This window comes from Telopea speciosissima, chromosome 11 (genome assembly GCF_018873765.1).
Source record: "Telopea speciosissima isolate NSW1024214 ecotype Mountain lineage chromosome 11, Tspe_v1, whole genome shotgun sequence".
NCBI lineage: Eukaryota > Viridiplantae > Streptophyta > Magnoliopsida > Proteales > Proteaceae > Telopea > Telopea speciosissima.
In genome coordinates, this window is record NC_057926.1 from 38835417 (window position 1) to 38907505 (window position 72089).

At 39.1% G+C, this 72089-nt stretch overlaps 3 protein-coding genes across 4 annotated transcripts; 1 reads left to right on the forward strand and 2 right to left on the reverse strand.

The window, feature by feature from the left end:
• Nucleotides 1-19716: 19716 nt before the first annotated feature.
• LOC122645078 lies at nt 19717-21125 on the reverse strand. Its single transcript, XM_043838425.1, has 4 exons — nt 20834-21125; nt 20391-20743; nt 20281-20337; nt 19717-20160 (listed from the first exon to the last, which is right to left on the reverse strand). Exons 1-4 carry the CDS (start codon nt 21123-21125, stop codon nt 19717-19719), a joined length of 1146 nt encoding a protein of 381 aa, XP_043694360.1.
• Nucleotides 21126-26503: 5378 nt separating this feature from the next.
• LOC122646770 lies at nt 26504-49043 on the forward strand. 2 transcript variants are annotated; one of them, XM_043840368.1, is made up of 2 exons: nt 26504-26710; nt 48399-49043. In XM_043840368.1, exons 1-2 carry the CDS (start codon nt 26580-26582, stop codon nt 48868-48870), a joined length of 603 nt encoding a protein of 200 aa, XP_043696303.1. In that variant the 5' UTR covers nt 26504-26579; the 3' UTR covers nt 48871-49043. The 2 variants fall into 2 exon arrangements, with proteins under 2 accessions (XP_043696303.1, XP_043696304.1); XM_043840369.1 differs by having other exon boundaries at nt 26504-26698; nt 48387-49043.
• Nucleotides 49044-55035: 5992 nt separating this feature from the next.
• Nucleotides 55036-60213, reverse strand: LOC122645079 (palmitoyl-acyl carrier protein thioesterase, chloroplastic-like). Its single transcript, XM_043838427.1, has 6 exons — nt 59758-60213; nt 57094-57100; nt 56461-56485; nt 56196-56367; nt 56044-56112; nt 55036-55287 (listed from the first exon to the last, which is right to left on the reverse strand). Exons 1-6 carry the CDS (start codon nt 60211-60213, stop codon nt 55036-55038), a joined length of 981 nt encoding a protein of 326 aa, XP_043694362.1.
• Between the last annotated feature and the right edge of the window lie 11876 nt (nt 60214-72089).

Sequence of the window (72089 nt, forward strand, 5' to 3'; positions counted from 1 at the left end):
CTTCCCTTTTCTCTCTTCTCCCCTTTCCCCTATAAATACCCCCTACTTCTCTTGTAAATTTTGCTCATTCACTTAGTGAAATTTCTTCTCTTCTTCTCCTTCTAATTTGTGATTTTTGGCTTTTCTAAGTTCTAATTTGCTTTTATGATTTTTAGTTAATGGTTATAATAGATTTAGTTTATGCTTTAATTTCAATTTAAGTCTTCAATTGGGTTGTAATTTCTTAATTCTAGTTTAGGTTTTAAGCCTTCTAGTCTAAGTTCTTAAGTTGATGACAAGACTTGAAGATTTAGAAGAGGAGGCCATGGTAAGTTTATGCAAGTATTCAAGCTTTTCAATTCCATTCATGCAAGCACATCCAGGTTTTACTATCTAAACTCTTAATCTCATTCTCCATCTCCTCTATCTCTCTCTATCTTCTTCTTCTTCTCCTTCTATTTCTTTTATTTTAATTTTATATGGTTGTGGTTTGTGGATGCATTTTTATTCCATTATTTCTTTTTATGTGGTTAGTATGTATGGCTACATTTTTATTTCTTTCAATTCGTTTTAGTTTGATAGGTTAGATGCTCATGTGTTAGGACGCCGATTTAATCCCTTAATTTTGTTAGATGCTTATGAGTTAGGATGCATTGATTTTCGTTAGTTTAATTAGTTTAATTTAACACTTTAATTTGGTTCACTTTTCATTACTTTTAAAGTTAGTTAAATAGAGTGGCGTTTGGTTCACTTTGCATTACTTTTAAGTTAGTTAAATAGAGTGGCGTATATCTCCTAATGTTCGACCCGTAACTACGATTGACCCGTACACTTGCGGTTTTATTTTAACTCAAACAAGTTTTTGGCGTCGTTGCCGGGGAGATTATTGTCCATTTTATTTATCTGATTTTTAAGTAGTTCGAAGTGTTTTAGTTTATTATTTTCTCTTCTTTTTCTGAAGAAAAAAAAATCATTTTTTGAAAACCTCTTCTTGTTTCTCTTCTGTTTCAAATAGTGTGCGCACAATCTGAAGTCCTTCATATGCTTCAACCCTCCATCTTTTGGTGTCCCTCATAGGATTAAGTTACCTATGACGCTACATCTTGACTTGGTTGGGTGGATTGGCATGTGACTTATCTTTGGAGGTGACCACTCTTGATAACAGGAAAACGACATAGTGAGAGCGTTGAAAACATAAACGTATAGTAGTCCTCCACTCTACATCAGAATCCATTTGAAGTCGACCGTAGGTGGCTATAGAAGACTATACGAGTTTCCTTGCTGTCAACCTATATGGCATCTTTACAGCTTTGGAACCATTGTTTCGACTTTTGAGGGATTGATGCACTATCTACCTTGGGTTCCCTCTTATTTTTAGTATATTTTTTTTCCTTAAGTCTTTTATTTTTTTTTTCTTTTCTTTAATTTTTCAAAGGAGACCTCATATCTGTTTAGGTGGCTACGATGTGGACTCGTGATTCATCTAATCGTCTTATTAAAATACCACCTCCTCCACTACCCTTAACCCCACCTTTGACCATAGTTGACCAACAACCCAAGACTCTTAAGGATAGGTTCTACCCCATCAGGGTGGCACAACCCTCATGCATTAGTCTGGCTGTTGTTACAGGGAATAACTATGAACTCAAGACCAATTTCATCAGCAAGCTATACCATTTCCATGGGATGGCTAATGAGGATGCATATCTTTTCCTTAAGGAAGTTGAAGAGGTCTGTGTTCTAATTAAGGTCCAGAATTTGACTAATGATGTAGTTAGGCTTAGGTTTATACCCTTTGCCCTGAAAGACCAGGCCAAGAAGTGGCTTTATGGACTGCCTACGAACTCCATTAATACATGGGATGAGTTCACTATTGTCTTTTTGAGAAAATTCTTCCCTCTTCACAAGACCAATAAGCTTAAGAGTGACATCCTCCAGTTCAGGTAGAAACCACATGAGTCCTTTTCTAAATTCATGGAAAGATTCAAGGACCTCCTCTTAGAATGCCCTCACCATGGTTTTGACTTGTGGCAACTATGCCAAATTATTTGTGAGGGTATTGATTATCAGACTAAGCAACTTGTAGAGTCCATGTGTCCAACAAGTTTTACTTCTTTTTTTGAGGAGAATGATGCATGGACATTCTTAACCAACTTGGCTGATAAGATTAGGGAATGGGAATCTTCCCAAGAGGCTGAAAGGACCACTAAAGGGTATCTCATTGAGGGTATGCCAGCCAAGGAGGCCAAACTTGATAGCCTCATAAAACTGTTGGAGTCCATAGTTCTTAAAGAGTCTATACTAGTTAATCAGGTCAACCATGTGTCGGTATGCAGTTGGTGTCAAACCCCTGGACACCTTTTTGAGGAATGCCCCAACACCTTGGTGGGCAATTCCAGTATTGAGAATGTAAGTGCTCTCTACCAAAATAACCCATATAGCAATACTTACAATCCATGATGGAGAAATCACCCCAATTTCTCCTAGAATCAAGGGAACCAAGCAGGCCCATCCAACTTTAACCATCAAGGCCAGCCTGGTGTCCAAAGGCCCAACTTTGCATCACAAAACCAAGGGCTGTCTCCTAACCCTTTCCCCCCTCGTCTTCATCCAGGACCTTCTATTAATTCTGTTAGGCCTTCTCTCCTTGCACCTTATCAGTAACCCCCAGGGTTTACCAATACAGGAGAGGCAACAAGACTGAATGAGATGGATAACAAGATAGCTCTTCTCATGACAAGCCACAATAACATGGAGAAACAACTCACCCAGCTTGTCACAATCCTATATGAGAGGGAAACAGGAAAGTTACCTAGCCAACCTGAGCCAAATCTAGGCATCAGGTTCATATTCAGCAAGGTACCCAAGCTCCTCCAACCAATATTGCACAAGGCCAACAGCACCAAGGGCCCTCCAGACAGGTAAATATCGTTTATGCTTTAAGGAGTGGCCGTGAGTATCAACAGGCTACTGCACCTCGGTCTTTACCATCTCATACTCCTGTTGACTCTCCCCCTTCTGAAGAAGCCATTGAAGTGCTTACTGTTCTAGGTTCGTCTGATGAACCTGAAGATATTCCAGATGATTTGGTTGAGGAAACCAAAGAGGATTCTGTTGAGGAAGTTAAAAAGCTCAACCCTGAAAGAATTTATACCCCACCTACCCCTTTCCCAAATAGGTTGGTTAGCAAGAAATCTTCTTCTGTGGAGAAGATATTGGATGTGTTCAAATAGGTTCAGGTGAATATCCCCTTGTTGGATGTCATTGCCCAGATCCCCGCTTATGCTAAAGTCCTTAAAGACTTATGCACCCAAAAGCGGACCGCTAATGTGTCCAAAAAGGCATTCTTGGTAGCTAACATCAGTTCTCTCATCTCGCAGCTAGTAGCAACCAAGCATAAGGATCCCGGCAGCCCCACCATCTCTTGCACTATAGGCAATACTACTATTGATCATGCCTTATTGGACCTTGGTGCAAGTGTGAACCTTTTACCCTTTCATGTCTACCAACAACTAGGATTGGGAGAATTGAAACCCACCAAAATCACTCTTCAGCTTGTAGATTGATCGGTTAAAGTTTCTAAGGGAATGATTGAGGATGTCCTGTTGAAGGTTGGAGAATTTATTTTTCCTGTGGACTTTATTGTTTTAGATACCCAACCTACTGCCAACTTCAAAGACCAAATCCCTATCATCTTGGGTAGGCCATTCCTAGTTACCAGTAATGCTTTAATCAATTGCAAGAATGGTCTCATGAAATTATCTTTTGGCAATACTTCTGTTGACTTCAATGTGTTTAGGTTGGGCAAGCAGTCTGATATGGATGATGATGTACATATGCTTCAAGGATTTCCCGATGATATTGATACGTTCTTTGAAATTGATTTTGATTCAGGATTTCAAGAATGTATGCAGGAATTGGAGGCTGTTGATGATACCCCCTTATCTGAGGTCTGGAGCATCCAACCACCTTTGGAACCCCTTGGACCCCTATCCACTTTCATTCCCAAACCCTCTATTATTGAATCCCCCACATTAGAGTTGAAGGCATTGCCCTCCAACCTCAAGTATGCCTTCTTAGGACATGATCATACTCTTCCTATTATTATTGCTTCTGATTTTCTATTCAGGAAGAAGAGTTGATTAAGCCTCTAAAGGACTATAAGGAAGCCATAGGTTGGACTATGTCTGACATCAAAGGTATTAGCCCATCTATTATTCAACATCATATACATCTGATGGAGAGTTCCAAACCTTCTAGGGAACCCAAAAGGAGGGCTAATCCTGTGATGAAAGAGGCAATCAAGAAAGAGATCTTAAAATGCTTGGATCATGGCATCATTTATCCTATTTCTGATAGCCAATGGGTGAGTCCTGTGTAGGTTGTGCCTAAGAAATGAGGAGTCACTGTAATTGAGAATGCCAATAATGAGTTGATTCCAACTCGTATCCAAACGGGATGGAGAGTGTACATTGACTATAGGAAATTGAATACGGCAACTTGGAAGGACAACTTCCCCTTGCCTTTTATTGATCAGATGTTAGAGAGACTAGCTGGTCATGAATATTATTGTTTTCTTGATGGTTATGCAGGTTATAACCAAATTTCTATTTCTCTAGAGGACCAACACAAAACTACTTTCACATGCCCTTATGGAACCTTTGCTTACCGGCGTATGCCTTTTGGGCTTTGCAATGCCCCTACTACATTCCAAAGGTGCATGATGAGTATCTTTTCTGATATGGTAGAGTACTTCCTAGAGGTGTTTATGGATGATTTTTCTATTCACAACTCTACTTTTTCTAATTGCTTGCATCATCTCTCTTTGGTTCTTAAAAGATGCATAGAAAAGAACTTGGTCCTGAATTGGGAGAAGTACCACTTCATGGTAAAGTAAGGCATAGTTCTTGGTCACATTGTGTCCAAAGAAGGGATCAAGGTTGATAGATCTAAGGTGGACCTTATTGTCAATTTACAACCACCCAAGAGTGTGAAGGACATTAGATCTTTTCTTGGCCATGCAGGTTTTTACAGGAGATTCATCAAGGACTTCAGCCAGATAGCTAGACCTCTCACTTCTCTTTTGGCAAAGGACTGCCCATTTGATTTTTCTTCTGAGTGTCATGATAGTTTTGAGCAATTGAAAAGAGCTTTGACCTTAGCTCCCACTATTCAAGCTCCAAATTGGACAGTTTCATTTGAGGTTATGTGTGATGCCTCTGATTTTACTATAGGGGCTGTTCTTGGGCAAAGAATCAATAAATTGCCCCATATAATTTATTATGTAAGTAGGACTCTTAATGATGCACAAATTAATTATACCACTACTGAGACAGAATTTTTAGCTATTGTGTTTGCTTTAGAGAAGTTTAGGCCCTACTTGGTTGGATCACATGTGATTGTTTATACTAACTATGCAGCTATCAAATATCTTGTGCAGAAGAAAGATGCCAAGGCTTGCCTCATTAGATGGGTCATTTTGTTACAAGAATTTGATCTTGAAATTAGGGATAAGAAAAGGTGTGAAAATTTGGTTGCAGACCATCTATCCCTGCTGCCTAGTTCCTTGATTGTTGATTCTCCAGTCAACGAGAATTTTTCTGATGAGTATCTGATGGCAGTGTCTAGTGAACCTTAGTTTGCTGACATTGTTAATTATCTGATTATGAGTGTGACACCTGCACATTGGTCCACCCAAGATAAGAATCGTTTCTTTTCACAAGTTAAGTATTTTTTTTAGGATGATACTTATCTTTTTAAGACCTGCCCGGATCAAGTAATCTAGAGATGTGTCCCTGATCATGAGCAACAATCTGTCTTATCTTTTTGCCATGATCAGGCTTGTGGAGGCCATTTTGGGCCTAATAAGACTGCGGCCAAGGTTTTACAGTGTGGATTTTATTGGCCTAGTCTGTTTAAAGGTATTTTTACTTATTGCAAGGCATGTTCTTCATGCCAATCCTTAGGGTGTCTTACTAAGAGAAATATGATGCCCCTCAACCCAATTCTGGTGGTTGAGGTGTTTGATGTATGGGATATTGATTTCATGGGGCTTTTCCCTAACTCTTTTGGTAACCTGTACATATTACTTGCTGTGGACTATGTGTCCAAATAGATTGAGACAATTGGTTGTAAGACCAATGACCACAAGGTGGTTGTGAAATTTCTGAAGGAGAACATCTTCTCCCGTTTTGGTACTCCCCAGGCTATCATTAGTGATCGGGACAAGCATTTTTGTAATTGGCCTTTTGAGGCCCTCATAAGAAAGTATGGTGTTATCCATAAGTTGGTCACATCCTACCATCCCCAAACCAGTGGCCAGGTTGAGGTTTCAAATAGGCAGATCAAGCAAATTCTTGAGAAAACCATCAACCCGAACCGTAAGGATTGGTCTAACCGATTGGTAGATACGTTGTGGGCCCATAGGATAGCCTTCAAGACCGATCTTGGTCAATCTCCGTACCATTTGGTGTATGGAAAGGCATGTCACTTACCTGTAGAGATTGAGCACAAGGCCTTTTGGGCTATCAAAAAGCTTAACTTTAACCTACCCACTGCTAGTGCCCATAGGACACTCCAACTATCTAAGTTAGAAGAGCTTAGGAATGAAGCATATGAGAATGCTCGGATTTATAAGGAAAAAACCAAGGTTTTCCATGATAGGCACATTTTGAGAAAATCTTTTGAGGTAGGCCAGAAAATTTTGTTGTACAATTCTCGTTTGCATATCTTTTCAGGTAAGCTACGTTCTCGATGGGATGGCCCCTATATTGTTCAAAAAGTTTATCCTCATGGGGATGTTGAAGTCCTCAATCCAAGTACAGGAGCTACTTTTAAGGACAATGGCCAAAGATTGAAGCCGTACATAGAGATGCCTACTCCAGTTGAAGAAGAGGTCATGGATCTCCATGAGCCTCTTTACCTTGACCCCTGATATCCTGGTATGCATCCCCTCCCTTGTCCTTATTCTTTCTTTTCTGCATGAATTAAGTGTGGGGGGGGTGTGTTGGACTTTAATTGTGAATTCTGTGAATTTTGATTGTGGCGATAGTTTTTGGTTATGTGCATAAGTCTCTTCAATTTGCAAAACGAGAGTGAGAGGGAATTAGGTGCCCTAGCATTCGAAATAATAAAAAAATCCATTTTCAAGGATGGTAGTTGGTTTGTATTCGGTGATGAGGATTGAGTTTGAAAATATGAGTGCTACTTAATGTGATGGTTAGATTCCTCTATGTGTTTATGGACCCCTTTGATCTTTTGGCTAGTAGTTCAGACCAATTTGTTTGTGGCAAGGCATGAAAGTGACAGTGAATGAAAAAAAAAAGAAGAAGAGAGAAACCAAAAGAAAAGTGGAATTCCTTGGGACTAGACACGGCACTGTGCCTCATGAAGCAGGGTGACTTGATCGAAATTCCTTAGAAGGAAACTCAAAAAAAAAAAAAAAAAAAAAAAAAAAACCCTTGCATCAATGTCTCAATGTCTTATGGATACATGCAAAAAGCAAAGCTACCAAGTATTTGGGTGTATAGTGTATACTCCACCATGTCATTCAGAGAACAGTAATGGAGTAGAAAAAGAGTTTATTGTTGAGAAAGAAGAAAAAAAAAAAAAAAAAAAAACTTTTGCCTTAATGCCTGGAAAAGAAAGTATGGTAAAAAATACTCAATGCCTAAGTCATTGATTCCATCGATGCTCTGAGTGGTTTACTTGAAGGTGAGTAGTGTTCAAAAAATATGAGGAGATCCCTTGACCTTGATGCATGCTTGTTACTTGAATTGATGTGGGGTGATAAAATTCAAGTGTGGGGGAACCTTTGGCTCCTTAATCTTTAGTTGAGTATTTCTTTGAGATTGTATGCACTATCTTACTTATGCCATGAGAAAAATTTACATCATTCTTTTTTATTTATTGAATTTTGGGTGTATATTCACTGCAAACACCCACGAGACACAACTTGTCCACTAGGGGTAACCTAGGGGTTGAAAGGCTTGTTGCACATGCGAAGTGCAACCGTGATTCCTATGAAAGTGAGTTAGGATTTTTTTTGCATTTTAGGTTAGTTTTTCTTCTTGTTTTACTTGAAAACAAGTAACGTTCAAGTGTGGGGAAATCTGATGAGCATATTTATATGTGAAATCTTAGGGCATAAAGCATGCATTTTACCACATTGGACAGAGTTACTTTGGTGCTTTCTTGTGTTTTTCAGGTTTTGGGCTATTCTGGACTATCGGGAGCTGCATGTCGCAAGTTACACGGAAAGTTATCTTTTTTTTTTCCATGGCTGTAAGATGACTAAATTTGGAGCAAGTTGGATGTGACGGAACACAAGTACGCATTCGTCTAGGCCACCGTACAATTGATTATTCTTTTCAACCCAAGAAAAGATAATGGGTCAGAAAGGAGCTGTAGTGCAAGCCCATAGTCAGTCTACCACTACCCCAGGACGTTTTTGACATTATAGAAGATATTTCTAAGCAATGGTGGAGATGTACTGCAAGTACAGGACCATTTCGATAATTTTGCATTCTTGAAGAGAGAGAAGGACTGCTACCCACATAGAGGGACCCACATTGCTATTAGATTTCATTAATTTTGAAGGCCCACAAGGTGTCCACGATTTTTATGGGCTGCATTTAATGCCCCACGATTTTTAGAGGACACATTGAGGATTTTGTTATTTGGTTGAGTGGAATCCTAGTCATCACTCTCTCTCTCTCCTCCAACTTTTCAAGGGCATTCTTGGAATTTCACTTGGGATAGATTTATTTTGAAAGATATTTTCTCATTTATGGAAGGTTGAAAAATCAAAGATGCTTTGATTTTATTGCTTGGAGAAGATATCTACAAAGAAAATCAAGCACAAGTTAGAATTAGAAATTTACTCTTCTAGAAATAGAAGGTTTATGTAAACAATATTCTTTTATCTATTTGTTTTCTTTTTTCTTGGGATTCAAGGCAATGTAAAGGAGGAAGGAGAAGAGAATATTCTTTTTTCTTAGAGAATATTTCTCCTACACTTCCCTCTTCTCTCTTCTCCCCTTTCCCCTATAAATACCCCCTACCTCTCTTGTAAATTTTGCTTATTCACTTAGTGAAATTTCTTCTCTTCTTCTCCTTCTAATTTGTGATTTTTGGCTTTTCTAAGTTCTAATTTGTTTTTATGATTTTTAGTTAATGGTTATAATAGGCTTAGTTTATGTTTTAATTTTAATTTAAGTTTTCAATTGGGTTGTAATTTCTTAATTCTAGTTTAGGTTTTAAGCCTTCTAGTCTAAGTTCTTAAGTTGATGACAAAACTTGAAGATTTAGAAGAGTAGGCCATGATAAGTTTATGCAAGTATTCAAGCTTTTCAATTACATTCATGCAAGCACATCCCGGTTTTACTATCTAAACTCTCAATCGCATTCGCCATCTCCTCTATCTCTCTCTATCTTCTTCTTCTTCTCCCTCTATTTCTTTTATTTTAATTTTATATGGTTGTGGTTTGTAGATGCATTTTTATTCTCTTATTTCTTTTTATGTGGTTAGTATGTGTGGCTGCATTTTTATTCCTTTCAATTCACTTTAATTTGATAGGTTAGATGTTCATATGTTAGGACGTCGATTTAATCCCTTAATTTTGTTAGATACTTATGAGTTAGGATTCATTGATTTTTGTTAGTTTAATTAGTTTAATCTAACACTTTAATTTGGCTCACTTCGCATTACTTTTAAGTTAGTTAAATAAAGTGGCGTATATCTCCTCGTGTTCAACCCGTAACTACGATTGACCCGTACGTTTGCGGTTTTATTTTAACTCAAACACTGTGCCTAGACACAGGAGCAAGTGCGATACCGTCTCACCCCTGTGAAATAAAAAATGTCATCCACTTAAAAGAGCTATAAGGAGCGGTGACTAAAAAGAATGGTCTTCCTAATATATTAGGATCATCTAATTACACAATTTCACATGATTGGGCTTTGAAAGATCCCCTAGAGAATCCTTTTCCATTATAATAAATTGTGAAAAAAACCATTACCTAGTCATGTGGAGCCTATGCCCAGACACAAGAGCACGTGAAATTACCATCATTCTTGTAAAATAAAAAAATTTCATCCATGTTGATGCCCTTACATGCAATTTCATTTATCCCGTACCGGTACAAGGGCCACACAACTAGATATCGATTTCTTTCCCATATTATGAGTATTTTAATTATGCTAAGAAAGAGGCGACCCAGACTTAAACAAACACATGAAATTGAAACTGCATCATTAGGCAAAACATTTGCACATGAAGGAGTAACATTGAAGCCCAAAGGCCCATTTCATTGAGAACCCAGCTTTGGCTAGCCCAACCGTGGCTTTAAGTATCAAAGATCAAATCGGTGGTTTGACTGAGTTAGCCCGGGAATGGTGGAGCCTGATCCACCGATAGTGATACTTATCCCTGCCAACCCCATTTACGTATGAAACATTACGATCGTCAATTTATCAAACGCCGTTACCAATCGTTCAAGAATTTTAAATCCTTGGGCCGAACCCGCTGGTTTAAATTGACAATCACAAACTGATTTTGTTGGTGAGTTGGGTATTTTGTGACTCAACTTGTTCCACGGTAGACCTGCCATCTCGACTAATTTGGGGTCATGCCGTCATGGGTTGGCAAATGCCAACATGGTTTGAATTCAGACACGGCGTAGGCTACACAGTTATTGATAACAAGTAAAATAATTTGTAACTTTATTTTTATTTTTATTTTAGGGAAAAAGTTTTCTGTCCGGGAGTGTGGTCTATGCCAGCACTCCCATGAGTCTATCTCTCTCCTCCCCATGTGAAAAGACACCTCTGCCCCTTTATTTTAAGGAGGAGAGAGATAGACACATGGGAGTGCTGGCGTAGGCCACACTCCCGTACAGAAAATTGCTTCCCTTTATTTTATTAGTATAACATATTAGGGGTGCAAGTTTAGCCCTAACGAGTCAGCCTTGGCCCGCCTTGAGCCTGAACAAGGCCTGGGTTGAGATACCCTGACCTGAGGGTAGGTTAGAGTTGGGAATTTCTGGCCTTGAGTTAGGGCTGGGTTGGGACGGGTTAGGATTGAAGCCTCGGGCTAAGCCCAGCCCTGCCAACCCAACCTAGTCTTCTTCTTCATGTTCTTTCTTCTTCTTCTTTCTATCTTTTATTTCTTAATTCTTCTTCTTCTTCTTCTTCTTCTTCTTCCCAACCTCGGGCCAGCCCATGCATCTCCCCCCTCTCCATGGTCAGGGCTAATCAAGGTCAACCCGGCCCGACCCTGAGGGCAGGTCAGGATTGGATTTTCTAGCCTTAAGTCAGGGTCGGGCCGTGCTTGGGCCCAACTAAAAGGACTCAGGGTCGGGCTATGGTTTTAAAAGGCCTGGCCCAACCCAACCATGTTGCAGCCCAATAACATATATCTTCTTTTAATGAGGATAAAATTTTCTCATTCACATGTGTGTTCGAAAAACATTAGAGACAATGGTAATCTTGATAATGATATTATGATAGGTACATTTTGAACTATTTTGAAAATCATTTTTCACCTCTAACTAAAGAACTTTGGCCTTGTTTATTTGTCGGGGACTTAGGTGGGGTGAGAAATGCCGATGTAACACTTTAAAATCCCACCCGAGCCTTGTTTGTTTAACCTGAAACAGTAAACTTATAAAAACTTAGGGAACAACATTAAATGTTTTGTCTGTTAACGTGGCACTTGAAAATCCCACGTCTATGCTATTCAAACTCCCACAAAAAACAAAAGACTTTGGTTAATATTCATGGGAAAAGTAAAAATCTCACCCATGTTTCCTGACCCACTACACTGACTGACTAGTCCCACAACATTTCCATCTCATTTTCCCCATCAAACAAAAGGGGCCTAAGGATAAGACAATATGCATTCAGAAGAAAATTATACGTTCTAAATAAACTCTTAGAGGTGTCATTTAGACGGTCCCATAAAAGTATCGGGTCCATGAGTTTTAAGCAAGACACCAAACACAATATGATAAAAGACACACATCCTCTTAATAATAATAAGGGTAAATTACACGTCACCCTTGGTTTTCAAATGAAACTCAAATCACCCTTTGGTTTTTTGAAAATACTCATCCTTCCTCGCTCTAAAGCAATTGTGTTAGTCTGCTATTAGTTATTGGTGTAAAAGGACTATTTTACCCTTGTATTAAAACATTAGAATTAAATCGTACATCAATACTAGTCAAGGGTAGTTTAGGGATTTAAATTTATTTTACTAGCTGACATCAGCATAAATCTAACGGTAGGGACTAATTTGTTATATTGGGGTCGAATACAAGAGTGATTTGAGTATTTTCAAAAATCAATGATGATTTCAATTTCGTCTGAAAACCAAGGGGTGACATGTAATTTACCCTAATAATAATAATAATAATAATAATAAGAGGTAATAATAATATAACCATGGTTGGCGGACGATTTGCCGATTTGTACAATGAAGATCATTTTTGGTAATGAAAATGACAGCCTATTGATAATGATATTATGGTAACTACATTTTGAATTAAGAGATTTTTATTGGTAACATGTAAAATATATATTTTTCTTTGATCCTCACAAGGAAAAGTAAAATACACTATACTCCGGAGTCAATTGAGCGTTCTCCACGAAAAGGATTGGAGATAGTTGTCAAATTGATGGAAATTGATGGATTGTTTCAATCTGGTCATTTTTTTTTTTTTTTTTTTTTTGGTTGATAAGAGTTTCAATCTGATCTCAACCGCTGATGATGTGGTACTATCTTATTAAATACCTATATTAGTATGGAGAAAGTCGAGGTTAATGTATATTTATAGAAAGGTAAAATATTGTCCCATATATTTGCATCTCCCACGTCAAGTCAATAGGATAATTGGTAATATGATTTAAGAAATGGGTCAATCAACTATCAAACTCTAGTTACTATTTTTTATCATGGACTCATTTTTGAAAGTTTTGAGAGAGGTATTTTTCACGTCATACAATAAATAAAATTTGGGAAAAAGATCTCTACTTGGCGGATCAGGATTGTCTCCAAGGAACCGAGGGCACAGGGTGCTGCTAGGGGGCATCCAACAGTTGAGCTGTGTCGCACACATCTCGGTGCACACCTAGGGATGTGTGCAGCACAACCCAACGGTTGGCAACACCCTCGGCGTGCTGGGCTCCTTGGAGAAGAGCTAAATTCCTACTTAGTGGTATTTCCTATATCCCTCTCACAGGGCACCCTGAAATGAAACCTCTACCCCTTGGGTAGATACCTTGACATGCTCTCCCATTGGCCCAGATGCTTGTGTAGAGACCATGCGACCAAGTAGAGATCTTTTGCCCATAAAACTTCATGAAGGAAAACTTAATTCTCTTACATTTGGATTAATTATTTATTTTAGCAGAAAAGAATGCTATTTGGTCATGTGCGGCACGTGGTTCCTAGGATTAGACACAGGGTCATGCGAATTGACTATCGCACCCCCATGAAAAGGTAGAAATCCCTGAGGATGTGACTGTCATTTTGGGCGGCCTTGTGTTTAAGCACAGGAACCGCACGCCGCATGTGACCAGGTAGCGTTCTTTTCTCTATTTTAGGTAAAGAGAACACTACATGGTCACGTGCGACGCATGGCTCCTACGCCTAGACATAGGGCTACGTGAAATGATTGTCGCACCCTCAGAGATTTTCGCCTTTCCATGAAAGTGGAACAGTCATTTCGAACAGGTAACATTCTTTTCCGCTTTATTTTATTTATTTTTTGACTCTAATGTATAATTAGTTCTGGATAAAACTTTAAAAGTAGCTAGGAATGGAGTGGAGGTCATACACCAAAATTGAGTGCCATTTGATAGTCAATTTGCTGAATATTTTTTGGTCTATCCTAATCTACTAACTACAAAGGGAAGGATAAAACAAACCAACACAATCTACAACTACCATGGGGTGGGGATAAGGATGTCAAAATCAAACCAAAATAGTTTATCGAAATCGAATCGAATCGAACCGTTTAAACCAAAATGTTTAATAAATTGTTCAGTTATGGTTTCAAAATTGAGGCTGTTTAGTTAAATAGTTCGAACCGAATTGAACCATTTAATCGAATAAACCGTTTAACACTCTTAAATGTATATAAATGTGTCAAAATCAAATGAAAACCGGTTACCAAACCGAACCGTTTAAAACCAAAATCTTGAAACTATTTAATAAATGGTTCGATTATGGTTTCAAAATTGAGACCGTTTAATTAAATGGTTTGAACAGAACCAAACCATTTAACCGAAACTGTACCATTTAATACCCTTAGGTGGGGGTAGAGGGAAAGAGTGTCATTTAACGGCACAAATGTGACCAGGATAGTAGAACCCTTGACCTCCTAGGGGGCATGCATTCCAACTGACAAGCCTCCAACCAACCGAGCTAACGATTGCACGTTCACCAATTTGCTGAACCTACTCAATGAGAAATGGTCCAAGTTCTAAGGTGCACCAAAGAAGAGTATAAACAATCTCGTTGTTTGTGCATTGAACCAGTGAACTAGGTCGCGTCACCCTTTTAGAATCAGTTATAAGGACCATGTATCATAATCTTGATCTTCATAATCATTTAATAACAATAATAAATAATAGGGAAAAAGAACTCCGCTTGGTCATGTGGCTCCTATGCCCAGATATAGGAGGACACGAAATTACTACCTATACGTTCTTGAAATCGAAAAAAACCCATCGGTGTTGATGTCCCTACGCATGCTCTCATTGATCCCCACACTGGTGTAGGGCTACATGACCAAGCAGTGATTTATTGCCCTAAATAATAATAATGAAAATTGTTACTACACTATCAGTGGACCATTGCCTTCTCACATGTTTTTTTTTATAATTATTTTCAAATGATGCAAATTCACATTGCCGAAACGTGAGAGATTCCCCCACCCCGGCAACGTGGAGAATTATCTTCCATTATAATAAATTGAGAAAAAGAATATTGTCTGGTCGCATGGATCCTACGCCCAGACATAGAGCGTATGAAATTACCATCTCAACTCTGTGAAATAAAAAAAAATCTCATCTATGTTGATGCATTTATCCGTATTTTCACATTGGCCCCATATTGATACAGGAACCACACGATCAGACAACGATCTCTTACCCATATTATGAGTGTTTTAATTATGCAAGCAAAGAGACGACCCAGACTTTAAAAGGGAACAGTGTCTTAATAGTAGATAAGGTTGTTGTAGTGGGGCTCGGCAAAACATGTGCACATGAAGGAGAACGGATGGAAGTCATGTATGCATTAAGGAGTAATAATGAGACCCAAAAGCCCATTTCTTTGAGAAGCCAGCTTTGGCTAGCCCAAAGGCCCATTACATGAGGATCGTCAATTTGTTAAACACCGTTGCCAACAGTTCACGAATTTTAAATCCTTGTCCGCCCAATCCGCTGGTTTAAATGGCCAATCATAATCGGATTTTGTCAGTGAGTTGGGTGTTTTGTGACTCAACTTGTTTCAGCTCAAATCATTTAATTAAATGATCTCTAAGTTTGAAACTATAATCAAACCATTTATTAAACAGTTTCACGATTTCGGTTTAAAATGATTCGAGTCGGTTTGATAAACGGTTTTTGTTTGATTTTAACGCATTTATGTATATTTAAGAGTGTTAAACGGTTTATTCGGTTAAACAGTTCAAGTTCGGTTCAAACTATTTAACTAAACAACCTCAATTTTGAAATCATAACCGAACCATTTATTAAACGGTTTTATGATTTCGGTTTGATTTTGACACATTTACTCTGAGGGGCGTAGGGTGAGGGGCGTAGGGGGCACCACCAAGCATGGATCTTTTTTTTTCTATTGCCCATGTGTTGTAAGTTAGTGGGCGGCGATCGTGGCATCAATGGGATGGCGGGATGGGGCATCATACAAGAGGGGCAGGAGTCATTTCAAAGTGGGAAGAGCGGTTGGATTGTGTCCATCAAACCCGATTAATTTGAAATAAATAAATTTAATTTAATCATCATTGCATGAATTTATTTACAGTTTTATAAGTTTAGGGAAAAAGTTCTCTGTCCGAGAGTGTGGCCTACGCCAGCACTCCCATGAGTCTATCTCTCTCCTTCCCATGTGAAAAGACACCTCTACTCCCTTGTTTTAAGGAGGAGAGAGATAGACACAATGGAGTGCTGGCGTAGGCCACACTCCCATGCAGAAAACTACTTCCTATAAGTTTATTTCATGGGTCTTCATCCAAAACGATTCTTGACTAGGGATAGGACCCGATATTTTGTTCTTATGATTGTTACATTGTATGTCACTAGAAAAGTTGTTTTTAGGACATAAATGTAAGTACACATTATTTCTGTGTATAGAAAAAAATATGGTACAAATTCTCACGTGTTACTGTCTGTCGTCTTAAGGAGAGATGCTCACTCATCACCAATGACCCTTTGACCTGAGAGATTCTTATCGTTACGGTGTCAAATTATGGGTTTTAGTACACCAATGGTTGATGTCGCATGGACTATATATCGGTGTACTAGATTCATGATAGTGCATCGTGAACGAAAGAGATGCTCAACATGAAATTCATCACCCTTGATTGGGGAATATCAGGTAGAAACAATGCATGTGATCAATCGGACTGGAATCTGGATCCAATGGCATTTTTATAAATGGTTTACAAAATTTATTTTCTAATTATTAAAACATATTAGTATATAATTTCAAATAATGTTTAATTGCATTTTTTGACCGTTTGATTGTAATCACATGATCTCTAATTAAGGATATGTACGATGAATTAAAGTTTGATAGTATTTAATTACATGCCTTATAATCCGTCATGCAATATTGTTGAGTGGAGGATCTTATATGCGAATTAAATAGTTTAATTATGCATGACATTTAAGTGAGAAATTAAAATATGAGTCTGGGGATTGAGAGTTGCAAAGGTGGGGTACTTTTTTTTTTTTTTTTGTGATAAATGCTAATATGTAACGGTATTTACCGGGAAGTTGGGGGCAAAAATGTCAAAAAAAAAAAGAAGATACATAGTTAGGGGAGGGACACTATTTTGGGTAGTTTTGTAAACTGAAACTCATTTTTGTATAATCTTATTAAGTGAAACATTGGCTGGGTAATTTGGTAAACTGATACTCATTCTTGTGTAATCTTATAATTTTCCCTAAAATCAATCTAGTATGTGTTCCACATTGAGCACAATGACTCAGACACAGATATTCCATGATATTTGATTGCTTCTTTCTCCTCTATTCTACTATATTAAACTATGGTCGTTTACCAAAAAAAAAAAAAAACTATGGTCAATCCGTCAATATTTCATTAGCCATGATTACTGTATTTGATTTTGTATAGCTCAAGTTAACATATACAATGAAAAATTGAAGGAATTAACAAAACACAAGGAGGAAGGTAATAGAACTTACCTCCTCATTGGATCGGCAAACTTGCCATGTTGTCCAATGTGCCTCCCTCACCTACTAGCATAAATTTTCAGAGAATCTTTTGGATTTTTTTGTCACTCAAATGCAAAAATTGATGGTGATTTTCTGTCATACTTGATCAAGCCATGGACCCTTTCCTTATATCACAAAGTTGTAACCCTCATTCCTTCCATCATGGAAGAAAGGGTTCCAACTTAACACATTTAGTCACCAAAAAGGCAGGGGGAATATTGTGTGATGAAGAATGGAGAGTCTATTTCTATTTCTAAATTCTAAAAAGTTAGAAGGAGAGAGAATAGTAGAATTAAGCCTGCCTGACTTTTTTTTTGGAGGTAAACAACCTGACTTATTCAAGAAGGATAAAAATAAACAATGAATAAACATTTAATCCATTTAAAAAAACCATTCGAGGAAATATGCATTTGTCTAACAATTACTTCAAGTCATTTTGAAGTATATGGAGTCTTGTTTAATCTTAATTTGAATCATTATCGTTTATATGATATTTTAAATCATGACAAATATCATAACATAATATGAATTAAGATCACATCGCCAGTAGTTTGAAAAAGATTAAAATTGGAAAGATATGGTTCATTTATAATAGTGTAATATTTTTAAATATTCAATTTGAATCATTGCCATTCAATAAGCATTTTTTATTTTTTTTTGGTAAACAGAATAACTATTGAAGAACACGGATTACACTCTTGGGATCTGAGATTGAATCAACAGAAACACAAGGGTCGGAATTGGGCCACACTATCCTATCCGTAAGAGATAGAGCCCTCCTGGCAAGGGAATCAGCCACAACATTGGCTTCCCTTAGAATATATTGAAATGAAACTTGTTCAAAATAAGTAACCAGATGTTTAATATCACTAACACTCGGCCTAATTGGGAGAGCTGGAATCTTCGTGAAATCACGGAGATAAGAGATAACCTCTTGGTTGTCACTTTCCACCACTAGCATATAGGTTCCTTCTGAAAGAGCCTCAAGTAATCCATCCCTAATATCCATTGCCCCTCCAACCAGAATATTGTTGAACATAGAAGGGGTTGATACAGCCACCCGAGACTCACCAAGATGATTTCGAATTAGAAACCTAAACCACTTCGATTTTTGTTTGGGTTCCAAGAGGCATCACAGTTGAGCTTGAAACTACCAAGAGGGGGAGCCGTCCAAGTTGAGACCATGGAGGTTGATGAAGGCAACGAAGTAGTCGTCGACCTTGGAGGAGGCATGGAAGCCACAAGAAAATCAGTGCATGCATGATGTGCTGAAAAGATCACATCAATAGGAGATTCAGCCTTGATGAAAACAATAGAGCATTCCGAGAATACCTTAGATGCCAACATATAAATGAAGCCAGGGATATAGCTTGCTTAGCAGCTGGTTTCCCCATAGAAAAAAGAGAAGACCATCCCGATATTCACCCAGATAACCGCACATTCTCAGGGACATGTTGAGGATAATTACAGCCAAACCATATAGCCCGTGCAAAGGGGCAGCACAAAAGAATTTGTTCATTTGTTTCTTAAGCCACTCCACAACGTAAACACTACCTATCAATTGGAACTCGCCGTTGATGAAGGGCTACACTAGAAGCAATACCATCACCGCAAGCCCTCCATAGGAAGTGTTTAATTTTTGGCAAAGAGGAACAACTCCAAATAGATTTTCAAACTGAAGAAGGTACCTCCTTCCACTACGGCAAGGTTGTAGATGAGGAATTTCTCTCCTCCTTTTCCACCCATTGGTTACTCAAGAGATGGTAGGTGCTCTTGGCCGAGTAGATACCGCTCTTTGAAGCTCCCCATAATTGACAGTCATTAGATGGAAAAAGCCCTAATTGAATTTGAAGAATGACCTCTTTATCCAAGGGATGGAAATAAAGGTCCAAGAGATCATGCTTCCACCGTCTATTATTCTCATCTATTAAATCTGAAACCTTCAACAAAGGGCAATCAACAAGAGAGGCGTGTTATACCTTAAATTCGGGGAGAGATGGGATCCATCGATTTGTCCATATGTTCATTTGTTCACCATTGCCAATATGCCATATAAGACCTAACTCAAGCACTTTCCGTCCCTCTATTATACTCCGCCATGCCCAAGATGGGTTAGAACCCATTTTTGCTTGCAAGAATTCCCTATTTGGAAAATAGATAGCTTTGGTAAATTGTGCACAAATAGAGTTTGGATCGCTTCACAGCCACCAAACCACCTTCGATAAAAGAGCCTTATTATGTAAGGCCGGATCTCAAAATCCCAAGCCACCCTTCTCCTTGGATTGGCAAAGCCTCAACCATGAGATCCAATGAATCTTCCTTTTATCCGAACCATCACCCCAAAAGAAATTTATTGCTGCTTTCCCAAGACAATCATGTTGTGAGGAAGGGAGTTTGAAATGTGAGCAGGCATAATTTGCCATTGAGAAGACAATAGACTTTAACATAACCTCTTTACCAGCATAAGAAAGAAGTTGTTGCTTCCAACTGCTTAGCTGCTTCCCTGTTTTGTTAGAAATATCCTTAAATAGAATAGATTTTGACAATCCAAATTCTGTAGGTAGGCCAAGATATATGGATGGGCTCTTACCACAAGAAAATTTGACAATGCAGGAAAACCACTGTCGAAAACGGAGTGGTGTGTTGGGGCTAAAGGAGAGGGAGGACTTTCTTAAATTCACTGCTTGCCCACTTGCCTTACAATAAGTCTCCAAACAAAGCTTCAATTGGCACACCTCTGGGAGCTTTGTTTTTTAAAATAATAAACAATCGTCGACAAATAATAGATGAGAAATCTGCTTTGTGCAATTTCAAACCTGAATGCCTCTTAGAAGGCCACTGCTTTCTGAGGTTGATATAATACTGCTAAGGGCCTGAGAGCATAAAATGAATAATGTTGGAGATAGCGGGTTGTTCTGCCGTATACCCCTCGATGGTATAACCGTTCTCGAATGCCACCATTGATGATCAGCTTATATGATACAAACTTAAGACTGGACATGACCATTTGAACCCAGTGAGTTGAAAAACCGAATTGAAGGAGGAACTGCTCAAGAAAGACCCATTCAACTCTATCATTCGCCTTCTTCATGTCTAGCTTCAAAGCCAAAAAACGCTTCTTGCCCTTCTTCTTGTGGTTGATATAATTGAAGATCTCATAAGCGACGAAGACATTGTCAGAAATTGATCTGTTTGGAATGAAAGCTGATTGGGTAGGAGAGATTAGCAAATCCATGACTTCCTTGAGGCGATTTGCCATTATTTTAGTGGCAACCTTCACTACAATTGGGCATTAACTGATTGGTCTATAATGCTCTGCATATTCCGGGTTAGAATTTTTTGGAACTAAACATAAGAGAGTCTCATTACATTTAGATGGTAATTGACCCTTAGTGAAAAAGTCATGAACAAAAGTAAAGAGATCCTCCTGAGTGACATCCCAATATTTCTGAAAAAATGCAGGGGGAAGCCCATCTAGACCTGGTGACTTTAAAAGCGCCATTGCAAATAGAGCTGTTTGAATCTCCTCCTTTGTAGGAGCTGCACATAATTTGCCATTCATTTCCTCCAACACCTGTGGTTGAATAGAAAGAAGAATTTGTTGTAGCGCTCCTTGATCCACCCCTTCTGATAGGAAAATGTGGTTATAGTACTTGTGCATTTCTTGATAGATTTGTGCCTCTATTTGAGTCCAAGTCCCATTTGAAGTCTTGAGCCGCAGGATTCTATTGTTGCTACGCCTTTGAATGGTGGACCTATGGAAGAACTTCGTATTGTGGTCCCCTAGCTGTGCCCAGGACAAACATGACTTTTGCCTCCACATTTCCTCCTCTCTTGCGAATTCCTCATTTAGAAGCTTAATAATCTCCTCCTCACGAGTCTAGCTAGAAATTGAGTTAGAACCCTGTTGCAAAATAAGAAGTTCATGTTGCAAACGTTTAATCTTTGTTTGTCCATTACCGAACGACTCCTTATTCCACTTTTGAAAGACTGGCTTACAGTTCGCCATCTTTTGATAAAGCACAGGAGAAGAAGAAGCAATAGTGCTTGATGTCCATGCTGTGATGACAATTTTTTTTTGCAATCTGGGTGTCTGAACCACATCAATTCGAAACAGAATGGTCTTTGGGCTTTGAATTTTCCATCCTTAGTGTCAATTAAAAGTGGGTTATGATCAGAATTTATAGCTAGTTTAATTAACACTGCAGCATCTAGGAAGGTAGATCTCCATGAAAGATTTGTTAGGGCACGATCAAGCTTGACCTTGATATTTGCTGCCCCTTGTCTTTTATTAGACCAAGTATATAAAGATCCATGAAAGCACAAGCGTCAACAAAATGACGAAACTGATCAATATCCCGAGATCACGCACCATTACCCCCTTTCTTCTCGTGTCAAGAAAGAAAGGAATTGAAATCCCCATAACAAAGCTAATTGGAATTACGGCCGCTACCCAAATTAATAATTTTATCCCATACAACTTGTCTATTAGTTTTGACAAGGTCACCATACACTGATGTCACAAAGAAAGACATACCATTAGCTAAACTAACCTCAGAGTCAATAAGATGCCGGTCTACCGATAAAACATCAATATGAATGTCACTCTACCAAAAGAGAGCAAGTCCATCCGAGGAACCTTGAGCATCAAACGAAAAACAATGCTGCACACGTAATCTCTTTCGAAGACGATCAACTTTCTCCTTTCGGCTTTTTGTTTCAATCAGAAAAATAATATTAGGCTTCTTGGTACGGGTTAGGTGCAAAAGAGATTGAACTGTCGAAGTCCTCCCCAACCCCGACAGTTCCTGTTGATCTTCATGATGTCCCATGGAGCTGTACCTCCACAGCTTCCACGGGGGTAGACACTAAAAAATGCTCAGTTGTTGCTAAAGTGGTCGAGGCCTGGAGCCAAGTTTCACCATTAACCTCTAGACATGGTCGCTTATGCTTCTCCTTGGATGGTGCAAATTCCAGGTAACAATGTGTCTCAGTAGGTAAATCTGGTGCTATATGGATATTAGAGGTATCCATAGCATCATTAGGATTGGGTACGTTCAAGTTTAGGGTTAGGTTTAGGTTATCAAGTGAGGGATGTGAGTGGGGGGGTGGTCATAACACCTAGTCGTTTGGGCTGGAGTACCGGGTGGTGATGAATGGGATAAGTTAACGGTCGAAAGGTGAGGGAGAAGGGCATTCAAAAGTTGAGGAATTTATGGATGTTGCATTAATGGGTTAGAAAGGATGGAGTGGGGAAGATTATGGGCCGAGAGATGGGGGAGGGACTGATGAGTTATGGTAATGGGAGAAATGGGAGTAATGGGGCTGTTACATGTGTTTGTGGAGGAAGTAATGGGAGTAATTGGAGCAATGGAGTTATGTTGAAACGTGGGAGTAATGAGGGCTGCTACATGTTTTTGTGAAAGGAGTGGGCTGGGGATCATTACAGGTGTAATGAGAGTTCTGGAGGCTTGTGAGAATGATGGTGAGTCATGGGAGTTAATGTGGTTCATGTGAGAATGGTTTCTGTTACAGGTGTAGCTAAGGGGAGAGAGAAATATGGCGTAACAGCTGTAATGAAGGAGTGATGAGGCTAGGACGTGGGAGTAATGGGCGACGTTACCCGATTTGTCGTTGGAGGTGGAGTATGTGCATTTACTCCTTGGTGGTAGGTAGAAAGTGTATTGATGGAGGTTGTAGCGTGACATGCTCTGATAGCCGGAGACGGAGGAGAGACCCCGAAACAACCTCGAATCTTCAAAAAGCAGACAAGGTGCCTGTTCAAGGCTTTGGATATCAGGAACAAATCTCCTTATAGTGTTATCTAAACGCCGCAGAGATAAGCCCGACACTTACTGTTGATTGACAGAAAAATGTAGATCACAACGACTCTCCTCATGGCCGATAGTGCCACACCCATAGTAGAAAATCGGCAGACGTTCATAACAAATGGTGGCCTGTAGTTCAACACCAGAGCGACAACGAACACATACCACAGATCGCAATGGTTTCCTGATATCCACACTCACCCTACAACGAAGAAATTGAATTCGAACACCTGCTTGGTAACTCGTAATAACCATTGCCTTGTGCAGATGTCCAACCTTGGATGCAAGTTGGAGGGTAAACTCCAAGGTCATGAACTCCTGAGGAACATTATAGAATTGTACCCAGAAGTCCAAGAAACCAAAACAATATTCACCATCGCTTCTCCATTTCTCCTACATGAGTAGATTACTAGAAACTATCCAAGGTCCCTCCGCCCAGACATTGGTCATATCATTCTGATGGTTGAAACGAAAGAGGTACTGTTCACTTCTAATGGAGTTATAACAACACCAAACTTTGTATTCCATGCTGAAATTAGTGCCTCTGTGACTGCTTGATAGCGATGAGGCCTGCCGGGGAGAACCAAACCAACCAAAGTTAGATCCAAAGAGTTAGCAGCCTGCGCTTCTGTAAAATCATCTACTTCTAGGATATCATCGTCGATATCCAGAGTTGATTCGGGATGGTCTACCATATTAGAATATGAGGTTCCTTCACCCGGAGGAGGCGGCGGTAAACGCTGCATTAGCAAGATTTGCGATGGAACTAAACCAAACACCATCAGGGAGACTATGAATCACTCATACAGAGGAGAAAAAACACGCCTAAAAGCGGACTGCAGATAATCAATAAGCATTTTAAACCATGGTAAACATGATGTAACAACTTGATCTTAATAGATTAGGCTGTAAAAAATTTCAAAATTATTTGAATAGAAAATATATAATTTAACCATTATTATTTTTTACATTTTTTAAATTTTGATTTGCATCATAACATTTCATTTAACATTTGATCTTATATATATATATATATATTTTTTTTTTTTGAATTGGGAGCTTATATATATATATATTTTACTAGGGGGAGCCCCAAGGAGAGTTGATCTTATGACCTCTTACTTTTGAGGTGTTGGTCTTTGCCAACTGAGCAACCCCCTTGGGATGATCTTATCAATATTTGAATAGACTAATTCCAATCCAAGTTTTAAAATCATTACTTGGGTCAAATTTTTGACATATGAGCAGAAGACCACAAGGCATATATTTTTTAATGAAAATAGGCGTAAATTAATTAAAATAAATCAAACACACAAAGATCCAACATATTGTTTAGTCTAGCATGACTGGCCAATCGATGGGATGGCCTAATGAGAGGTCTAGGTTGTTTAGCACCAGTTACAGACCCAAAAGATGAAAAAGCGTTTGAATATCAAAAAGAAAATGGAAGAGTTCCCATGACCGGGGGTATTTGTCTGTATCCATCAGTCAATGAGTCACCTTCAGAGAGCCTGTCCATATGATTAAGTCCCTGCAATTCATTTGGAGTGCCCTTTCGATTCCTTCTTTGATTCCTCTGAGTTTCGTTTCTTATGTTGAACCTGCATAACCATAATTCATACAATAATCCACGGAACCATTTAGACTTAAAATAATAGATCCCCAGCCTCCCTTATTATTGGACATATCAAAGCTTCCATTAGAGATGATGAGGGTGCAATCAGAAGGGGGGAAGTTCTGATAGAAGCCGATGTTATGCCTAGTCTCCTCAGGGGTGTCAATCTTATCACCCTCAATTTCTGTTGAAGGCTCATCCAAAATCCCATAGCTAAAGAGTTTATTTTCCCTGATCCATTAGTCATCCACTTTCTGCATGATTGAGTGAGGATAGAAAATTCTTTTATGAAAAACCACATCATTCCTGCTTTGCCAAATGAAATAGAGGGTAATTCTTATAATGCCAAGAACCCTGTTTGCCTCCGACTTTGAGAGGGGATCAATGAGGGTACAAAAAGCAACCATCAAATTATTCCCTAACATAAATTCAGTTTGAAGACCCAAAGGACCCGCTGTCCAAATTCTCTTAATACAGCAACAAGAGAGGAAAATGTGCCATTGAGATTCAGGTTCAATCTTACACAAGGGACAAAGTGGTGAAACTGAGTCTATCCATCTAAGCTTATCACTTCCAAAGGAAAAGTTTAAATTTTGGGTGGATATTGAGTTTCCACATTTTTTTTCCACAAAGGTGAATCTGTAGGTGGTTTAGCGGAGAATTTTCCTGTTTTAGTGAGAAGACAAATTAGATGATCATCATGAGTGGTTTGTCAGGGGGATAGAAAGGATTTTTTTAGTGATGGATTGGGAAAAGAGAGATCATATGAGGGGAGCATTCTAGGACCTAGACCACAAGGCATATTGATCCAGTTAGCAATATTGGTAAAAAAATTGTGCTACACTGGAAAACCTTCCTAAGTGGGCTGTGCATGAAGATTCCTCCCAAAATTGGGTAAAAAAGGTTTAAAAAAAGAAGAAGAAGCTGTTTGGTCACGTGGAGTCTGCACTAGACACAAGGGTGCACAGAATTACCACTCAACCCCCATGAAATAAAAAATTCTATCCATATGGACCATAGATGGCCAACACTAGTACGAATTTTTATCTTCTCACGTACGGTGCACCATCTAGTGCACTACACTTGAGCATCTGACGATGGCCATGAGATTGATAGGATGAACTTAAAAGGTTCACTGCCCAGTACATCGTTGGATGCACAAGTAAAGTGCACTGCACTTGAGAGGATAAAGATCCGATTGATAAACGGGCCACGCGACAAGACAACGATTTGCTATATAAAAAAAAGGAAAAAGTTCTCTGTCAGGGAGTGCTGGGGGAGTGTGACCTACGCCAGCACTCCCATGAATCTATCTCTCTCCTCCCTATGTGAAAAGACACCTCTGTCCCTTTGTTTTAAAGAGGAGAGAGATAGACACATGGGAGTGCTGGCGTAGGCCACACTCCTGGACAGAAAACTGCTTCCCATACAATAAAAACAAAAAAAACACAGAAAACCAACCTTCACGTGCTCTTAGGGACGTTCTGGCTGAGTGGCTGCCTAAGGTGGAGCCATCTGGCGGGCCCAGAATCCAGAAGACTTGCACGAAACGAAAAAAGAGGGAAGGAATTCAACGACATTGAGTCCGTTAGCATTTCAATGTTTCCTTCCATCGACATTGCAAGTTTAGACCGAGTCACACAGAGATTGAGAGAGGGAGAGAGAAGCAGCAATGGTGCTTTGGGAGATCACATTGGTAACTGCTTATTTCTTGGGGTTGAAACGAACTTATAGGCTTGCTCTGAAGCTCCAACGTCGTCTCATCGGTCCTAATCACCCTAAGATCCGCGAATTCCTTTACCGGTAATGTTCATACTTCCCCTTCCCTCCCTCTCTGTCTATGTTCGTATTTGATCTCTCGGTTTTCCTGATTTTTTTGGTGTGGTCATATTCCCTGTAGATTTAGATGTTCGAAGTATGCTATTGATGGATAAAATGGATTAGTTCGTGCTGACTGTTCAGCTTATGATCAATATAGTGTTACTAAATGTGTAGTTGTGATGAATATGTTTCAAAGTTAAGTTATTACATCCTCCGTTATCTTTTTAATTGAAGGATAGGTTAAACGAGGGATCGATTTGATGGTAAAATATCTCTCTTTGATTGTAAGGACTGTTCTTGTGGATGGTGGATTCCTTGACATCTCTTCAAGCAGGATAAAAATTTAAACATTAGGGTTTGAAGCGGGGTGGTGTCCTGGGGTTAACAGTTGGCAGTTGAGAAGAATTTGTTGTGGAGAGTGGGACTTTCATGGGGATATGATTTGGCTTTAATCTTCCTTTTTCATCTGTGATAACTTTTGGATTTGTAGGTTTGTAGTGGTTTCTGTTGCTTTTTTGTATTTTTTTTATATTTTATGGTCCTTCTGTCTTTTGATTTTTCACTTTATTGTATTATCAAGAAACAGAAAAATTGTGGTAAAGCTTATTGAAGAGAGTCTTACCAATGCATTCAGAAGTTAAATTTGTGGCGAACACAGAAATAAATTAAGCAATAAATGAATACTAAATCAAATTCTTACAAGAAGTATTGGCACTAGCAACCAGAAAGTGCTCCTGTAATAGCTGTCGACCTTAAAACCTTTTGATTCCAAGGTTTATCTTAAAAGTTTTGGTTTCTGTTGGTAAAACTTCAATTCCGGTCATCATCAACAAGTTAACCAAGTGTGCTCATTTATGTGTAATGTAGGAGACCTACTAGGAGCCAAACAACATGATCAAATAACAAAAGGGGCTGTTGGTTCGAATGGACAGCACTAGGATTTAGGTCAATTCCTAGGATTTGGGTTGGATATTGGGAAAGGGGTTTATAGGGTATTAATGGGCAGGTCTAGGGGGTCAATATGGTATAAAAAGGTTAGGGTTTACATGAGTTTTGAAATTCTGCAATTTTGGGTAGAATTGAATTTTAGGGTTTTGGGTTTGGGTTTTAATAGAGCAAAGAGATGAAGGGGTTAGAGTGGGAGTTTGGGGCTGAAACTTGGATCGAGTGTCAACAATGATGTAAGGGATGTATGCTGAAAGTTTGGTTTGAAACTGATGGACAGATTTGAAGTTATGGAGGTTTCCTAGTTGAAGTAGGAGAGTAGGGTAAAATTGTAATTTCAGAATCGAGTCTCTCTTAGGGTTTGAGGAAGACTCGATCAAAATTTAGCAGGTTCTAATGGTTAGATTTGGCTGGGCAGAATTCTCACGAAAATCACCTTGTATGTGACCTTCTAGAAGGAAGAAGAATAGTTGCAGAATTTCTTACTTGTTGTAGGTCTTCAATGGTAGCAGCTTTGAAGATGAACAATGGGCTCTCCCGATCTTCACAATGCAAGGAGATAAGTAGCAGCCCTCCCGATCTTCACGATGCAAGGAGTCGATTGGAGATCCACCAATCCCTTCCACCTTGAGATCCACAAGGATATATACTCACAATGAGCAGCAGCAGCAATGGCAGCAAGCATAAAGCTAATTTTTATTAATCAAATTCGTGTTCAATACTTGGCCCCCTTAGAACCTTATTTAAAAGACTCAAAATTAGACTTAGACACTAAAAAAGAATGGCCTAACCCAATCCTTAACCTATTAGCTAACTTAAACTGACTAGGAAACTGAAATAGACTCAAAATAGAGTCCTAATGACTTAAAAACAACTTAAACTACTTAAAATAAAGAAGATTCCCTACTAGCCAATAGGATATAAGAACCTCTTAGCCAATAGGATCACTTCACTTAAATTAGACCAATTGAACCAATTGGATGCAACCAATTTAAACCGGTTCAATTAAAAACACAAAATAAAAACTAAGTATAGAACTAAAATAAACTAAACTAAGGCTCCTATTAAAACCCTAGGCTTAGGGTGGCTTCTTCAATTCAAGGAGGCTAGGATCTGCATCAATGTGCCTTGCCCGTGAACTTCACTAACCATATGGTTGGTTGCTGAAATTTATGCGTCTGAAATTACTAAGCTTCATGGACTCCCATGCACTATTGTTAGTAACAGAGACCCCTTATTTATCAGTACTTTTTGGAAGCAACTGTTCAAACTTCAGGGAACCACACTAGCAATAAGCAGCGCCTATCACCCCCAGACGGATGGCCAATCCAAGGTGCTCAGTCGTGGCTTGGAAATGTATTTCCAAAGTTTTGTGCTTGATGGATCCCAACAGTGGGTCAAGTATTTGCACTGGGCTGAGTATTGGTACGATACTACCTTTCATACCGTAGTAGGCATGTCCCCCTTCCAAGCATTGTATGGTAGGCCACCTAGAGGAATATTCCTGGTTCTTCCTCTAATGCAGATGTCAACCAAGACCTCCAAACCAAAGATGCCATCATGCAAAAACTCAAATTCAATCTCACTCAAGCTTAAGAGTGCATGAAGAATCATGCGGACAGAAATAGAGTGGAAAAGCAATTTGACATAGGCAATTGGGTCTTTGTTAAGCTACAACGTAATCGCCAGCAATATGTGGCATTGTTCACCCATCAGAAGCTAGGAAGGTGATTCTTTGGCCCCTTCAAAAGTATTGGAATGAATTGGTAGCATTGCCTATAAACTTGAATTGCTGGCTACAACTTGGCATTCATCCGGAATTTGGGTGGAACCCTTAAAATTCAAACAATCCTGTCACTGTTCGTAACTTCTAATGGTGATGCAGTTACACACCCAAATGCTATTCTGAACTACCATCACCTCAAGGGGCAAAGATGCCGGGTGGCCCTAGCCTTGGTACAATGGGATAGATTACCCCTAGAAGAAGCTTCATGGGAGGATGTGACTACTCTGTGCCAATTGTACCCACAGCTGAACCTTGAAGACAAGGTTCTTTGGGAAGGGGATGGTGATGATTTGGCTCAAGGCAGGGAAAGGGATAGTGCCACCGAGGTAGCTGACCTAGCAAGGAATCCTTCAGAAGAAGTTCCCGCATGCAGGAGTACAAGGCAGAAAAGAAGACCTGTTACCTTGGTCTATTACGTATAAAATCATTACAGAATTAGTTAGGATGTACTGTTTTAAAGCAAGGGGAATGGCTGTAAGAGGGTAATGAGGAAAGTACCTTCTCTGTTCTAGGAGCTCGCTACCCTTGAAGTAGCATTTCGTTCTCTTTTACTTACTGTAGTTTCTAGATATCCCACGTTTTGTATTTTACAGTCAGTATCAATGGAATGAACCTGGAGCTACTGAAGCTCTCATCACTTGATATTTGTTTGATACTATTATTTCACTAACAATATGCTACAGTTTACCATTTTTTTTGTTGTCGGCAACGGGGTTAACGGTTACTAATGCAGCTGAGAATGGGTTCTACAGCCAGGCTTGTGGTAAACACAAAAAAAAGAGAGGGGAGTTTGGGAATTCCGTATTTATTTGTTAGTTTATTCGATTTGCTGTTGGAATATTGAATTAAATTACAACCAATACTTAATCCATCAGAAAAGCGGGAAGAAAGATGAAAAACTGAGACTCACAGGATCAGGGTACTTCTCTGTCTTGTGTTTGCCATCATCTGTACAAATCCAGGTTCCATCGGCATCAATTCCGACGAAGCCCGAGAAATTCTTGACCGATATCACCATCAACTCCCTGCAAGCAATATAAATTACAACGCCACCAAAATAATTGCTCGAATTTGTTCACAGAATACAACCCAGGAGAAGTGAAATTCCAACCCTTTAGTGACAAGAACCATATCGATATTCTGTCACCAAGGCCCTAGCAACCAGAAAGTGCTCCTGTAATAGCTGTCGACCTTGCAACGTCCTATATCCAACATTGCATGCAGCCACTAACACAGTCTCTGCAACTGCAACAGGGACATGGGAACTCATTCTATTGTTTCTGGTATTTGTCCAATGTCCGTCGAATGTTTTTTTCCAACACATTAAATTTACATTCTATTAAAGCCTAGTGTTGAGAAATTCTGAAAGAGAAGCTTTCTTGACTGTCATGAGATGGTGAACTCTCCCTTGGTTTCTTGCTGTATAATACTCTCCGCACTTGTGTCAATTCTTACCATGGCCACCGATTGAAGGACCCAAGATGTTTTATTACCTCCTTACTCACTTTCTGCGTGCAAAATACTTTAGTTCCATCTCTCTCTCTCTCCACTTGGTAATTGCTTTGTGATAGGTTGTAGACATTTTTTTAAACTTGGTTGGATTTCTTAGGAAGGATGCTTATCAGTAGTAATGTGTGACAGCTGGTGAAGCCCTCTTATATTCTTCACAGAACTAATCAATTTAACCTATGGGTTTGGCCATTTAAGATTCATGCGCAGCTCTAAAGAATAGGGGTGGCTTAAGATTTCAATATACAGGTTTTCTTCAGGTTTTAAGAGAGTCAAGTTTTATAGTTTAAATGCTGGTATTCTGAGCTATATGAGTATGGTTAATTGCTCAACTAATTTTAAAGATCAAAGATATTAGAAATTTTAAAGACTAATGGCTGAATTTTGTACTAAGTTGATATTAGAAGAGACGATGGTAGTATTATAGTCTCTCTGAAAAAGACAATAGTGAGTCTCACCATTGACCATGTAACTTCTGGTAGATTTGAACTGTCGATGGAAATGTCGCATATATGATGGCTAAACTTTGGCAAGTATAAAATAAAGTTCCATTCATGTAAGTACAGTGCTCCCCCTCTCAATTGGAGCTTGTATAATAAAGCAGATTCTTTTAAATACCTTACGGGTAACTTCAATGATGGTTCTTGGGAATGACATAAATCCCATTTATCAAATGCACTACCACATTTTTAGTTTAGATAAGAATGAGCGTAGAAAGCTCCTACGAAAGGAGAATAGGAGAGTCACAACTTACAATCCGAAGGAAAGGGCCTCCCAATTACAGGAACATCCCACAAATATCTTGTTTCGCTTCGATCTTCTTAAGGTTGCAATCATAAACTTTAAGATGCTCGGATCCTGTCTTATGTCAGTTTTGAACTGGCTCAAAACCAAAATTTTACTGACATTTTGCTGCAATATTAAGATATTCTTTACTTTGTAGATTCATTTTTCTACCTTGGGAACGGGAAAAAATTCAGAAATTTCTGGATTTTCATTAGAATTTAAAATTTTGCTTTGGTTTGCCTTCATCCTTTTTATCACATTACCTTTTTAATGAGATTCAATCAACTTGCTCGTCTCAGCTTGAAGAGTTATCTGAAAATTTCTGAAAAGGATAAATGAACCTCGTCAGTTCATTTGCGGATGATATAACATACTATATGCAAGGTTTGTGTACTTTTCATGAGGCCCATATGCTTAAAATATATTGAATAGTTCATTGTTTGACAGATTTGCTGCTGTACACAACCATATCAAATTGATGACGATACAAATTTTTAGATATTTGAAATGAAAAAATTTGCTGGCCTAGATAAAAGGGAACGATAGTGGGTTAAGGTCTTTTCTCCCTCTGCTCAATTCTACAGGAATTGTCATGCCAGTATGTTGAGTCTGACTTGCAGATGGGGTTGCGCCAATTTTATCCTTGTACCATAAGAAAACCTGTGTTATCAATACAGGGCCTGAATGAATGTAGAACCAATAAAGTTATATATAATTATAAGTATGTTAGATTTAGTACCAGAGCCTTATTTTATGTGGGAACTTATTCAATCTAGTTTTGCAAGTTAGTAGAATCTTTTTTTGACTTAGAATGAGTTGTTATTATTGAGGAAAGTAATTAAGGAATTTCTTCCAGCCCAATTTAGTCTATATTGATTTATTTCACTTCTTGATTGTTATGAAGGAGAAACAATTTTGGCTTTTATAACGTTATGAATATTTTGTATAGTGCAATCAAAGTACCATTATGTTTGCTTTTAGCCAAAGGCTCTGTATTTTTTGACCATTGCCCATTATTTAACTTCAAACCCAGATTAGACGTGAGGTTTTATCTTGTAGGTGAAAATCTTTATAGTATAGTCTGAGTTCAAGACACGCGTACTGCAATTTGTTATGTTTAGGTGTTTAGCCATTCACTATCCATCAACCAGCCCCTTGATTCATTTGTTCCTTGGGAAAACCTAATACATGTCTATTAGTGAAAGCTCCTTAAATGAATAAACTCATCCTTTTCCCTACTATTTGAGAGTAACACTTTCGAACACTTCATTCCTTGTTCGACAACTTGAATCTAGCCCAAATTCCTATTCAATCATTCGAAACCACCACCTTTTCAGGAAATCCTTCTGTGTCCTACATCAACCTTTCCTAAGGAATTGAAGGGTTGCAAAGCTGATGTTTTCTGGTAGTTGAGTAATGCAGACTGAGTAGATGGATCTCCTGATGGTGGGAAGGGAAGAAAATGTGGAAGAGGAGAGGGATCGCAGGTTGAAGGAGAAGGGGGGAACCAAATCGTGTGGGGGAAGGAGAGATCGAGAGAGAGAAGAGGGAAAACCCATATCATGGGGAGGGGAGAGAGAGAAAGGAGGCAACAACTTCAATTTCAAAACCAAATTAACTCTATTCCATTCATTGAATTGTGGGGCAGGCTATGCCTCTTACAATGCATTTATAATTGAGTAACAGACTTTTGAGAGGAAACTATAGACAAAATAGAAACTAGTGAGGACACTCCATGTGTTGGCTGTTGGAGGTGTCCCTTACCGACTCACCAAATAATATAGAACATTAGAAATAAAAGACCACAACTAATACTCTCTCCCTTCCAGCCGTAGGATATAAAGGGAAGTCCTAAGTTGACCCAAACACTAAAACTGAATTAAGACAACTTAATTAAATAAGGAAACTGAAGAAATAAAGACTCTTAAGTGAAGAATTAGAAGAAATAAAGACTCTTAAGTGATTACCATGATTTGAATTGTGATGAGGCTCCTAAAATCTAGCCTCGATTTGTTAGATAAAAGGGATTCCAAAAAATAGGGAAATTCTGTTGCGCAAACTGTTGAAAAAGCTTTCAAACTGCGCGCCATGAGTTGGATAATTTTTTTTAAAAAAAAATTCACAGAACCAGATCTGAACTTGAGAACTGATTCTAATCATGAACCCCATCCTTATCTGGTTCAGAAAATTGACCCAAACTAAACCAGGTTGAACGATGTCTTTTCCATTTCTTTCTAGTTGAGATCCGCATCAATACTGCATCAGCTCCCCCTTGTTTAAAAAATCTCGCCCTTGAGTTTTGTTGAATGGGAGAATCATCACCACTCGATTGGCACTGTCAAACACTTGCTTTGACTTGATGGCGATCTAGTGTTTCTCATAAAAATAGTAGATGATCTTAATTCCTCAATTTGTGGAGGAAGAATCATTTCAATGGCTGCAATCTTTTTGGAACAATGTGAAATCGAGTGTTTTCATTTGGAATCTTTTGTTTAATCTCAACAACCTCAATCGGACCATTGTCTAATTCTTCAACTTGATCTTTTGCCATTACTTGCTGTTCTACATCAATTATATTATGGACAACAAGTTTCTCCTTTTGTGTTGACTCTTTTGGCTGACTTGAAGTTGTTGGCAGACAACAACCAAGAGGGTAGGATCTATTGCATCTTCAGCCAGGTCTGATACCAATTAATGCAGACCGAGTAGATAGATCTGCTTGCTGGTGGTGAGAAAGAGAAAGAGAATGAGAAGAGATGGATTGCAGGATGAGGGAGGAGAAGGAAATAGATTGTGTGGGAAAAGGAGAGAGAAGAAAAAAGCCCCAAATCGTGGGGAGGGGGAGAGAGGAAAAGGAGGAAACAACCTCAATTTAAAAAAAATTACATCTATTATATTCATTCAATCATGGGGGAACCTATGCCTCGTACTATGTATTTATAACTGATTGATACTTTAAAAAGGAAGCTAAAAACAAAACAGAAACTAATAAGGACATTCCATGCGTGGGCTGTTGGAGGAGTCTCTTATTGACTCACTAGCTGAATTATAAGGGAATAGAAGATCAACCAACTAATACTCTATCTCTTCCATCCGTAGGCTATAAAGGAGTCCAAAGTTGACTCAAACACTAAAACTGAATTCAGACAACTTAATTAAGGAAACTGAAGAAATAAAGACTGACTCCCACAATTCGGATAGTGACAAGGCTCCTAAAATCTAGCCATGACTTGCTGGATACAAGAGATCTGGTTCGCAAGGTGTTGAAGAAGCTTTCAAACTGGGCCCCATGAGTTGGACAATCCTTATCTGATTCATGGAACCAGATCTGAACCAAAGAACTGGTTCAGAAAACTGACCCAAACTGAACCAGGTTGAACCACAAGTCTTTTCCTTTTCTTTCTAGTTGAACTGACGCAAACTGAATCAGGTTGAGTCACAAGTCTTTTCCTGTTCTTTCTAGTTGAGATCCGCGTCAATACTACATCCTTGAGCATTGAAGTGCCATGTGATGTAAAATGTATAGGGTGTGAGATATTCTATGATGGGGATAAAAAGAGTCAGCTTTCCCCACCTTCATATGTTCACTCACTTTAGAGTTCTGTTCTTAATCAACGAAAAAAAGCTTTTTCCCTACCTCTCCCCAACCCCCACCCCCCCCAAAAAAAAAAAAAAAAATCTTCTATAAGATGAAGTAACTTCATTAAGAAAAATAATAGGTTAAGCAAACAGTGCAGACTGTGCTCATACTCAGTTACATCAATGGCATTACCGTCTCGATCATCCCTCTTTTTGTGTTTGAAGTTATTTATTTTCGTCTTTAATAAAACATTATACTTTGGACAAGTTTGCTTGCGACATCACACCTTATTTTTCAAACACAAGGATGGAAAGGTTACTGCCCTTATTGTCTATGTTGACGATATAGTGATAATAGGTTATGATAATGCAGAAATCTCCGTGTCGAAAAAACATAGTTGGCTACGGAGTTTGGGATGAAGGATTTAGGACCTCTTTGATACTTCCTAGGGATTGAAGTAGCCCGATCTAACAAGGGTATTTTCATTTCCCAAAGAAGTATGTCCTAGATCTTCTTAGTGAGACAAGTCTGCTTGGCTGTAAACTTATTGACTCTCCTATTGAGGTTAATCACCAACTCATCTGCAAAGGGGGAGATTCAGTAGATAAGGAGAGATATCAGCGTCTCGCTGTCTCATAGGAAGATTAATATACCTCCCCGTACTCGGCCAGATATTGCTTATGTTGTAGGGGTTGTTGGCCATTTTCCGCATGACCCACAAACTTCTCATCTTGAAGCCTTATACCAAATTCTGAGGTATTTGAAATTAGCACCAAGAAAGGGCATTTTATTTTCCAACAATAGCCATCTGAAGTTGGTATGCTTTACCGATGTTGACTGGGCTGGTTCTATTGATGATCAACGCTCTATTGTGGGATATTGCACACTTCTTAGATGGAATCTGGTTACCTGGTGAAGCAAGAAGCAACCAGTGATGTCTCGATTTAGTGCGGAAGCTGAATACCGTGCTATGGCACAAGGGTGTATGTTAGCTTATATGGCTCAAAGTGTTGCTTGGCGATCTAGGAGTAACATTTGAAGAACCTATGAGGCTCTGCTGTGATAATACGACAACAATCAATGTCACCCATAACCCAGTCCAACACGACTGAACTAAGCATATTGGGATTGGCAAACACTTCATCAAAGAGAAACTTGAACAAGGCACAATGTGCATGCTGTTTGTCACTTCTGAGAATCAATTGGCTGATGTGTTAACAGAGAGTTTTGACTAGTCATTCCAATCTTTTGTATTCAAGTTGGGCATGAGGGATATCTAAGCACCAACTTGAGGGGGAGTATCAAGGATAAGAATTGACTAGACACTGTCTAGGTTCGATGTATTTGTATGTTAGGACAAGGCTTTTTTCTCAACCTCACCTAACATATCTTATTTGTATTTGTCATCCTCTCTGTAAATAAACAATGGCCCTTGTCATTCTAGACAACACAATCTATTCTTTCAAACCTCTTCTCAACTAACGACAAATTAGACAGACATGAGAGCACCTATGAAGAAGTACCAGTCTCCTTTCAACAACAACAACAACAACAACAACAACAACAACTCAGCCTTATCCCAACCAAATGCGGTTGGCTACATAGATCCTTGCCCTCCAATCAGCTCTATTCGAGTTCATGCTTGATACAAGGCCTAAGCTATGCATGTCTTTCCTCACCACTTCTCCTAAGGTCGTGTTAGATCTGCTCTTGGCTCTTTTAGAAGCCTTCGTTGAACATGGCCATGCCACCTCTAACGACTTTTTCGTAGCTTATCATGTATCAGAACTACTCCCAAACCAGCTCTAATATGATCATTCCTTACTTTATCCTTCCTAGTTTTGCCACTCATCCATCTCAACATCTTGATCTCCGCTACACCGAGTTTATATATATGATGCTTTTTAACTGCCCAACATTCTGCACCATACATCATAGCCATAGTACTATATCTCGCGATATATCGGTATCTCGGGCCTACCGAGATATCCGAAATATCCGAGATATCGCGAAATATTCCCGAAATATTGCATTTTTTCTGCAATATTTCGGGGTCCATCTCGGGGGTATTTGGCCATATTTAGGCCGAAACTTCATGGACAGCCTTATTTAAGCTTAATAAACACATTTAAACCATAAAATTGTAAAAATGTGAATTCAAATTGGTGTTTTGGGCTTGCACCCTTGATTGACATACGGTCGCCGACCTTAATGTATAAATAGTTAAATACACATAGATTAATGAAATCACAACTTAAGTTACAAATTACAAGTGCTAAAGCGCTAATAGTAGTTCTTGTGCCTCCTGGATCAATCCCACTCATGCCTCGCTGGAGTCGACGTCCATTGCTCTCTGTTTGAATGACATATGTGGACCACGGTATAGAATCGGAGAAGAAAGCGAGTGTAGTCATCCACAAGTGTCACGTAAATGGAATCATCAGCGATCGTAGGTAACCTATCCTAGGATATAAACTAGGGTTACCAATCGATCCGATCCGTGAAGAAGATGATCCTTCGTGATATGATGTTGGCGCCGCGCAGAGGCGATGGCATTGGCTGCATGTATGGTGGTGAGGTTGGTAGCTAGGTCCGCTAGGGTATGCAAAGATGTTATCTACAAAAGATGATCAGTATGTCCCTGGGGCGGGATCGTAGTCATAGTCCCCTACCCCACTAAACGCCCATATGATGATGATCCATATCCATATCCACCGTAAGGTTGTGATGCACCATAATCCGATGCCAATGGAGTGGCATGTGCGTCAAAAGATGGGGCACGCCAATGTCGGTCGGTCCTCCTCCCTATCCCCATACTCAAACCACCAACGAGCTAGATAGGTTATCAATGTCCATGTGATCGAGGTTGCAAGCGTGTTTGTCGACCCCTACGCTTCTGTTGTATGTATGTAGGGGGCCTCTCGAGGGGGGTGCGGGGCACGTGCTCCGTGGTCCGTATCTTGTGTGGCGGGGAGGAAGAAGAGGCTTGGAAGGGAGGAAGAAGAGAGAAAATTTCATTTTCAGCAGCTCTCGTCGAAATATCGACCAAGAGCTGCGAAATATGAAATTTATAAGGATTTTGAATGTGACACTATTGTCACTTTACAATATCTCGCGATATATCGTGATATCTCGCGATATATCGTGAGTTCCACGATATATCGTCGAAATATCTCGATATATCGACAGTTATTGTACTTTTTATTTCGACATTGTTTCGTATCTGGTCATGTCGAGATTCACGAAATATCGCGATATATCGCCGATATTTCGCGAGATTTTATACCATGATCATAGCCGGTCGTATAACCGTCCTAAAAAATTTTCCTTTAAGTTTTAAAGGAATACTCTGATCACACAACACTCTGGAACACCTCTCCACTTGATCCATCCTATTTTAATTCTTTGTGAAACATCATCTTCTATATTACCTTCTTTATTTATGATTGAGCCAAGATACCTAAATTAATCACTTTACGGAATCTCCCTCTCATCAATTTTCACCATCTCATTATCCGGCCTAGTGTAACCAAAGTCTCGCCATATACTCCATATTCATTCTACTACTTATCTTAAAACCTTTTGATTCCAAGGTTGATACCATAACTCTAACTTGGTGTTAATCCCTGTTTTTGTCTCATACACCAAAAACAATATCATCAGAACAAGCATACACAAAGGAACCTCATCTTGAATGTCTTTGGTTAAATCATCAATTATAAGAGAAAACAAATAAGGGCTTAAAGCTGATCCTTAATATAACCCAATTGTAATTGGGAATTCACTATCTTGGCCACCCCACAGTTCTTACACTTTTCACTGCACCATCATACATATCTTTAATTATGTCTACATATTTACTTGAAACACTTCTCTTCTCTAGTACTTGCCAGATTAACTCTCTAGGGACTCTGTCATAAGCTTTTTCTAGGTCAACAAAGACAATATGGAGATCCTTCCCGTGCTCTCTAAATCTTTCCATAAGTCTCCTAATTAGGTAAGTAGCTTCCGTCGTGGATCTTCTTGGCATAAAACCAAATTGATTCTCCATAATAGTAGTTCTTGTCTCATGTGGGTTTCAATAAGTCTCTCTTATAATTTCATAGTATGACACATTAGTTTTATGCCTCTATATTTATTGCAACTTTGAATATCATCTTTATTTTTATAAACCGGAACCATGATGCTTCTCCTCCATTCAGCTGACATTTCCTTGTGCTCATAATGTTATTAAACAACTTGGTTAGCCAAGATAAACCACAAATTCCTAAGCTCTTTCACACTTCTATTGGGATCTCATCTGGGCCTTGTGCCTTGCGTACTTTCATCCTCAAAGCTTCTTGTACTTTAGACACCCTACTTCGTATATATCTACGACATGTGGTGTCTTGATGGATAATGTAGTCCTCTAGAACACTATTACTTGAAGTGTCTTCATTTAGTAAGCTGCTGAAATAACCTTCCCATCTTTTAGTACATCTAATATGGTTGAGATCTCTACTCTTCCTTTGCCTCACTTTAGCTTTCTTATAAATAGTTTTTTCCCCTTCCTTTGTGCTCAAATTGTTATAATGATTTTCATATTTCTTCGCTCTTGTTTTTCCCACAATTTTCTTAGCTTCATTTCTAGCAAATTTATACCTTTGTAGATCCCTCTACATCCTTAGTCCCTTGCCATGTCTTAAAACTAGCTTTATTAGTCTTAATATCTGTTTGAACGTCATCATTCCACCACCAAATCTGTCTAGAGGAATGATGTTTTCTTTTCTATTCACCTAGGACATCTCTAGCAACCTTCTTAATATAAGTACTCATCTCATTCCACATTGTATTAGTGTCTCCCTCAAAGTCCCACTTTCCTTGTTTGACCACTTCATTAGTAAATGATTTCAAAGCATCTCCTTTTAAGCTCTACTACCGTATCCTAGGGAAAATAAGCTTACCTTTCTTACGATTCTGTGTAGTGAGGCACATATCCATGACCACTAATCTATGTTGTGTAGTTAGGCTCTCCCCGGGTATAACCTTACAATCCATACATAACAATTTATCAAACCTTCTAGTTAGGAAGAAATCTAATTGGCTAGTATGATGTCCACTTTTGAAGGAACCTAACTGCTCCTCTCTCTTTTCAAAGTAAGTGTTTACAATGGATAAATCATAAGCCACAACAAAATCTAAAATCGAGATCCCCTCCTCATTCCTCTCTCCAAAACCATATATCCTCCATGTACACCTTCATAGCCTCTATGATGTTTCTTAACATGTCCATTCAGATCGCCCCCTATAATAATCTTTTCTGCTTTACGAAAACCTTGCACTAATGCATCCATGTGTTGCCAAAATTGTAACTTAATCCTTTCATCCAATCCTACTTGAGGTGCATAAGCGCTAATTATATTGACAACCTCTTTCTCCAACACAAGCTTGATGGATATAATCCTATCTCCGAATCTTTTAACATCCACCACATCATTCTTTAAATCTTTATCCACTACTATGCCCATTCCATTTCTATTACTTTTATCCCCCATATACCAAAGCTTAAAGTCGTCCAACTCCTTAGCTTTTTTACCCTTCCATCTAGTCTCTTGAATACAGGCTATGCTAATCCTTCTTCTCCTCATAACATCTATCAATTCTAGATTCTTACTTGTTAAAGATCCAATTTTTTCCAAGATGCTAGTTTAATCCTATGCTTTTGGACTAGCTTCTTTACCCGCACTCGTCCACGGTGGAAGAACCCTTGCCTACTTGTCACCGCATACGGGCGCCCTTGTTAACCCCTCACTTTTCACTATACCCGGGTCATAGTGTAGCGCGTCGCTTATTCTGTTGGGGAATGCCCTAGCTTAACATTTGTAATATAAGGTTGTAGAATCCATGTAAAAGGGTTTGGCTGGTTTTTTTTCCGGTGCCGGTTGCCGACCTGACACACCAACCTTCCTCCTTTATCAGGGCTCGGGACCGGCAGCAAATACTGGCTGAGTTACGTACCAGTTTTCTTTCATAGAGAGATATTTGCCCTTCCAAAGGGGTGAGTTTGGATTTGACGACTGTTGTATCATATGGAAGAGAAGTTTGAGGCTTAGCATCCAATAGCAATCCCAAATAGGGAAGAAGTGAGCCCAGTCAACATCCCAAAAGAGAAGCCATTCTTCCACTGTAGGGAACTCACCAATCTAACATTTCACTCTTACTGAAGTTAGTACACTGTTCATGTGCCATTTCACAAAACAGAAGAGTACATCCTTTTCTTTTTTCCTCTCTGCCTCTACCAAGCCTTGAACCTTTGACTTCAAGTTTTATGGACATGATTAACATGTCATTGAAGCTAGAAAGGTGCTGTTAAGGTACCTATAATTCTATGTGGCGCATTGTAGAAAATAGTAGTATCATTTATTAATGCTGATGTAAAGTAGTGGTCCCTCCCTTCCCCAATTCATATTTCATTGACACAGTCCTGTACATCCCTCCATATGAGCCTACTAAGCCTTTGAGATGATGTGGTTCACCGAAAAATCAGGGGGGGGGGGGGCTGGGGGAGGTGTTTCTCCTTGCCAAATTCCCCTTTGGGTAACATGATTTCAATTCGCTCCATCTACGAAGACTTTGAAACTGCACGGAGATACACACCATGAAAGTTGTGTATTTCCTAAAGATATGCCATTGGTAAGGCATCTGGTCTTGGGGCCTTTTCTGCCACCAAGTGCATGTTTGGCTAAGCTTCCTGCACCTTTTGCTTTTCAGATTGAAGCTTCACAAAGCCAATCCAATGAAAAGTGAGCATTTGAAATCTTTTCCGCCAGAAGCCAAGAAGCCTAAGAAGCCTACTTCTGGGCTTTTGCTTCTTGTGCAGAAGTAGGGGGCAAAAAGCTTAGCCAAATTTTCCCCAAGTTGAGTTTTCAAGGCCTACATTGATTCTTTCCTAGAAAATCTTCTCTTAAGCCAATCTCTTTCCACATTTAATAATCCTATGAAGTTGAGCCCCTTGGATTATGGCAAGAAACCGTCTTCCTTTCTATAGAAATCATCAAAAGCTTCTTGGATGGCTACTCTTCAAGATATGTAATGAAATCTATCCTCTCAATTAGCTGCTTGGTGGTTCATATATTATTACTAAAAATCTAAATTTGTTACTCTTATGATCATGGATTAGGTGAAGCAGTTGCATGGGACATTGATCCAGTATGGAGGCCTAGGCACAAACTTGGGAGGCCCAGAAAGGGCAGGTGGCAGTCCAATGGGCTGAAATTGAGCTTTGAGGTTGGGCCATTTCTTTTCTTGGGATTCGTTGTAACAGGCCTAATTTATAATCTGATAAAATGGGGGTAAAGTTAGTACACAAGGTTAGTAGTTAAGTATTTGAGTCAGATTAGGATTCTTAAAGCTAGATAGAGTTATGTTTTTGAGTCTACTTATTGTGTTCAGTGTGTGAAATGGATTATGAGTTTTTTTTTTGGGTCAGAGGAATTTCAATTTTCAAACATCTTTATATGTGTCATAAACCCCCATTAGTAAAGCATGATTTGTGTAAAGAATTTTGAATTTTCTTAAGAGTTTTGGAATTGTTTTGTACGGTATTGGTACTCTAGATCTGATTTCCTTCCTCCTTCCAGTTTTGTTCATCTCTGAGATCAGGTGTAATCTTTCCTCTCTCTTCTTATTTCGTAATATCTTCCTCTAGCCCCCCTAATTCTCTCCTTTGTTCTTAAGAGATATATAATTTCTCCTATCATTCTTCCATTCTGGTCCTCTATTATTTCTATCAATTCTACATTGATCCTGAACTATTAGCAATTTTTTTGGCTCTGGATTCTTGCTAGAACCCTGAACTGCATTATTTGGTAACAGAGCCAAGCCAGTGTCAAAAGTCTTAAATTTTATTCATCTTCAGCTACCTAATGGGAGCTTGGCTATGCTACATGTGGAAAATCAGCGCAAAGAAAGTATAGCGTTGCAAGCTGTGGTGGATAATGCTTGGTGTCATGCATTTCCATCTTCAAAGCAAATCATCAAAGTTGTAGACGATTAGTGGAAGAACATAAGGGGACTTGATGCAGGACAAACCCGGTTTGAATCCGTCGATCCACGGGTTGGGACCCGAACCAGACCCGGACCCATTTTAATTTAGGCAATTATTTAACTGGGTCCATTTCTGTTGCACTTTTTGGTTCAGTTTGGTTCAGTTTTGGTTCAGTTTGTAATTCTGGTCTAGGCCCAGGCCCACTTGGATCAGCCCCTTCAGTTGACTAGGAGGACTTATTGAAACTTGTGCTCCCTTAGGAAACAGCTTAGCTGGTGTGCTTCCCTATGTATTGGTCTTCCCAAGGGGGAGATCAATAATATTCTATTGTTTTGTTTTTTTTTCTACTTAAGCTTGGTACAGGCCATTCGGCCATGTAATGTTGAATAAAAAAAACCAATGAGAATTTAAAAAGTTTGGCTGCTCCCTCTCTTCCCTATCGTGGATTGCTCCTCCCCCCCCCCCCCCCCCCTTCTTTTTTTCTTCTTTCTTCCCCATGGTTTCTTTCTTCTTTTCCCCCTGCTATCTGAAATGCTGATTTCTTTCTAATTCCCCCCCCCTTCTTCTATTTCTTCTCAAGGTTTATTCTCTGCACCCCCTGCAATACTGACTTCTTTCTATCATCTCCTCTCTCTTGATTCTGTCCTCCATTATGTGGTATCAGAGCCGAAGCCTGGCCGAAGGATCCCATCTTCCTTCCCATGTGATCTCTCTTCCTCACTCTGTTTATCTCCCTATCTTCTTCATCTCCCTCCACTTGATTGCTGCTGCTGTTGCTGCTACTGTGAGATTCTAACAATCCTTGCAATAGTACTTTTGAAGACCTGATTCAGCTCCTAATCCTCACATAGGCCTGCTTCTGTTCACACCACCAGTTGAAGAGCTGTTGCACACGTGCGGCTTGCCTAGATTCTGCTGCAACTACAAGTATTTGTGATCCTATTGTGGATTAGCCCTTCTACTTCTTCTCAAGTTCTGCAGTACAGTGGGGGGGGAAAAAAAAATCTTCTGCAACACTATATCCAATCTGTCAATTGACTGCTGTTGCTATTTGGGTGCTTACTGGGACACTTGTTGCTGTCTACACAAGAGGCTCAACTGAGACTGTAACCAGAACTATCCATTGTCTGGTTCAAGCCCTGCGTTGCTGATATCTGGAGTTTTCTGCTGCTGCTGTGATCCCTTGTATCTCATACTTTGTTCAGAAGATCACTGAGGTATTTGATAGTTACTTTCCACCATTGGAGACCTCCCATCGACCCTAATCTCTGGCCTCAGCCTCATCTAAAGGTAGGTTCTGCCACAAGTAACAGGTTACTAAATATCTCCGTACTTTCTAATTTCAGACCTTTGATCATATCTATCAATCTGGCCATCAGTTGGCTGAGATATTTGGAACCTTACTACCTTTGATCAAACCCTACAATAGTTCCAAAGTGGCTGGTGATCTGTCCAGCAGGTTGTGAGATCTCAATAGTTTCTAAATCTGAGTTCTATAGTTTCTATTCTACAATTATGCTATCAATGTCCTCCAAACCACCACCCAACCGAATTCTTTTAGTTAGAATCCACCAGCTGCTCTATCCTATTACTGTGAAAGCATTGCTTCAAGTGTTTTCCCCTCATGGATTTGTTGAAAAGATTAAGATATTTCATCAGTCTGCTATTGTTTGTCAAGCTTTTGTCCAATATCAGTCACTCCTAAGTGCCGTTTCAGCAAGGGGCATTCTTCAAGGCCATAATATTTATGATGATTGTTGTACACTGAACATCCAATTTTCGTTCCTAAGTGAGGTACAATTGAACTACAAACGGTCAAAGGGTTTCAAAAACACATCCGTGCCTTCAGCACAAAAAGACAGGAAAATTGTGATTGAGGCATCACCGACTAAATCACTTCCAGGAGATTCTATTGCACCGACGGAAGACTCTACTGAAGATGTCTCTAAAGAGCCAAAAGGCGAGCCACCATTGATGGACGTGATGGCGTTGATAGTCGTTCAAGAAAAGATGGAGCTGAACGACCCGATCAAGATTGCAGCTGTGGAACCGATCAATGGTCCAATTACAATGGCAAAACCCCGTGGTCATATTCCAATCAAAGTCATATCATTTGTTGACAACCATCGGGCGAGCGTAAAGGTTGATCGTGAAATGTGTGGGATCATCACCCCATTTAAGCTTTTGATCGTGGATGCTGATCAAGTGGTGTTGATCCTTTCCTTCTTTAAAACTCGTGGTCGAGTTTTTCTTAACCACGGGAGAGTTGATGCACGACAAACCCGGTTCGATCCGTCGATCCACGAGTTGGGACCCGAACCAGACCCGGACCCATTTTAATTTAGGCAATTATTTAACTGGGTCCATTTCTATTGCACTTTTTGGTGCAGTTTGGTTTTGTTTTTTTGGTTCAGTTTGGTTCAGTTTTGGTTCCATTGGTAATTCTGGTCTAGGCCCAGGCCCACTTGGATCAGCCCCTTTAGTTGACTAGGAGGACTTATTGGAACTTGTGCTCCCTTAGGAAACAGCTTAGCTGGTGTGCTTCCCTATGTATTGGTCTTCCCAAGGGGGAGACCAATAATATTCTATTCTATTGTTTCTTAAACAAAACAATGAGAATTTAAAAGTTTGGTGCTCCCTCTTCCCATGGTTTCTTTCTTCTTTTCCCCATGGTTTCTTCTTCTTTTCCCTGCTATTCTGAAATGCTGATTTCTTTCTAATTCCCCCCCCCCCTTCTTCTATTTCTTCTCAAGGTTTATTCTCTGCACCCCCTGCAAAACTGATTTCTTTCTATCATCTCCTCTCTCTTGATTCTGTCCTCCATTAGGACTTGATCGTAAAAAGAACTTATGCTTTCTTACGCCTCCTTACACATCATGTTGAATAGGTCTTCTAGGTTCCCTAAGAAGAAGTAAAGCCCCTAAGGAAGAACCTATTGAAGAAATTATTGTAGAAGAGAAAATTCCTATGGAAGAACCTATTGAAGAAATTGTTGTAGATGAGAAAATTCCTATGCTTTCTCTGGAAGTACAACTAGAGAAAGTCACCGACATTACTGAATTCAAGCCTACAAGGGAAGGTAGAACCTAGGAAAGAATTCAGCAACAACGAAAAGGCAGAGATTGTAAGAGAACAAGTGATGGCTTGTGCTAAAGAAACTAAACAAGAAGAGCTTGTTGGTCATAATGGAGAATCCAATGTCCATTGTTGACCAGTAAGATGAAATCAAGAACCAGCTATACTCAAATTACTTTCTTAAGAGGGAACCCCAATTTGAGGTTGAATTTGAGGAAAGAGCTCTTATTGAATTCATCCTACTGGATCAGTTTCTTGACGTAAAAGGACCATATATGTGCAACATATTTTTCTCCCTTGGTCTGAATAAGAAGATTAGTGTTGAACATGTCATGAGGGTACTTCAACACTTTAAGACTCAAGGACGAGTTTTTTCCTACACTTGGGGAATTAGTGCAGTTGCGTTAGGCATTGATCTCATATCGAAGCCTCAACACAGGTCTGGGAGGCCCACAAGGGGTCGGTGGCAGTCCAATAGGCCGAAATCAAGCTTTCGGTAGTTATATTATAGGCTGGGTCTTTTCATTTCATGGGTTTCATTGAATAGGCCTAATTTATAAGCTCATAAAGTGGGGTGAAGTTAGTACATTAGTGCTAAGTATTTGAGTTAGAGTAGGATACTTAATAGCTAAATAGAATTCTGTTTGAGTCTATTTACGTTTGGTGAGAGTGATTAGGAGTTCTTTTATGAGTCAGTTCAGAAATTCCAAAAGGTCTTTATATATGTTATACACCCCCATCAGTTAAGCATGATTTCAATAAAGAATTTGATTTTTCTTAGTAGTTTTAAAGCTGTTGAGTTCTGCATACGGGATTGGTAATCTAGATCTGACTCCCTAGTCCCTCGTCCTTCCATTTCTGTTAATCTCTGAGATCCGGTGTGGTTTCCTTCGTTTTCTTGTCTGTTCTTCCTATTCTCTAATTCTTCTTCTAACTCTATTTTTTCCTCTGATTTCTTCTAATTCTCTTCTATGTTCTTGAGAGTTATATAATATCACTCACCATTCTTCTATTCTGGTCCTATGTTTAGTTCTATTGATTCTACATTGATCCTGGGCTGAGCAGTTTTCTGGCTATAAATTCTTCCTAAAACCTTGAACTGCAATACCTAGGTACTTTTGGTTCTTACTATCCGATTGTGCTGTTTCTCTAGTTTACTCTTGAAAAGTGTAATCAGGTGGTGGAATGTTTTGAAATCAGCTTGTTGGATTGGAATTCCTTCTATTTTCCAAATCCCAAGGAAGGTGATCTAAACTTTATGGTGTATACTTGTCATAATTTCCAACCTACTTTCAGTGGATACAGCAATTGCCTGCAGTTGGACAAAAACAGTGACTTTTAATGTCGCTGGAGGAAATATGAGATGTATAACTTGGTTGATTGGGTAGAATTTGTTTGATCAAATAAACAAAATGCCCTGAGATTTGGTCCTTGAGGGCTCTAAATCAAATCTTTCTAGGCATGTCTTTGGATATGTAGTACCCTATGTGTACAGGGCTCATAATAATAGTTCCAATTGAAAAGTGGAAAAGTATCTCAAAAGGTCTAGTAAGATTCTATGAATGAGCCTCAATTTGAGGTGGGACAGTATGGAGATCTTAGGAATCAATTAGTGCTTGTTCTTTTTGGTCCCGAATATGGTATCTGTCTGTAACAATAATGTGGTTTCCTTAGACTATACCTCTCAAGAAAATGGCCTATTGGATCCCATTCTAATCATTGCCTCTGGTTTTTAATTTAGAAAGAATTGGTGAATTACATTCCCCTAATCCACACATGGGCACAATGCGAGGGAATATGCACTTTAAATCTTCTGCTTTCTGCTGTGCTTCCGAGGTGCCAGTGTGTTTGTGCCTTACTACTAAAAATTATTACTGTAGTCCAACAGGATTTTAAGAATTTGGTTGAGGTTTTAACTAACTTTTCTTCTTGCAGAACTGATAATAAACTTGTTTCTTTACAGGCGAACTCGTTCTGTATTTTCCGTAGCGATCCGGATTCACAGCAACATACAACAGAGGGACATAGAAGTTGGTCGGAACCTTGGGAACTGGATCCTTCGGTGGCTTGATCGCATGAAACCATCTGCCCAGATCCGTGGTCTTCCTGGAAACCCACCCAGCGTTGGTAACACATCCAAGCATGTAACCAACTCATCCAAACAACAACCTCCAGGGTCCATTCAAAAATTCAGTAGCAAAATTATAAACAGGGGAGCAATTGGGCGTCTCACCACCTCATCATCACTGCATATATGGCCAAAATCATTCCCTACTCTGGGGACGATGTTGAGGCCATCGAGACCCACTGGTGCAAACACTCAGTACAGGAACTTGTGCTTCTCTGGGCCTTACTTGCCTGGACCAAACTATGAAAAAGGTAGATTTGATGGAGTGATTCGTAAGGACATAATGCAGTGGATGCTGCGAAATTGAAAAATGAACTTTTGCAGACTTTATAACTGTGTGCTGGGGTTTTGTAAATTCTTCCTTTTGCTCCCTCGTGCTGAGAACTTGATTGCTGATATTTCTGGAAAAAACTATGCTGTATCTTGGGAAATAATATTCGATTGTTTTTGTTGGACCACATAACATTGAGCTAATGCTTTGCTGAGGGTGTTGTAACATACAATAACTCTCAGACTCCAACGCCCTTCTCATTGGGATGTAACTACAAGAACACACTCAAGAAACTAAAGTCTTTGATGGGAGATTTCACTATGTTTCCTATTAATTTGTTAGAGCACCATCTTTCTAGTTTCTATATTGGCTCTCATTCTTTGCTTCAAGATTGCAGTTGCAGGCCACAAAGAAGACCATGGTGCCATCACTCCCTTCAGCAGTTTGAATAGGAGAAAGTAGTACCACTCTCAATGCAATACCGCTACCTGGTCGTGCCTAGACATATTAGAGTGTAAAAGTACTGTGCTGCCCGCATAGAAAGATGAAAATCTTGCCCAGGGTGATGGTTGTACACGACCTCATTGGCCAGTGTGTGCAGGCTCTAGAGGCCCAGGCAGTGATCTCTTTCCCAATTATTTTATAGGGATATTTCTAACATAATTGCAAAGCTAGGTTTTGATTTGCTTGATTTTGAATAAAAAAATGGACAAAACCTAGTCAAGAGTTGTATAAAGTATAAAAAATAACAAGACTCGGTCCAAGACACAACACACTACTAGTTTATATACCAGAGTCATATGAAACTTGCCGAGTCCCGTCTCTTCTTCCCTGTTTTGAGTCTTTGAACCCTGAAATGATGAAACCCCAATATTAAAATGGTGAGGTTTGAAACGGTGCAGCCCTTGGGTTGCCATTTGAGTTTTTGATAATTTCATTTGGTCGAATTTTAAGAAAACAAGAGTCGCGAAATGGACTGCGTCGAGGTTGGAAGCTACATTCAACACTGTTATATGCATCATCCTTGTTAAGGTAGATAGTTGAAACAATGTTAAGAGTAGTCATGAAGGAGAGGGAGGTTTCTGGAGATGAGATTGAAGGTGCAGATTAAGGTCTTGGGTTTTTTGAACCTAGTTGAAGGAGGCCCTATTCTCCACCAAGCCAGTAAGCTACCAAGGGTGAGAAAGAAACAACAAAAGGATAGTAACAAGTATTTGAGATTTCAAAATTTTAAGAACATCAAAGGCATTCCCCCCTCGCTGCTTACAATCGCTGTACCCGGTCCCCCTTTCTTTCACTTTGCTCACTCACTCTTTGTCTTGGCGATAGGGTTTAGTGCTTGGAGCCGTGTTTGAAGACTTTCTTGAATTTGTCTTCTTGGTCCCATTCTTTTGTAAATCCTTGGATTCTCATCTGTCCTAGGCTCTCAGGTGAGCTCGAGGATCACCGGTCCAATTGAATTTGTCAGAGTACAATTTTTTCAGATATATTTGCCTTACGGAAGAAGCACATTCCTCCGGTGTCGAGCAACCTGCACCTCCACGCCCTTGACGTTTCACATGTTCTTATTCGTTATGCATAGGAGGGAATGACTACGGCACCGCAACAGAATTTACAGAGAGGGGGGAGCTATGAGCCTATGAGGTTGCCTTTAGAGTAGTGAGCCACAAGAGGGGTACTATGTATAATAAAATAGGGGATAACGAATGTTGCCTGGTTGTGTGGAATCTGTGCTCATACACATGAGTGTGCAAATTACTACCCCACCCTCATGAAATCAAAAACCCCCATACATGTATATGCCCCGCCATATGTTCTCATTGGCCTCCCCACACTTGTGTAGGACTATGCGGCCAGTCATCAATCATTTGCATAAATTAGGTTCAGCTTTCCAAGACATTCGGCCTGATCTTTATGGTATAGAATGATTACCCTTGGAAATCAGATGACCAAATGACAACCAATCAAATCCTCAATCATGGGACAAAAAGGTTACGTGAGTCTTTTTGATCAGTATCGTCCACAACAACCCCCTCGAATGGTCAAAATCATAACAATGGTACACATCTCATGCGGCAGTCCTTGCCGTGTGGGTAAAATCTTTGGACCTCCAATTCGCTGCCCGCTTCAATTCTTTCAATTCTTCTAATAGGGGGAATGGACCCTACCTTGGGCAGCCTTGGACAATGTGTTTGGGCAGGGGGTATGATGATCATTTTCGCCCCCTATATGAGGAGTTTGAACGGATAGCAAATTGAAGGGAATAACAATTCGAATGTAGGGTTGGGGCTATCATGTGTTTTGGAATGATACATTACTTGTCTAGGTTGAGAGACAAGGGAATTCACCCGGTCACCTGGAGCAGTATCCAAGCTATACAAGCAAATTTAGCTCATTTAAAGCACTAGGTTTTGAAGAGGCGGATAAATAAAATAAAAAATAAAAAAAAAAACCTAATTTTCCAACAATGCTGTCTAAAAGATCGAAGATGAATTTTTGTTCTATTATTGAAAAAAGAGCGTTTAAAATTTTTTTTTTTAGGTAAAAGAGCCCTTTTAAATTTACCTTTTGGTAGAAGGTTTATGCCAATGCCCATCTAGGAGTAGCTTCTAATACAAGTAATCCATTTATCCAAAAAAAATAAAAATAAAAATACAATTAATCCAATTATGTAGCATAGTAGGATAGCATCTACTTGCATGGTAATCAAACCACACATTTAAATCATCAAACTAATAAGCCAAGATCAATACAACCCGTTCATTTAATGGCCAGGTTCATATGGGTTGGAGTGGGTGGGGAAGGACCAATTTCAAGAGGATTAGAGTGGGCAAGTTGGGCCCATTAGTGAAATGTGCTACAATCCTGGTTCAACCTCAACCCACCTCTAATAAGAAAGACTAGTGGAGTGGCTTTCATCGTTTGTCACTTTTGGGGCAATAAGATTTCTTTGGAAAGACTTGATAGTCGTATATATAATATCATCAATTGTGATTTTTCATGAGATTTACAGAGTTACTAAACATTAGGGATGTAAATGGATAGGTGAAAATCCGTATCCGATCCATGTTTGAACCCATTTAGGGATTTCCAAATCTGGAATTTTAGTTTTTTGAAAAATATTCAAATCCATCCGAAAGATAATTGGATTCAGATTTGGGTATTTCCATTTCAGACTGGATAATATCCAGTTAATTTATTATCCGGTTGTAAAATATGATTAATTTAATATTTTTGTAAAAAGATATGATATATTACTATATTATAAACACTAAGGATATTTTGGTAATATGCCTAATCCTAAGTCCTAACCCAAACCCTAACCATGAGTCGATATAGGTCCGATTTGTTTATTAACCAGATAGTTTATCGGATCGGATAAATATCTGAATATCCGATAAACGTTAACTCCCGAATTCAATTATGATATTAGTTTCTAAAATTCTGTCGAAAATCGGATCGGGTACGGATATGTCATTCGCTAAACGGATTCCAATTCAAATAATAGTAAATTTGAGCTGTTTACATCCCTACCAAACATCCATTTCCTCCATCAAGCCTCCCCCTCCCTTTGAAGGGTTTGGGTAGAATGACTTTTTCAGTTTCCATCCCATAAAACCACAAAGTTCAAATTATCCAATGAGTGGAACTTAATGAACAGTTAAGAATGAGGGGTTTAGTCCTCAATCGGCTGGGTGTAGGGTTGCAACGATTAGAAACAGGGGTTTAGTCCTCAATCGGTCGGGTGTAGAGTTAAAGCGATTGAAAACAACAAGAATTCTTTATTAGAGAAACTTAAATAACTACAATTATGCTTACAGAGGATTCTACAAGAGATGATTTCAAGCTATTTCTACTACAACTACTACAACTGGGATGTGATTACAATCGGTGAGGTTCCCTTTTATAGAGGAGTTAATAACAACTACACTTGGACTGTTGAAGCTTTGGATGGTGGTCTTGGACAGTGGTTGAATAGTGGTTTTGGACGGTGGCTGTTGATGTTTACCTTCACCGGATAGTATGTGATTGTTAGGTTTATGATCTTGGAAGAGCCTTTTCACCTTGAAGTTTGGGCTTATGGGTTAGACGCCGTTAATATGGTATCGAAGTGGCTTATACATGCAATGACCATATGGGGCCTAAAGTTGGGGAATTAATATGCAACTCCATGACTAAAAAGGGGAGTTTAATCCCACATTGGTTGAGTAGTGTGCAACTGCTGGGCTATGTCGTCATATGATAGTAAAGCAAGTTGTCCGTGCATACACCATGTGAGAACTCATGACCTAAAGCTTGACCTATATGTTAGGGTTTTGGGTTGGATTCTGGTATCAAATTTGATATTTCATTTTAATTGATTTGCTAAGACTATACCCATTATTGACGATATCTAGGTAGTTGTTGAGATTTTTAGCTTGTTAGGTGTTTCCCACTCTTTTCATGGAAACAATTTACTGGCTTACACATCTTGGTTCCCACCACTCCAATGGTAGAAATCCTTACTTAAGAAAAAAGAAACCCTTTTTTCTCTGTCAAACTTTTTCTTTTCTCTAAGAGAATAATGTACAAAATAATGCTTAGTGTAATTTAGAGCTTGAGCCAAGTTTTTCTTAAATAGAAGAAGCCTACTTAGGAGATTACAATCTAACGGTCAAGATCATGCCAAGTGGTGTGATCCTAAATAGTAGCGTTTAAGTTCTTCTTAATTGCACAAAAAGATAACACTACAAAAGGTGTAACTTGAAAACCCCTATTGTAGATATTTTCATTACACTTTCTCCTCCATGCTACTAACATTCACAATGGATATGCAATTAAAAAAGGGCATACCCAGTACACGGGGCTCTCACCACTGCAGGGTCTGTGGAGGGTCATAATGTACACAGCCTTACTCTGGCTTTCACGGAGAAGTAGTTTCCAAACTCGAACCCATGAGCACTTGGTCACAAGGGATATGCAACTATAGTATAAAAATCACCGCCAAGCAAATAGGTCCATTGCAATCAACTAAAGGAGCATCATGACTAGTGACTTGGACTAAAAGCAATTTGAAAACACTTTTCAAATATATTTAGTTTGAATATAATATTATAAAAACACATTTGCAAATTATTTAATATTAAATGACTATCTAGGACCAGGATTTCAACCAATCATGACAATCCAACAACTCACTTACTTGGATGTTGTCCCTTAACGGGGAGTGTCACCCCCATTACCATTCATACTGTGTATGCTGAGTGACTAATGTATAGTTAGTCTTGCTAGTAGACATCAACCATTGGTTCATTACAAACACACAAAATATAAATTTAACAGTAAGTGTCTCTCAGGTATTGGAAAAAATAACGACAAAAAATTCTTGTTGCTAAAAAAAATTGGTGATGAACCATTAGAAATTTCAAATGGATTAATGTTCAACACATAAAAGTGTTCGTATTTATATTTCTATCCAATCCCCATTGGGAAAATATACAATACGAAAACCTTAGAATAGTGTGCCCAAGTCTTTCCATAGTTGTGAGCAAATGACAGTACAATTGGACTGTTGCACAAAGTATATCAATTATAACAAGCACGTAAGGAAAACATAATTAATTAATTTAATCAAATTAATTAAATTAGATTTTATGGACACACATCAAATGCAATAAATCCAACACACCCTTACAGTGTTTGTGAGTGAGATCTTCCTCAAGTGTTCATCAGACAACCGTTGCAAAAGGTTTTGTTATAGAGGTTTCCCTACATTGTTACATAGAGGAAGAGTTAAGTTCACTAGGCGCGCGGTACTACACATGTGATACTCAAGGTAATTCTTCTCCCCTTCCGGTGGTTGGAAAAATTTGATTGTACCCTATACCAACATTGGACTGATCCAGTGGTGGACTGCGCTCCCTTTAAATTTTCTACAACTTTGATTACTTTTCAACTAATTAAACACATTTTTATTTCACCCTGCATAAATTTTATAAGGTGAATAGATGATCAAAAACATTAGATCACTCACTACCTTAATTTACATCACTTTTTTTTTTTTGGGTAAAGTAATTTACATCACTTTACATACAAACAGAAGAGCTTATAGGATCTAGATCTATCCCAAACCAAATACAGATATGAACTAGTGACTGCAACTCTGGCTTAGATTCTAAAAGGGTCTTATATTTAGATCCAAACCAGTTTAACATCAAAACCTCATGGTGAAAGAGTTTCTCCAAATGCCAATGTATTGTTTGCATCTTTGAGTCTCCATTTAGTCCATCCCTTGGCAACTACAGCCCCATTCTCAAGACGCAATAAGTGAATGGATTTGACTTCGGCAGCATTGCTAGCATCATCAACAACAGAAGTTAGGGACTCTAGTACACTATCCAGCCCACATTCCCTCCTGAACTCCATAGTAATGGCAGCAAGTTCATGGGTCTTCAAGATTGAGTCTGGGACAGTCTACAAGATTCATAATCATCTCCTAGTGAGTACCAAATATAAATTTAAAAGGAATCCCAGAAGAATCTATGAGTAGTTGCATATAAATATAGGTTTAATAGTCATAATAAACTGGTCAGTCAAATGATAGTTGACTGGAATGAGCCAAATATAGTCAGGAAGCTGCAGATTTTTTTGAATCCGGATGCTAGAGGTGGGTCCCACACTCTATGGAGGATTCAGATCTGTCCTCACCTGTCCCCATGTGGATAGTAGATCTGAACCCTTTTTTTTTTTTGGTGCTAGAATTTAGCTCTAGGGGTGACCCACAAGAGTTTAGATCTGCTACCCACATGGGGACGGGTGGGGACAGATCTGAACCCTCCATGGGGGTGTGGGATCCGCCTCTAGGATGTGGGACCCATGCCCCATGGAGGGGTCAGATCTGTCCCCACCCATCCCCATGTGGGTAGCTGATGCTGATCCGGATTCGACCCACAAGGGACCCACTAGGGACAAACCTACAAAGGGACTAGGACAACAGACCCGCAAGGGACCAGGAGGGCCCACGAAGGACCAACACTTATTCTAGAAAGTGCTGACTTGCTGCAGGCGATAGGGGAGGAGTGGTCTCGAATTTGAGACCTACATTACCCTAGGCACTACTACGACCAGTGATCCCAACCATCAGTTCAAGACCGATGTCCCTAGAAGATGCGAATTTAAAAAAGAGAATAGAAACAATTAATTTATGAGCAAAAGAAGAGTCTAATTAACCTGCACCATCCATCCGCTGTATTTGACATGGCTCACATGTTGATTGACATCCAAATCATTCCATATAGGCTGAGGAGTTAAGGGATTTTAAGTAATTGTTAGACTCATAAACCAACAATGAAATATCAAAGAGGGGGAACTCAAATACTTACTATTAAGCCAGTCTGGACATACTCCATATTATTGTCATCAAATTTTGGTAGTTTCATGCTATTCCCATCCAAAAGAGGATCACAATTCAACACAAAAGACTCTGTTTCCCTTCCAAACTCCTGTGGGAATTTAGATAATTTCCTTGTTTGCTTGTTCATCATCATGGAGATACTGTATAGTTTGATTCAAAACAATTAGAAGGAATCAAAATTCAAATAAGATATTTTTTCTTATAATTATAGTTTATAGTTATCAATTTCAAACCTGGTAGATCTTGCAAGAATTTCGCCTGTCCAACAGTCACGGATACAACAATTAATGTGAATACTATTCTTTCCAAATGTGCCAACCCAAGTGTTTACTTCAACAACATCACCCCTGATAGAGAAGGAAAAGAAACAAAAAATTGAATGGATCAGACTCATAAGCTTTTGGTAAGTAGTTTGCTTAGGGTTTAATCATATTTGTTGATGTATTAAAGGAAAAAAAAAATGGTGCGGCCTTCTCATTGGTCAGGTTTCAACCAATACAAAGGTATAATTGTTCAAAAAATGTGGCCCAACACAAGTGTATTTTGGGTTATTACAAGTCTATTGGATTTGTAGACTAGTTTTGTAGATGATCATCCAGATTAGTCACTTTGTAGTCTTCAACTTCACCGCATCCATCCTGATACACTACATGTTTATGTGTGAATTGTTGGACTGTGATGAGTTTTAGAGGTGCAAGTCAAAATTTCTCAAATTATATGAGACATGAGGACTAGTCTCTTGATGGTCAATACACATAAGGTCTAAGAAGTTTTTCTATAAAAATACCTTATGTATTTTGAGTCTTGATCTTAGTGACTAATGTTCCATTGTTAGTAACTTGACAATTATGGAAATTTACACGTACCTTCAAACTGCCAGTTTGAAAAGATTTATGCAAAAGGATTTTGCAAAAATGTATTTTTACCTATTAATAACAAATATTAATAACTATTTTATATCATTACAAAACCATTATTATGATTTGTTTTATGGAAAGAGAAGTTTCGTATTTTTAGTCCCCATCTCATATTTAGGGACACATTGATAATTATAAGGGGTGAAATAGGCTGAGTTAGGCCAGGATTTTTAAAACCATAACCCAGTCCTGAGTCCTCTTAGCTCAACCCAAGCCCAACCCGACCCTAGGTCGGCTGAGATATCTCAGTCCAAGCCCAACTCTGTTGGGCTCAGCCCAGCCCAACCCGACCCTGATTGATCTTGATCGGGCCGGGCTAGGCCGGGTTGGCCTTGACTTGCCCTCCTTTTTTGCCATTGACGTCGTCCTATGTATTAAAAACTGAGACTTGTGATTGGGTATTGGTTTGTTTCTTACTCAATTAACTATTAGACTTTCTTTGGGTTAAAAAACATATCCCAATCTTAAAATACATTACTTTGGGTTAAAAAACTTAGTCTAATCTTAAAATTATAAATATTTTCATTCAATAGATAATTAGCATTTTTTTGGTAAACCAATAGATAATCAGATACTAAATAAAAATTGTAAAATGTAAACAATAAATTGTAAAACATAACCTAACACAGGCCGAGTCGGGCTATGCTTAGCCCGAAACCTCAACCCTAGCCCAGTCTGACCCTTACCCAAGGCCTGAAAATTTCAACCCTAACTCGCCCTCAAGGTTGAATAATCCAGCTTAGACCCTATTCGGGCTCAGGGTGGGCTAAGGCCGATAGGGCCAAACTCACAACCCTAGTAATCATCAAAGTTAGCTCAAATGGCATTTTGAATATAAACATTAGGTTACTAGCATCTCTGGTTTGACTTTATGGGTAGTCTTTATCACCCTAGAAATATAAACATCTCAAGGTCAAATAGGCAAAGGGATAAAAGAAGCTCAAAATACCAAACACGTCTATCACGGATGAGCACCCCAATTGCTTATGAGATCTTTGAAAATTCAATTGGCGTTGGGACAAACCGGACAATAGAGAATTGAATAGTACATGCAACATATCGGTGGGTAAGAAGGTGACTTTTACCAAGAAGGGTATCGATCCACGACGATATGAAATTTAGTAACCACCCATATCAGGTTCCTTTTAGTCATCTCTGGTGTTGATCCAAATCCATCACTTAGTACCCCTCTGATCTTTGTGTGGTTTAGCGATGTTTCCTGCATAGATCAAGCCGTAATCTCATGAGATCGATATCCCTTTTTTTACAAACAATAGTTTTTTGTCTGGGAGTGCTGCATGGAGAGTAGCCTACGTCAGCACTCTCATGAGTCTATCTCTCTCCTCCTCAAGAGATAGACTCTACGCCAGCACTATAGAGAAGAATCCCATGAGATATCAATCATACAAGCTTGCACTTTAAAGAATAGAAAGATGGCAAACATCACACACACACACACGCACACACCTGGATACGGTTCTTTTACTAAATTAAATTATAGGGTTTTAGCAACGGTAAAAAAACCAAATACACTTTTAGTGGCAGTAAAAAATTGATCGCGGATAAAAGTCGGATCTGACTCCTCTCCAGAGAGTTTAGCGCCCAGGGCACGCCCAGGGGGCATCCAAGGGTTGGGCTGTGCTGCACACATCTCGACGCATGCCTAGGAATGTGTGCGGCACAACCCAACGGTTGGATGCCCCCTAGCCGTGTTGGGTTCCCTAGAGAGGAGCTCAATCAATAAAAGTCTAATAGAAGCACTTTTGTTGAATGCTTTTCTTGTAGTGACATATCAATCATATTAACTTGCCTTATATTAACATGACAACTAAGGGTGTCAATTTTGGATCAGAATTGGGAATCGGACCAAACTTGTTATGAACTAGAACCAACCCACCCAATAAGTTATTGGTCCGATTTTGGATCTACCGATAAGTTATTGATCCGAATCCAAATCTACCAATAAGGAACAGTTGGAACCGGCGGAACTAGAACAAACTCACATCTTAATCCTATATATTAAATAATTTTTAAGACTCAAGGGCATGAAAGATATGGTCAAATCCTTTATTTTTGTAGTCTTTCAATTTTGGCTGGTACCACTTGTCTCAGATACTATTTTACCAATTGTAAATTTAATGATCCATTTGTGAATGCTAACTTTAGAACATACCTTAAAATAATCCTAACTTATGAGGGTGGTAGTGTTCCTACTTATTAATTAATACAAAACAATAAGTAATACAGACTAGTTTTGTGATTTGAGATTAAATAAATAAAATAAATAAATAAATAAATAAAACAAAAAAATGAAGCATACTTCATGTGATTAAAATTAATGTTCTATTGTAATATTATTAAATATATGTAGCATGTATTATGAGATTTTTTTTTTCTTAAATATTGAACTGATTGAAAACGAAACCGGCCTACCTATTAGTTAATGGTTCTAGATCTCAAGTTTAGAATCGATTAACTTATTGATCTGATTCTAATCCCCATCCTTTAGAGCTGAAACCGTTAAGTTAAGAAACCTGATCAATTGACACCCCTAATGACAACCTAAGTAAACACCAATCAACTTCTCACTCACTCAAAGGAGTCAAGACTGACCTGTATAAGGTTCATTAATGTCTGTAGGGATGCTGATTGATTTGGGCCCAAGTCATATGATCGAATACAGTAATTTTGACGAAAAACAGGCCCACCATTAACAATCTCCCCCATTGAAAAGGCATCAACAAGGTTCCTAACAAGAAGCTTCCACTTCTTCTCATCAGCGTTGGGAATAGCACTAAACACAGAACCAGAGCCAGGCAGTTGGTTGAGAAATTTCATCATATCAGGCAACGGTGGTGATTTAAGATCGACTTCATGCCCACTGATATTGTGAGGAGTTCCTGCTCGTGCATACACTTTAACCACCGGCGGCAAACTTGTAGAAGAAGCCTTAAGGATAGACTTTATTCCATACGTACCCAAGGTCTTAAATTTCCTGACCAAAGAAGTTGGTGGAGAAGAAGAGTTGTTGAGAAAGAGTGAAGTGAAGCTCGTAGCAGTGGCACTCATAGTTAGAAGTTAGGAAGACAAAAACTCTAAATTTAACAGTTGAGACACTTGCTCTATCAATGGTTGTAGAGGAGTGTATTTATAGCTTTATACAAGGTAATGGGTGCATTTCCTACCAAAAAAAAAATAAAAAAAATGGGTGCATTTTAAAATTCTTGCATCCTTAATTTTCTAAACCATTAGTCCATGTGATTACGTTGTTTTGAAAGGATCAGTATAGCCGACCCCATTTAGTTTAGATAAGACTGAGTTGTTATTGTATTAATCCATATGATTCTATTTTCTTCCTTTGTTCAACACCTTATGGAGTTGGTCGTAAGATTCTCTTTTCAAATATAAATATTGGATGAAATATTGCGTTGTTGCTCAGGTTGCAGGTAGTATAGGAATTTTGCTCCTACTTCCTACAATCCGGTAGCTTTGGGGTTGGTATTCTTTGTGGGAGGAGTGTACTGTTCACACTCAGACATAGAGGGGTGGCAAAATGACCGCCCCACCCCCATGAAAGGTGAAAATTATGCCCCTTTACACCAATGCATGCACTCTCATTGGTCCTTGTTGTGTGCACAAGAGCCACGCTCCCCCATAGAGAATACCAACCCTAAAGCTATAAAACTGGTAGGTTTGAAAATATGAGATGAAATTTCGTTGTTGCTCAGGTTGCAGGAAGTATAGGAATTTTGCTCATACTTCCTGCAACTCCGATAGCTTTGGGGTCGGTGGTTTTTGTGGGGAAGTGATCTGTTCACACCTAGACATAGAGGGGTGGCAAAATGATCGCTCCACCCTCATGGAAGGTAGAAATTGTGTCCCTTTGCGCCAACGTGTGCACTCTCATTGGTCCTTGTTGTGTATTCATGAACCACGCTCCCCCATAGAGAATACCGATCCTAAAGCTATAAATCTGGTACGTTTGAAAATCTGAGTCCATTATTGTATCAATGAATATTCTAGTTGTCTATTTTATTTTTCGTTTTAGTTACAAACAATGACGACAATGAAAGGACAATGAGAGTCAATTCTTTAATAATGATGCCAAGCTGGTCAACCGATAAGTATACAGGACATAATAAGAAAGAATACAAATAAAATATTAGGAAAAAAAAATGAAAATGCTATCTGATGTGCACGGTTTCTGCATTAGACATAGAGAGGTGCGAAATGACCGCCACGCCTTGAAGGATAATTTAAGAAGAATGAATTAAATTGATTGACATTAACTAACTTGATTGATATCGCTCTTTTGAGTTTTGACTATTGAGGGCTATTGAGGCCGCCACTCAATGGGTGAAGCTAGCTTTCGATGCTTACAATGTAGAGCATGGAATGCAATTGATATTACTTGCTTGATAATTACAATGAGAGGTTGTTCCGTATTATGATGGAGATGACTCCTACATGAATAGAAATATTGTGCATACAAGGTAATAAAAGATGCAATAAACATGGATATTGTCATGTCATATTTAACGTAGCTAATATAGGAAACCCAATAACATGCAAGAGTGAGATGTTGAGATACTCATTAAAAACGAGATGTGAAGAGACCTTTGGTGAAAATATCAACGAGTTGATCCTTGGATAAAAAAAATTGGACATTGAATTCATGTTCCGTCGAAGAACGAGCAATTGTTTTCTTGTTCTTAGACATCTAAGATATCATATTGGGACCCATAAATATGGCATAATCACTAGTAGACTTTCCGTCCAATCCGCATTGGAAAAGGCATGAAGTGTGAGAGAAGATGAACACTCAAATAATAAACCAAAGGTCTTGCTGTGCTTGAGATAGCAAAGTATCCTCTTAACTAGAGATCAATGAGCCTTAGTAGGAGCATGCATGAACTGATAGGCCCGATTAACCGATTAACGACGAACACAACATCCGGGCAAGTTAAAGTGATATACGAAATGCCCCCACAATGCAACGATTTTGAGTGGGATCTAATAACGACACACCCTTGAACCAGAGAATTGAACATTGGTAGCCATTGGAGTGAGCATGGGCTTGCAATTAGTTTGACCCACCCTATGGAGGAGATCTGTGATATACCTTGATTAAGAAAGTATGTAGCCAGTGAGCTGAGGATTGGCCTCAATATCAAGATAAAAACTATGAGGGCCAAGATCCTAGATTGAAAACTCAATAGCCAATTGTTGAAAGAGAGCATTCACATGGCTTGACTAATTGCTTGAGAGTAAAATATCATCAACATAAACCAATACGTATGAGGTAGAGTTTTGATCCTTTGGGTTGGGGTAAGGCGGAACGTCCCCCCCTTGTATTCATTTTTCAATATATTCTTTCCAATAAAGTTTTAGGGGCTTACCCAGATCCCAGATAATATTCGGGATAAAAACCAAAAAAAGGTATGAGGTGGTAGTACCTTGATCATAGATAAAGAATAATGATGGATCAGTTCGGGTTGCCCGAAAATTAGAGGTCAAAAGAAACTATGATAACTGGAGAAACCAAGCCTAGGGGTCCTGCTTGAGGTCATAAAGGGACTTGTGGAGGCGACACACATAATCTAGATAAGTGGAGTCCTTAAAATCGGGAGGTTGAACCATGTACACCTCTTCATTTAGTACACCATGAATAAATGCGTTGTGGATGCCAAGTTGCCGAATTGGTCAGCCATTGGAGATGGGACTAAAATTCTTAGTATAATTGAGGTCGTGCTGCTGATGGAAGCCTTTGGCCACAAGGAGAGCTTTGTAACACTCAAGAGAACCATCGGCCTTGCGCTTAACTCTGTACACCCATTTGTAGTCTGTGAGGTTCATGTGCAGGGAGCAAGGGACTAGAGACCAGGTGCCATTGCACAAGAGTGTATTAATCTCATTAGAAATGGTAAAGTGCGATTCAGAAACCTGATTTGCTTGGAAAAAATAGGTGGGTTTAGAAAGAGGATGGTAGGGGTGGGAGAACAAGTAGTTTAGGATAAGTTGGTTTGGTTTGAAGAGGGGTTGAGGGAGGGAGAGGGTCTGGATCAAGGCCATAAAACCATAGGGTGGGTTCGATTAGGGGGAGGTGAAGGAGGAGGAGGGGGTGGAGGCGGGGTCTCAGTGGGAAGGTCGTAGAGGTCAATGAGGGATCAAGTTTTAGTAGCAAAGAGGAGAAAAGATGGGAGGAGGGTATTGGAGGTGAGGGAGGTAGAGGAATAGGGTTTGATGAGGGGTTGGTATGGGGCGAGAACTGATTGGTAGGGGGAAGAGAGTTGGGGGCATGTAGACACCTTATTTTGCCTTTCCCCCCTGGATGGAGGTTTCTCGTGACGATGATGAGCACCTTTCAAAGCATAGAGCCATTATATCTGCAGATGTAGCGTCAGTGTACACTGTCTGAATTTGTTTACCGAGATTCCCCTTTCTAGAGCCCAAAATCAGAGCCTCTAAGCCCTCTAAGATCCCCTGGAAAGTCTAACCCTAACCCAGACCCCTTGGAACCAACCTAGCCCAGCACAGACCCTGACCCAAATAGGCCAAACCATCCCTGTCGACACTGAAGCCTTGGTCGACACTCAGAGACCCCGAGTCGACATCGACCCAACCTTCCATCCACATCGAGCCCTCTCCACTCACTGTCAAGCAGAGCATTCCTACTGTCTAACTTACCTCGACATTCAGGAATTTAATATCGACAGTCGAGCCACCTCCCTCGATGTCGAGTATTGTTCATCGACAGCCACTCGATGTCGACCTAACCCCTCCTCCATGTCGACTCAAACCCAGTTCACTGTCAAACCTGTGCAAATCCGAGAAGCCCGAACTTGCCATGATTAGCTCCGATTTCGATTACTTTCGCAATCGAGCCCAATTTTGGCAACTTGTTAGATGCGTATATTGGCTTCCTTAAGCCCCAAGAAACATCCCCTAAGGTAAGAAATCACATGCCCACACCCCATTGGCTATCACCTTGACCAAACAGCCACCATCGATGTAAAGACAGCCTTAACTAATGATCCAGATTAAACCCAACATCCTTACACAAATTTGGGAGGGCATACACCCCTCTACATCTATAAATACAACATCTCTCACATTGAGAAGGGTCTCTATTACTCAGTTGTCCTTGAATTGATGCCCAATTCAGCTTCCCCACTCAATTGTCTTTGAGCCTTTGGTCTTTGGTCTTCTATTGGCACTTAGTCCTTTGCCTCCATTGTTTTTTGAGTAACCATCACTTGAGTATTCAAGATCACAGCCCAAAGACATCTATTCGGTGATTTCGATACTGGACAACAAAGTGTCGCTTACAAGGAGACGAGAGAAATCATTACAGGTGGCGATACTTGCTCCATGTACAAATCTCTTGAGTCACAAAAGGAAAACTTCCACACCTCCGACTTTGATATTCTTCTAACTAGGTTGATGATATTTTCCTCTTTGCTTGAGTGCTTCAAGTCGAGTTTTACAGTTTTTTTTTTATCTACTTATTTTGCATCTTCCGTGAAGTATAATTCCATCTCTATAGATGGTGATCACAAAAACAAGGGGGCAATGTTTTACTCAAGCTAGATATGGCGAAAGCATACGACCATATGGAATGGAGTTTTCTGATAAAGGTTTTAGCCAAGTTTGGTTTCAACAATGATTGGATTAATCTTATAAAAAAAATATGGTCAATTGTTGGTTTTCGGTGGTTATGGATGCGGGTTCATCTGGTTATTTTAAGTCTATGAGGGGTTTCCGACAGGGTGACCCGCTTTCGCTGACTCTCTTTATTTTAGCGGAGGAGGTCCTAAGTAGAGGTTTAAAAAATTTATTTGCAAAAGGTCATGCCAATTTTTATCAGCTCTCTAGGGGATGTCCTGAAATTTCTCATAGCCTTTTTGCAGATGACACAATTATCTTCACTAAGGGCCTTAAAACGTCTCTTAAGCAGGTGATGGGTTTTATCTCCAGGTACGAGGAACACTCGGGACAGCTTGTCAATAGACAGAAGAGTTGTTTTGTTACCAATTCCAAATTTTCGGATATCTGTAATAGGTTGATAGGCTCCATTACAGGGTTTAGAAGGAAATCTCTCCCCATCACTTACTTGGGTGCTCCTTTATATAATGGTAGGCTGAAAGTATCCTTTTTTGATGATTTATTGGCCAAGGTTAGGAATAAAGTGGCAGTTTGGATAAGAAGGCTTCTTTCTATTGGGGGTAGGCTTATTCTTCTCAAGCATGTTCTGGCTTCAATGCCCATAAATGTTTTATCCTGCTTGAATATGCCTATTTTGGTAACTAGATGATTTTATTCCATGTGTTCAAATTTTCTATCCCCAAATTTTCTATGGGGATCCTCGAATTTTGGTAATTTCCATCACTGGGTTAATTGGAGGAAGGTTTGTAGGCCGATCAAAGAAGGTAGTTTGGGATTACGAACCCTGGAAGATCTTAGTCTGTCTTTAAGAATCAAGGGGCTTTGGCGGGTTCTCTCTGAAAATTCACTATGGAGTTCTTTCTTTAAGGCTAAATTTCTGAAGGGGAATCACATTATTTTTGCTAACTCCAACAGGTGGGTTCTATCTCCTGGCGTAAGGCTCTTGAACAAAAGGATTTGTTGCTTTCAAACACCAGGTGGTTGGTGGGGCATGGTGAGGTTTTATTATGGCTTGATGATTGGCTAGGGGTTGGGCCATATTATTGGATTTTGTGGATGGAGCCCTCAATGTTCAATTGAATGCCCGAGGTCAAGGATGTGCTTTTTGAAGATGGGGTGTGGGATCAAGTCATCTTGAATTTTATTGATAACGAGAATATCCACGATCGTATCAGCAATAGCAATATATTTTGCTCCCCCAAGCTTGATAAGATGGCTTCGACTCCTGCTTCCGATGGTAAATTTTCGGTTAGGTCTCCTTGGAATGTTGTTCGCACCCACCATCCTTTGGTCCCTTATTCCAAATGGTTTTGGAATGTCTTGGTCCCAACAAAAATGAGTTTTTCCTGGCAAATCCTCATTGGGAATGTTCCAAGTGATGACACCTTAATGAGTGTGGACATTCTGTTGGCTTCTAAATGCGTTTGTTGCAAAGGAGCCATGGAGGGAAACGATTAATCACATTTTTATTTATGGAGGCATGACTTCTAAAGTGTGGGCGTTTTTCAGTGGCCTGCTTGATATTGCCATGATCCCTACACATGACATTAAGAGTCATATCCTTTTTTGGCATGCTCGGGCGGCATCTAATGGAATCAGCGAATACATCACAGGTATCATCCCCTCCATTAATTGGGAGCTCTGGAAAGAGAGGAATAATTGTAGGCACGATGAGGGAAGAAGGACAACTTCTTCTATCATTAAGAAGATTATTGCATGGATTCATGAAATTCCTTTGCCTGAGAAGTTTTCGGAGAATCCGTTATCTCTTAAGGATGATCTTATATTGAAAATTTTCAGTTTAAGCCTCCCAATTCCAAAGCAGAAGCTCCCCGTACCAATCTATTGGTGCCCCCCTTTTAATATGCTAAAATTAAATGTTGATGGAGCTAGTAGGGGCAACCCGGGGGTGAGTGGAGGTGGAGGTATTGTTCGTGATTATGATGGGTTCAATGATAGCCGCATTTTTTAATTTTTATGGTGTATGCTCTAATTCTGTTGTGGAGATGAGATGCCTCTTTAATGGTCTATGGGTGTGTGCGAGCTTGGGTTTACACTGTGTTTTTATCAGCTCAGATTCGGCTACAATTGTGCGTTTTGTCACTTATAAGGAGTGTAATCTGTGGAGCTGTTGGTTTTGGTTCCAGGAGGTTCTTGCTCTTATTGACTCTCTTGGGACTAACATTCAGTTCGCTTATCAAGAAAGCAATCGTGCAATGGATTTTTTAGTGAATTTTTCTTGTGATACTCTTGGCAATTCATCTTTCCACGATGTTCAAAGTATTCCGCAGGGGTTAAATCGGATTGTTAGGAAAGATAAGGCAGGTCTACTAGTCTTCAGAATGTAATTTTTTATTTTGGGCGGTTTTATTTTCTTCTTGGTGTGAGAGCGTGAAAGGCTCTTTGGGTTGGGGTAAGGCGGTTTATGTCCCCCCGTGTATTCTCGGTTCTTTTCTTCATTAATAAATTTCTAGGGGCCAGCCCAGGTCAAAGGTAATATTCAGGTTAAACAAACAAAATAAAATATATATATATAACCTTGGTTCTATACAAAAGTAGACAATTTGGTACGGTTCAGTACATACCGAACAGTTTTGGCTTAAAAAACTGATACCATATCAAACCAAGAAATATTCCATTTTTCCATACTGAATCGTACCAAATCTTCATTTGTACATCCGACACAGTTTTATACGGTCGTTTTTGATTTCGGTATTCGGTTTTGATTCCAAATTGACACCCTTATGCACATGGGAGGGAGACAATGATGCCTCAAGAGGGGCATCTAGGGGAACATGTGCACATGTGAATTTCCTAGTAACTAGGTGATCATTTCGTGTGCCTGTGGTCTTAATGCAGGGACAACACACCACACGCGCCCAAGTATAATTCTCGTTCCCCTCTTTTTTATTTTATATGGATTCATAAGAATCATGTGATTTTTCAAAAAGTTACTACTAAGTCCTAACACTTTTTTAAGTATTGTAGAACATTTCTCGTTGGATTTCTGATCTCAAGTTATCTTGTTTGTATCTCCTTTCTCTTCTTGCTTAACTGCTCAAGTCAGTCTAGTTATCAGTTTGAATTTAATGTGGACATGCACTTTAGACTTGCATACATTGAATCATCCTCTTGTTTTGTTTGTTGGTAGTTTTATTCCCATGACCAATGAGGCCGGTTGAGACTTTATTATTTTTTCAAGTTCGTTTTGTCTTTGTTGGTTTGGATTATGATATAACACGAGGTGAGAGGTTGAGACAGAAGTGAACAAGGGGCCTTCTTCATGGAATCAAACTTCAAAGTAGCATTGCTCTTGGGATACCAACCAATAGAGGCGTGGACTGACTTTTATGTTGCTGCTTAATCTTATAAACCAAAATAAAGTGTAGTCGTTGGCCGTGAGAATGCTTCCATGTTCTGTATGATATTTACTATTTTATTTTTGCACCTCAAAACTTAATAATTTATAAGTGTGAGGCAACTGGTGAATGTTGTCCGGCCACCATTTTTCTAGGGGAGATAGGTTGGAGAGGTTGAGGTTTTCTACTTCCCTTCTTGTTATAGGGACATTTTATGTTCCTTGTTCTCATAGTTCTTATTTTCTTTAGAACAAAATTTTTGGAGAAAAGAGTGTAATTTGGTCCCGTGCGGAGCACAACTCTTGCACCTAGGCACAGGGTCACATGAAATGATCACTACATCCCATGGAAAGGTGGAAATACCCAATTGCATGGCAGTCATTTTGTGTGGCTTTGTCTAAATGCAGAAGCCGTGCATTGCACGATCAGGTAGCGTTCTTTTTGCCTAAATTTTTATTGGCATAATTGAAGTGGGATGTAAAAAATTACAAAAGAAACTTTCAATTGAATTGATGTACAGGGATATGAAAATATGTCCTTGGTTAAAGAAGTTGAAATATCGTATTATCCTCGATATTCTGATCGGAGAAGTTGAAGTGGTCTAAGGAGAGACAGGAGACAGTTAGACTATGTTATGAAATTACATCGTTAGGACTTTCACCAACTGCACTAGGCAGCTGTTGTTAAAATTTACAAGTAACAAAAAAATCTGCCAAATCATCATAAGATGGGTAAAAAAATCTGGTTATTTGTAACCTTCTTGGTTACAAATAGACACACCCTTATAATAATAATAATATTATTATTATTATAAGAAAAGAAAGAAAAGTAGTGAAAGAAGATGAAGAAAGAAAGAGAGGAAGAAGAAGATAAGAAATTTCAATCTAGCAAAGAGAATGGGCCTATGTATGAGTTTCTTATGGACCCAACCTCATGCTTAGTTGGGCCCCAATCTGAATTTATTGAATGGGCTATTAAGGGCGAGCTGTTGCATGATTTTAAATTCTGTTACTCAAATACAAAAGTGTTTTTTGGTAGAAAATACAAAAGTGTTAGCATTATTCTTACTTAATGACCTAAAATCTCATGATCAATAAATGCATGATATGCTAGTACCATATAGACTTCAATGTATAATATAATGCTACTAGATAGAGACCCATATGGGTTGTTTCATATGATGAATTAAAATGAAACCTAAAGTGACTATATGAAGCTTACCATGGACTTAAATAGATCCTATTGTCAACTAATGTATACAAATATCATATATGTTCATGGATCAATGTAATGAAATAAAGGACTGGTTTATGGAAAATTGTTGGTCAGATAACGATGACAGATCGATCCCAATATAGTAGGGGATCGGGCAGAATTATATGGTGATTGTAGTTACCATCTGAAAAGCTGTAACAGTTTCTTATTGTACTCTATTTAAAGAGAATGAATCCTCCCCAAAGAAGTCAAGTTGAATGGGGAACTAGAACCGTGGATTAGGCTTCCACCCTGGATGACTGAACCACGTTAATTGTCTGTGTTCTTCGTAGGGGTGTAAGTTTGGCCTTGTCAACCGAGCCGACCCTGGTCCGCCCCGGGCCCGAACAAGACCTGAGCTGGATTTTTCAACCTTGAGGGCGGGTTAGGGTTGAAATTTTTAGGCCTTGGGCCAAGGTCAGGCTGGGCTAGGGTTGAGGCTTTGGGTAAGCCCAACCCGACCCGGCCTTGTGTTAGGTTATGCTTTATAATTTATTATTTACATTTTGCAATTTTTTGTTTATTATCTAATTATCTATTGGTTTACAAAAAAAAAAAGGCTAATTATCTATTGAACGAAAATATTTACAATTTTAAGATTGTGCTAAGTTTTTTAATCCAAAGAAGGTCTAATAATTTTTATCAAAAAAAAAAAAAGAAAAAAAAAAGAAGGTCTAATAATAGTCAATTGAGAATGAAATAAACCCATACCTAATCACATGTGTCTCATTTTTTTAATGCATAGGACGACGTAAATGACAAAAAGCAGGACAAATCAGGACCAATCAGCCCAAACAAAAATGAGGGTTAACCCAGCACTTGGCAAAAATCATGGTCAATCAGGGTTGGGCTGGGCTGGATGTGATATCTCAGCCCGATTTAGGGCCGGGTTGGGCTTGGGTTGAGCTAAGAGGACTCAGGGTTGGGCTAGGGTTTTAAAAAACCCAGTCCAACCCAGCCCTGTTTCACCCTTAGTTCTTCCTCTTCTCTTCTCTGCTCTTTCTTCTTTCTTTCTTGTGTGATTAAGATTAAAACAAAATGCATGAGTACATGCATGGTAATATGAATTAAATACTCCTAAAGTGTGTTGTTAGAAAATGGGAGTTGTATGGACTTAATGATGATGATTAATGGAATTTTAGCAAATGCATATGGGCCAATATAAAGAAATATGGGACAGATAATATTATGTGTGTCCTAATGGAACTCAACATAACTAAATAAAAATAAAATGAAATCATCAATTAAATAGCACAAACCCTATTAGAGGTCAAAATAATGAACTTGGCATAATCAAATGTGACTGTTTTTATATAATGAACTGCCTTACTTGAACTCATCATGTATAGTATGAGACTATTTATATACAGTTCACTCTAATGGAGCTTAATTTGATCACCAGCTTACCCACGGACGTGGGTCTCTTTCTTCCCAGCTCACAAGACTCCTAGTCTGTTACATTCTCTTATCCAAGTCTACCCACCAAACCGTGTACACCCAGTGTTACTTATCATGTAAAGATAGAAGTTATCCTTATCATGTAGTCATGTAACGTAGAAGTCTTCCTTATCATGTATCTGGCTGTAACTACAGTCCCTATGATGTACCTAATCTCCATTATAAATACAACATCAGAAAAGCCTCTGGTTAAGGCATTCACTGTTGGAATTGTGTGTCCATCAAATTCGAATTATTAAATTATTGAATTTAATTTTTTACATTTTATTATTTTATTTGGGCTTATAAGAATGTTCCATAGGTCTTTACCTAAAAATTGTCTGAACTAGGAATGGGACTGGACATCTCGTTTATATGATTTCCATATCGCATGTCACGAGAAATGGTGATTTCGGTGCATGGATGTGGGTACACGTCAAGAACGTGTATAGATGAGAATCTGGTATGTATATCTTATGTATTGCTACTGGTTGTGTGTGCGATATACTTACCCGCCACTCGATGGCCCTTTGACCTGAGAGATTCCATTTGTTGCAGTGTGACGTTACGGATTTTGGTAAGCCAATGGTTGATGTCCAATTAGACTATAAATCGGTACACTGGATTCGTGATCCCGTATTGTAAACAAAGAGGATTCTCAACATGGAATCCACTGCCTGTACGCGGAAAATATCTAAGAGAGAGAAAGTGATTGGTCGAAACTAAATCTGGATCCAGTGTTTATTCGAAATGTTTTATTAATTTATTTTCAATATAAAATTTCTATATAAATTATATTGAAAGTTGATTTCGAAGTTTTTCGACCGTCCGATCGCAATCACATATTCTCTCCATCAACGTACATGATGAATTGGGGATAAGTAGCATTAAAGTACATACCCCATAATTCATTATGGGATATTAGAAAAGTGGAAGGACTTATGTGCAATAAAAGAGTTTATTGGACACATGGCATTTTATGGGAGAATAAAATATTTATGGTTGAATATCTTTTTATATTATGGCAAGAGATATTATAAGAATATCTCATGAACCATAATTTAGAAAGATTGTATCCCTTTTGAGATTCTATGTCTTCACTTTAGTAGCAAATTGGAGTTGCAAAAATTAGAAGATTCACAAAACACCAAAATGAAAGATTGAGCCAAGGCCAAGATGGAAGGAGATTACTTGAGACCCAAGGATCTCTAAAATTATAAAAGAGTGAGA

Bases quoted from the DNA above. Each gene is read 5' to 3' on its own strand.
- LOC122646770 (XM_043840368.1), top strand. From the start codon at position 26,580: ATGGTGCTTTGGGAGATCACATTGGTAACTGCTTATTTCTTGGGGTTG. The intron at 26,711-48,398 runs GTAATGTTCATA...GTTTCTTTACAG, and splicing joins ATCCGCGAATTCCTTTACCG to GCGAACTCGTTCTGTATTTT.
- LOC122645078 (XM_043838425.1), bottom strand. From the start codon at position 21,125: ATGCACAAGTACTATAACCACATTTTCCTATCAGAAGGGGTGGATCAA. The intron at 20,744-20,833 runs GTAATGAGACTC...GCCCAATTGTAG, and splicing joins GGGTCAATTACCATCTAAAT to TGAAGGTTGCCACTAAAATA. The intron at 20,161-20,280 runs GTTTGAAATTGC...ACTTATTGTAAG, and splicing joins GCCTTCTAAGAGGCATTCAG to GCAAGTGGGCAAGCAGTGAA.
- LOC122645079 (XM_043838427.1), bottom strand. From the start codon at position 60,213: ATGAGTGCCACTGCTACGAGCTTCACTTCACTCTTTCTCAACAACTCT. The intron at 56,113-56,195 runs GTAAGTATTTGA...TTAACTCCTCAG, and splicing joins ATGTCCAGACTGGCTTAATA to CCTATATGGAATGATTTGGA. The intron at 55,288-56,043 runs GTTAATTAGACT...TGAATCTTGTAG, and splicing joins ACAGCGGATGGATGGTGCAG to ACTGTCCCAGACTCAATCTT.